The sequence below is a fragment of the Salmo salar genome, chromosome 04 (assembly GCF_965601325.2).
Source record: "Salmo salar chromosome 04, fSalSal1, whole genome shotgun sequence".
NCBI classification, from domain to species: domain Eukaryota; kingdom Metazoa; phylum Chordata; class Actinopteri; order Salmoniformes; family Salmonidae; genus Salmo; species Salmo salar.
The window spans coordinates 17045386-17117474 of record NC_138294.1 but is presented as its reverse complement, the minus strand read 5'-3'; the positions used below and the strand labels follow the sequence as shown (position 1 = coordinate 17117474).

The 72089-nt window shown below is 41.5% G+C and overlaps 2 protein-coding genes across 9 annotated transcripts in view; one reads left to right on the top strand and one right to left on the bottom strand.

The window, feature by feature from the left end:
• Positions 1 to 22182: 22182 nt before the first annotated feature.
• LOC106602285 (hydroperoxide isomerase ALOXE3) lies at positions 22183 to 46296 on the top strand. Its single transcript, XM_014194818.3, has 14 exons — positions 22183 to 22342; positions 27973 to 28183; positions 28410 to 28491; positions 30371 to 30493; positions 31225 to 31328; positions 31449 to 31618; positions 31804 to 31947; positions 32309 to 32512; positions 32771 to 32857; positions 34912 to 35081; positions 36445 to 36566; positions 43974 to 44074; positions 44173 to 44343; positions 44515 to 46296. The coding sequence occupies exons 1-14, from the start codon at positions 22226 to 22228 to the stop codon at positions 44692 to 44694; spliced, it is 1986 nt and encodes a 661-aa protein (XP_014050293.3). The 5' UTR covers positions 22183 to 22225; the 3' UTR covers positions 44695 to 46296.
• A 20773-nt stretch (positions 46297 to 67069) lies between these two features.
• LOC106602284 (nephronectin) overlaps positions 67070 to 72089 on the bottom strand; it is a 53354-nt gene continuing 48334 nt past the window's right edge. For all 8 annotated transcript variants that reach the window (XM_082974143.1, XM_082974149.1, XM_082974144.1 and 5 more), the window contains one exon: positions 67070 to 68681. In XM_082974143.1, coding sequence (XP_082830269.1) covers positions 68571 to 68681 — 111 coding nt within the window. In that variant the 3' untranslated portion in view covers positions 67070 to 68570. The remainder of the gene's footprint in view (positions 68682 to 72089) is intronic.

Genomic DNA, 72089 nt, shown 5'->3' with positions numbered 1-72089 from the left:
TAGAGTTTCTACTTGCTGTTTTGTTGCATATTTACAGTGCACTTTAACTCTCTCTGACAAGCGGGATAGAACATGCTTAGTGATTGTTTAACATTTTAAACTGTGAATGCGTGCAAAACACTGTTTTGAACACTGTTAATGTTGAACAAAAATAGGGTCCCAAGCTTTCTGTATTATCTTATGTGATATTAGTGCCCAAAACGATGTAGAGAAATTAATCACTATATTGAACAATTCTGGAACCCTATTTTGAATTGTAGGCCTACTGTCATGCATTTTGGGTTTGACAATCACTGGCTAAGGTTGCACATCAAAGTATCTTGAATTCTTTGAATTCATTCTTGCAAGGACGTGCTATTTACACATTTTTTCAATCATACCATTTTAGTAGTCAAGCAGCCAACACTTAGAATGAAGCACTTTGACTAGTTTAGATAAGATCATTAGATGACACATTTTTTCTGTTGCCCGACCCTGCAACAATATTGCCGTGACCAAATCATAGGCTTGTGCCACCAACTGAAAACGTTACAATGGAGCCCTGTGTGTGCTCTCACAAAGAATATAAAAACACGTGAATTGTAGGATCTATATGTTTTCACACTAGTCCCCAAATTGGAAATAATCATGTTACTAAATTAAATCATTAGTCTTCCTTATTCCACTGAACCAGGGAGGTATGTCAATGAAGTTGTTCACTTTTCATAGTAAGGAAAAGCCGCTGAACTATCCCGACAAGATGTTAAACCATATGAGTCATAAAGTAAATAAAACATTTTCCTTATTCCACTGAACCAGAGACGTATGTCAAGGAAGTTGTTCATATTTCATGGTAAGGGGAAACCCCTGAACTATCCCGACAAGAGTCATAAAGGAAATAAGACATTTCCTTAATCCATAAACCCTGAACTATCCCAACAAAGTACATTTTACACTGAGTTTACCAAACATTAAGGACACCTGCTCTCTCCATGACAGACTGACCAGGTGAAAGCTGTGCACAGACCTTTGATGGGGCAGGTGTTCAAAATTAAGAAACACCATAAAAAACGTAATTCCATTCATATTGTTCTACTGCAGCCCCCCAATTTAAAAAAATAAATAAAAATGTTTCTGCAAAAACACACTCACCCCATCACACACTGTAGGTTAAGCAAGCTTGAACCCCACACACACCTTGAGGGGTTGAAAGCCAGGGTCAGCTATGGCACAGTGCAGGGCTTTGCTAAACGGCACAATAGCAGGAGATCATATCCCGGTTTTGGGAAACCTGAATAAGATGCCTGGATACTGACAGGATACTGTAGCATGTAAACATCTTATCCCGTTTACTGTTGTTTTTCGTGGTCTGCGCAGGCTGTTTCACATAGTATCTCATTTGAAGTTCAGATGGGAACAGTAATAAAGTTGTAACTGAAGTCTGCACACTGACAGTAGCCTATTAGAATGTTAACTCCTGCAGAATGAACTGTTTCTCGCAGTAAAACTATAGACCAAATGTTACATTTTGTCTCATGAACAGGAGCGGAGAAATTATTTATTTAATTCATTGGTTTTCAAACTGGGATCTGCGGCCCACTACAGGTCCGGGGAGGTACTGCACGGTATCTGTGATTTAAAAAAAATTGGGGCGGGAAATCGTTCTTTGATTAATATCGCTAGCTGCAACATAATAACATTTTATCTACCATTTTTATGTTTCTGCGTCCAGTATGAAGGAAGTTAGAGGTAGTTTCACGAGTTAATGCTAACTAGCATTAGTGCAATGACTGGAAGTCTACAGAAACAGTTAGCATGCTAGCTGTTCCTGTTCATCCAACTATGAGGAAGTAGATACATTATTTCATTCCCAAAATCGTTTTCTTTAATATAGAGGAAATTGCAGATTTTTCTTCTGTATAGAAGATTGTTTTGCGGGCCGTCTATGTGGTCATGTACGGGATCGAAAAACTGCTTCAGTGTCAACTTAAACAACCAAAACCAGACAGAAAGCATGCAAAAGATATTGAACTGTATACAGTGCATTCGGAAAGTATTCAGACCCCTTGACTTTTTCCACATTTTGTAACGTTAAAGCCTTATTCTAAAATGGATTTTTGTTTAAATCTCCCCCTCATCAACCTATACACAATACCCATAATGACAAAGCAAAAACATTTTTTATTTTATTTTGCAAATTTCTTAAAAATATTTTTTATTACATTTACATAAGTATTCAGACCCTTTACTCAGTACTTTGTTGAAGCACCTTTGGCAGTGATTACAGCCTCGCGTCTTCTTGGGTTTAACGCTACACGCTTGGCACACCTGTATTTGGGGAGTTTCTCCCATTCTTCTCTGCAGATCCTCTCAAGCTCTGTCGGGTTGGATGGGGAGCGTAGCTGCACAGCTATTTTCAGGTCACTCCAGAGATGTTCGATCGGGTCCAAGTCCAGGCTCTGGCTGGGCCACTCAAGGCAATTCAGAGACTTGTCCCGAAGCCACTCGTGTGTTGTCCTGTTGGAAGGTGAACCTTCGCCCCAGTCTGAGGTCCTGAGCGCTCTGGAGCAGGTTTTCATCAAGGAGCTCTCTGTACTTTGCTCCATTCATCTTTCCCTCGATCCTGACTAGTCACCTTGTCCCTGCCGCTGAAAAACATCCCCACAGCATGATGCTGCCACCACCATGCTTCACCGTATGGATGGTGCCAGGTTACCTCCAGAAGTGACGTTTGACATTCAGGCCAAAGAGTTCAATCTTGGTTTCATCCAAATCTATTAATTTAAAAATATTGATTACTTCTACTTGCCATTATCATTCACCTGATAAGACAAGATGCTACTTTTTTTGTTAACATAGGATGGGGGTCCCTGAGTTTCCGGTTTGCCTAGGTGGGGTCCCTGGGCAAATTTGTTTTGAACCACTGAACAAGATTGTTGATGATGCAATGATAATTCTATTGATTTATGACATTCTGGTGAGCAAGGCTTTATTTAGTGTTCTAGATGAGCACCAGGTAATGACAGAAGAGATGCTGCATGTATCTAATCATAGACAAGTTTACTAACAGCCTACCTAATGTCAGAAATGTAAAAAAATCGGGAAAAAATATTTCTGCAGTCTCTGGGCAATTTAGGAATATTCTGTTATTCGTGCATACAGGGATACTTGTGAGTATCCAGGACCTCTATACCAGGTGGTGTCAGAGGAAGGCCCAAACAATTGTCAAAGACCCCAACCACCAAAGTCATAGTGTGCTCTCTGCAACTGAACGGCAAGTGGTACCGATGCACCAAGTCTGGAACCTACAGGACCCTGAACATCTTCTACCCCTAAGCCATAAGACTGCTAAATAGTTAGTCCAGATAGTTAAATAGTTAACCAAATAGCTATCTGCATTGACCCTTTTTGCACTAACTCTTGACTCATCACATACGCTGCTGCTACTGTTTATTATCTATTCTTATTTATCCCCAGGTATATGTACTGTACATATCTACTTCAATTACCTTGTACCCCTGCACAGTGAGTCGGTACTGGTACTCCGTGTATATAGCCAAGTTATCGTTACTCATTGTGTATTTATTCCTCATGTTATTATTTTTCTCTCTGCATTGTTGGGAAGGGCTGTAAGTAAGCATTTCACTGTTTCTCTACACCTGTTGTTTACAAAGCATGTGACAAATAAAATTTGATTTGATTTGAAAGGCCTTAAACGTCTTATCCTGATAAGACCTTAACCGGGATATGAGCCAACTTTGAATGTGTGTAAGCTGTAACGAAGCTGCTAAAAGACTAAACTATGACGAATCAGAAGTGAATGATTTTTGTTTCCTCATTTCTTCTCTGTTAATTCATGATTGAACAAACAAGACATATATAAACCATATAAAAGAGCCATGATGTCTGAGGTGCTGAGTACAGTGGAACTCTGATTTCTCACTGCTAATTTCCTGCATCATATCGGGGTAAGAAAGCTGAAATCTTATATGAGCTATATATTTATAAAGTTCTTTATTATTTGTCATGTACTAGATTGATCCCATGTTCCTTTCTCATTTGACTTTGCTGTTGAATGTTGAATATAACATGCAATAAGTGTTGACTAATTTTCATACTTGTAGTTACTATTTGTGGCTCTGAGTGTAATCCATGTAGCTTCATAAATATATATATTTTTTACTCTAAGGCTGCGTTTAGACAGGCAGCCCAATTCTGATATTTGTATCACTAAATGGTCTTTTGCTTAATCAGATCAGCTTTTTTGCTTATAATTGTTTGAACGATCAGAATTTGGCTGCCTGTGTAAATGCAGCCAATGACCCTCAAATTCAAATCTGGACCTCGAAGCCAGTTCCACTGCTTTTTATTTTTCATTGTTCCCCTCTAATCAGGAACTTATTTAGATGTAACAGAAAACCAGTAGCAGTCTGGCCCTTGTAGTGTAGGATATGAATAACCCTGCTGTAATTGTGGTCCTAGGCAGACGGGTTGCCTTCCACATTAACAATGTTCCAGTGCTGTTGTTGTAGGTAAGGTAACAATCCCTTCGGATCATCCTGTGGCCTCATTCTGACACAATAGCTAAACAAAAGGATTGGTCATCAGTATAAATTACATATTGAATGTATCATATATTTATCATATTTCTGTCTTCTGAACTTGCTTTGTAGAGACAACAGTCTTTTTTACAAAGCAGAGGTGTTCACTGGAGAAATGCTGTACGCCGGCACAATGAACAGTATCTATATACAACTCCGTGGCACAATGGATTCAAGCCATCGCATCTGCCTCCCAAAAAGTAGATTCATTGGGGGCCACCCCCGAGGGGCTGTGAGTAACCCATTGTTACAACTTTCCTTCCTTTGACCATCTGTCCATTTGGGTGACAAAATCTAAATCCATTCACATTATTTTCATTCTTATGACTAGCATACACTAAGCTAACATGTGGAATTGTTTAAGGACTCCTTAAGGTATCCCCAAAAATATTTGATGAAACATTGAGTTTGGCCTTACTGCTCTTAGCCCATAGAAAACATCATACATGGATGAACAGATTATCTAAAGAAAGTTTGTTCTGAAGTGTCTGTCCTATATCTGAGAGATATAAGAAAGATCAGGAAACTATTTATATATATGGTTTTTACATGTATTTAACCCCTTATTTTAGGTACTAAACTATCTTCATATATACTTACATTCATTTTTTGTAACTGGTTCCACACTACCTTTAAACTAGTCTTGTGACGCTTGCAGGCTTCCTAGAGAAAAACACATGTTTGTGATAGTCTCATCTTTCCATAGAGGGGTCATAATAGTTTGCAGGCCAAACCCTTCGGAAGCTACAGACGTTTTTGTGAGAAGACCGATTTTTGGGATGTCTCATGGTCTGACAAACACAGCTCTAGCTCTGCCATCTTTCACCCTAGATGCTGAAGGGTGACATCGGCGGATGTGATGAATTTAGACGCAGTCCATGTAAAAAATTCTCTCTAGCTTAAACTGATGGATTTTGATGGGGATTTTTGTTTATGCTAATTCGATTTCCGCAGGGGCGCAGACATAGACATGAGGAGGGTTTAAACTGGTTGGAACAAGGGGAGAGAGTACATCCCAAAAACTGTCAGCCAAGTTCTCCAAAAAGTTGTATTATGTGCAACCAGAGATTCTGGGTTCGAGCCCGCAGCCGGCCATGACCGGGAGGCTCATGGGGCAACGCACAATTGGCCCAGCTTTGTCAGGGTTAGGGAGGGTTTGGCCGGCAGGGATATCCTTGTCTCATCGCGCACTAGCGACTCCTGTGGTGGGCCGGGCGCAGTGCAGGCTGACTAGGTCGCTAGGTGTACGGTGTTTCCTCCGACACATTGGTGCGGCTGGCTTCCGGGTTGGATGTGCGCTGTGTCAAGAAGCAGTGCAGCTTGGTTGGGTTGTGTTTCGGAGGACACATGGCTCTCGACCTTCGCCTCTCCAGAGTCCGTACGGGAGTTGCAGCGATGAGACAAGACAGTAACTACTACCAATTGGATACCACGAAATTGGAGAGAAAAAGGGGTAAAAGAATAAAAAATAGTCATAAAAAAAATATGTTGTATTATACCCAGTGGCGATCCGTCATTCAGGGCATGTTATGAGCCCCACTGGGCATGTTTTGAGCCCCAATTAAATAAATTATTGCTTTTTTTGAAGGGGTTCCTGTTTCGCATGTTATTTTGGCATTAATACGTGTCACCTATTAGTTAGCAAAAACAATGCAAAATAAAATACACAATTATTGAGGTAATAAAGCCTCCATACAAAAATGTTCTATTTTTTTGCCTTCTTGAGTAAGGCAGCTCCAAAATGCAGGTGTTTCAGCCTAGCTCAGTGCTTTCTGTAGTGGTGGGGCAGCCAGCGGAAAATACAGAGCATAGGGGTTGTTAATATTCTCTAGTTGCGCCGTGAGTGGCTCAGTGTTCTGTCATTCATGGGGACACTACGCCACTGTCAAATCTAAGGGTAGAGCAAAAAAATTCAAGCCTATTGGGTGCTGCCATAGAGTTACATTAAAAGTGCCTATCCAAGAAGGCTCAAGGTCATTGGCCACAGATAAAATTACATCAAATCACGTTATCTACAATAGCTTTGATTGGACTGATCATGTCAACATCATACTTTCAAAATCTTAGCAAGCAGTTATGAATCAAGTTGACAATCTACTGGCAAATCCTTTTTAATCCTTGTCATATGAAGAGAAATAATGAAGAGAAATTGATGAAACGCATCGGTGCTCATCGGCCATTGGACATAAACATTACACATCAAGTTGGAAATCACAAATTCAACAATGTGTGGTTTGGAAGGAATCAGTGGCTAACTGCAAGCATTACAAAGCAGTTGCTAGCCTGCTATTCGGTGGAGTTGGTGTGTGGTCCCAAATCTCGGTTTTTGTTTTAGTTTTTCCAAGCTTAAAATGATAAACATTCAACATTGGCGATGCTGTCAATGCAGCATGATTTCTGCCGTGCTCAAAACAACTTTGAACTCCGAACTGGGAAATCTGACTTCATTGAGTTCAAAACAACTGGGAACTCAGGAAAAAACTAGCTCCGACTGGGAAAATACATTTTTGAATCGTCATCCAAGTCGGGAACTCGGGTCTCTTTCTAGAGCTACGACCTGAAGATCACTGAGGTCATCATGATTCAACCTTGTTTTTTTTTCCAGAGTTCCCAGTTGTCTTGAAAGCAAAACAGGTGCAAGGTTCACCTTACAGTAACTCATTGTCCTTTCTTTATTCAGATAACAGAGTTTCGATTCCTGCTTTCAATACACACAAGCACACAGACATAGATTTAGGGGTCAGTCACAATGGCAGGAGATTGCATACAGGATACTGATGACACTGATAAGTTCCACTGACCAGTAGTAAATTGTGTAACTGTAAATTGGAGCTGTTTTTTTTTTAGAAGTAGAGTATTTCTTTCTGCAACTTGATGATGATGATAATATACATTTGAACTAGAACTTGACGTGTATAAGATGTAATGAACATGATGAATATGATGACCACTCATTACAAATATACTGTTATGACAAATATACTGTTATGACTACCTGCTTTCCAGCAGTGCTGGGGACGCTACTCTGAAAATATAGTTTACCAAGGTACCAATTACTTGACACTGGAGTAAATCCTATGACAGTGCCATGTTGAAAGTCTCTGAGCTCTTCAGTAAGGTCATTCTACTGCCAATGTTTGTCTATGGAGATTGCATGGCTGTTTGCACGATTTTATACACCTGTCAGCAAAGGGTGTGACTGAAATAGCCGAATCCACTAATTTGAAGGGGTGTCAACATAGTGTTGTGTATATATAGTGTAGTTGGTTTAACTTGTTACTTTGAAAATGTAGTTCACTACATCAAAACTACCTGGTGATTAATAAGAGACCCTGTTATTTTTGAACATTCAAAAGAGACGCAGAACTTTAGTCTTTAGAGCTAAACATTTTATCTACCAGGCCAGGTGTATTAAACTATTTTCTATTCTTCCTGATAATTAATAGCACCCATCTTGTGTCCCAGGTCTAAACCAGTCCCCAATTTTAAATGGGAACAGTGAAAAAATGCAGTCGAAGTGTGTTTAACTGGCTTCGAGGTCCAGAATTGAGTTTGAATGTACTAGGCCAATAACTCCATGCTCTCATTTTCAAAGTGGTCCTGTCAACTTCATTGTCGGAACAGAATCTTTCATTCACATGACACATGAATTCCCTTTTATTTTCTTTGTTGAGAAAAATGTATTGAGTCGTTCCAGTAGTTGGCTACACATCTACATGGCAAAAAAGTAATTAACTACTGCAAACACTACAAAGATTTGAATTTAGTTAAACTAGGTATGTAATTTTGTTGAACAACAGGTATGTATGATGTAAACATACCTGTGTACAGGGTTGGGTAGTAACTGATTACATAATTGAATTATAAAAATGAAGTAACTAATCTGCCCGGATTACTTACAAAATGTAACCAGGATTAGTTACATTCTTAAAAACAGCTGATTACTTGATCTAATAACATTTTGGATTACCTGATCTAATATTAATAGGAACATTTGATAACACTTTCGCACACCCTCAAGACTTCTCACATGCTCTCGACTCAGAAAGATTCTATTGTCCTATTGATCGCTCATCAAGGGTGGATTGCTTCTTTAGTATTCCAATTGATTGAATGAATAGATAAGGCTGCCAAACCTTTTACACCTGGCCCGCTGGTTAATCAGACTGTCGTCTGGACTCCATAGAGTTTCTACTTGCTGTTTTGTTGCATATTTACAGTGCACTTTAACTCTCTCTGACAAGCGGGATAGAACATGCTTAGTGATTGTTTAACATTTTAAACTGTGAATGCGTGCAAAACACTGTTTTGAACACTGTTAATGTTGAACAAAAATAGGGTCCCAAGCTTTCTGTATTATCTTATGTGATATTAGTGCCCAAAACGATGTAGAGAAATTAATCACTATATTGAACAATTCTGGAACCCTATTTTGAATTGTAGGCCTACTGTCATGCATTTTGGGTTTGACAATCACTGGCTAAGGTTGCACATCAAAGTATCTTGAATCATGCATTCTTGCAAGGACGTGCTATTTACACATTTTTTCAATCATACCATTTTAGTAGTCAAGCAGCCAACACTTAGAATGAAGCACTTTGACTAGTTTAGATAAGATCATTAGATGACACATTCTTTCTGTTGCCCGACCCTGCAACAATATTGCCGTGACCAAATCATAGGCTTGTGCCACCAACTGAAAACGTTACAATGGAGCCCTGTGTGTGCTCTCACAAGGTATATAAAAACACGTGAATTGTAGGATCTATATGTTTTCACACTAGTCCCCAAATTGGAAATAATCATGTTACTAAATTAAATCATTAGTCTTCCTTATTCCACTGAACCAGGGAGGTATGTCAATGAAGTTGTTCACTTTTCATAGTAAGGAAAAGCCGCTGAACTATCCCGACAAGATGTTAAACCATATGAGTCATAAAGTAAATAAAACATTTTCCTTATTCCACTGAACCAGAGACGTATGTCAAGGAAGTTGTTCATATTTCATGGTAAGGGGAAACCCCTGAACTATCCCGACAAGAGTCATAAAGGAAATAAGACATTTCCTTAATCCATAAACCCTGAACTATCCCAACAAAGTACATTTTACACTGAGTTTACCAAACATTAAGGACACCTGCTCTCTCCATGACAGACTGACCAGGTGAAAGCTGTGCACAGACCTTTGATGGGGCAGGTGTTCAAAATTAAGAAACACCATAAAAAACGTAATTCCATTCATATTGTTCTACTGCAGCCCCCCAATTTAAAAAAATAAATAAAAATGTTTCTGCAAAAACACACTCACCCCATCACACACTGTAGGTTAAGCAAGCTTGAACCCCACACACACCTTGAGGGGTTGAAAGCCAGGGTCAGCTATGGCACAGTGCAGGGCTTTGCTAAACGGCACAATAGCAGGAGATCATATCCCGGTTTTGGGAAACCTGAATAAGATGCCTGGATACTGACAGGATACTGTAGCATGTAAACATCTTATCCCGTTTACTGTTGTTTTTCGTGGTCTGCGCAGGCTGTTTCACATAGTATCTCATTTGAAGTTCAGATGGGAACAGTAATAAAGTTGTAACTGAAGTCTGCACACTGACAGTAGCCTATTAGAATGTTAACTCCTGCAGAATGAACTGTTTCTCGCAGTAAAATTATAGACCAAATGTTACATTTTGTCTCATGAACAGGAGCGGAGAAATTATTTATTTAATTCATTGGTTTTCAAACTGGGATCTGCGGCCCACTACAGGTCCGGGGAGGTACTGCACGGTATCTGTGATTTAAAAAAAATTGGGGCGGGAAATCGTTCTTTGATTAATATCGCTAGCTGCAACATAATAACATTTTATCTACCATTTTTATGTTTCTGCGTCCAGTATGAAGGAAGTTAGAGGTAGTTTCACGAGTTAATGCTAACTAGCATTAGTGCAATGACTGGAAGTCTACAGAAACAGTTAGCATGCTAGCTGTTCCTGTTCATCCAACTATGAGGAAGTAGATAAATTATTTCATTCCCAAAATCGTTTTCTTTAATATAGAGGAAATTGCAGATTTTTCTTCTGTATAGAAGATTGTTTTGCGGGCCGTCTATGTGGTCATGTACGGGATCGAAAAACTGCTTCAGTGTCAACTTAAACAACCAAAACCAGACAGAAAGCATGCAAAAGATATTGAACTGTATACAGTGCATTCGGAAAGTATTCAGACCCCTTGACTTTTTCCACATTTTGTAACGTTAAAGCCTTATTCTAAAATGGATTTTTTTTAAATCTCCCCCTCATCAACCTATACACAATACCCATAATGACAAAGCAAAAACATTTGTTATTTTATTTTGCAAATTTCTTAAAAATATTTTTTATTACATTTACAGAAGTATTCAGACCCTTTACTCAGTACTTTGTTGAAGCACCTTTGGCAGTGATTACAGCCTCGCGTCTTCTTGGGTTTAATGCTACACGCTTGGCACACCTGTATTTGGGGAGTTTCTCCCATTCTTCTCTGCAGATCCTCTCAAGCTCTGTCGGGTTGGATGGGGAGCGTAGCTGCACAGCTATTTTCAGGTCACTCCAGAGATGTTCGATCGGGTCCAAGTCCGGGCTCTGGCTGGGCCACTCAAGGCAATTCAGAGACTTGTCCCGAAGCCACTCGTGTGTTGTCCTGTTGGAAGGTGAACCTTCGCCCCAGTCTGAGGTCCTGAGCGCTCTGGAGCAGGTTTTCATCAAGGAGCTCTCTGTACTTTGCTCCATTCATCTTTCCCTCGATCCTGACTAGTCACCTTGTCCCTGCCGCTGAAAAACATCCCCACAGCATGATGCTGCCACCACCATGCTTCACCGTATGGATGGTGCCAGGTTACCTCCAGAAGTGACGTTTGACATTCAGGCCAAAGAGTTCAATCTTGGTTTCATCCAAATCTATTAATTTAAAAATATTGATTACTTCTACTTGCCATTATCATTCACCTGATAAGACAAGATGCTACTTTTTTTGTTAACATAGGATGGGGGTCCCTGAGTTTCCGGTTTGCCTAGGTGGGGTCCCTGGGCAAATTTGTTTTGAACCACTGAACAAGATTGTTGATGATGCAATGATAATTCTATTGATTTATGACATTCTGGTGAGCAAGGCTTTATTTAGTGTTCTAGATGAGCACCAGGTAATGACAGAAGAGATGCTGCATGTATCTAATCATAGACAAGTTTACTAACAGCCTACCTAATGTCAGAAATGTAAAAAAATCGGGAAAAAATATTTCTGCAGTCTCTGGGCAATTTAGGAATATTCTGTTATTCGTGCATACAGGGATACTTGTGAGTATCCAGGACCTCTATACCAGGTGGTGTCAGAGGAAGGCCCAAACAATTGTCAAAGACCCCAACCACCAAAGTCATAGTGTGCTCTCTGCAACTGAACGGCAAGTGGTACCGATGCACCAAGTCTGGAACCTACAGGACCCTGAACATCTTCTACCCCTAAGCCATAAGACTGCTAAATAGTTAGTCCAGATAGTTAAATAGTTAACCAAATAGCTATCTGCATTGACCCTTTTTGCACTAACTCTTGACTCATCACATACGCTGCTGCTACTGTTTATTATCTATTCTTATTTATCCCCAGGTATATGTACTGTACATATCTACTTCAATTACCTTGTACCCCTGCACAGTGAGTCGGTACTGGTACTCCGTGTATATAGCCAAGTTATCGTTACTCATTGTGTATTTATTCCTCATGTTATTATTTTTCTCTCTGCATTGTTGGGAAGGGCTGTAAGTAAGCATTTCACTGTTTCTCTACACCTGTTGTTTACAAAGCATGTGACAAATAAAATTTGATTTGATTTGAAAGGCCTTAAACGTCTTATCCTGATAAGACCTTAACCGGGATATGAGCCAACTTTGAATGTGTGTAAGCTGTAACGAAGCTGCTAAAAGACTAAACTATGACGAATCAGAAGTGAATGATTTTTGTTTCCTCATTTCTTCTCTGTTAATTCATGATTGAACAAACAAGACATATATAAACCATATAAAAGAGCCATGACGTCTGAGGTGCTGAGTACAGTGGAACTCTGATTTCTCACTGCTAATTTCCTGCATCATATCGGGGTAAGAAAGCTGAAATCTTATATGAGCTATATATTTATAAAGTTCTTTATTATTTGTCATGTACTAGATTGATCCCATGTTCCTTTCTCATTTGACTTTGCTGTTGAATGTTGAATATAACATGCAATAAGTGTTGACTAATTTTCATACTTGTAGTTACTATTTGTGGCTCTGAGTGTAATCCATGTAGCTTCATAAATATATATATTTTTTACTCTAAGGCTGCGTTTAGACAGGCAGCCCAATTCTGATATTTGTATCACTAAATGGTCTTTTGCTTAATCAGATCAGCTTTTTTGCTTATAATTGTTTGAACGATCAGAATTTGGCTGCCTGTGTAAATGCAGCCAATGACCCTCAAATTCAAATCTGGACCTCGAAGCCAGTTCCACTGCTTTTTATTTTTCATTGTTCCCCTCTAATCAGGAACTTATTTAGATGTAACAGAAAACCAGTAGCAGTCTGGCCCTTGTAGTGTAGGATATGAATAACCCTGCTGTAATTGTGGTCCTAGGCAGACGGGTTGCCTTCCACATTAACAATGTTCCAGTGCTGTTGTTGTAGGTAAGGTAACAATCCCTTCGGATCATCCTGTGGCCTCATTCTGACACAATAGCTAAACAAAAGGATTGGTCATCAGTATAAATTACATATTGAATGTATCATATATTTATCATATTTCTGTCTTCTGAACTTGCTTTGTAGAGACAACAGTCTTTTTTACAAAGCAGAGGTGTTCACTGGAGAAATGCTGTACGCCGGCACAATGAACAGTATCTATATACAACTCCGTGGCACAATGGATTCAAGCCATCGCATCTGCCTCCCAAAAAGTAGATTCATTGGGGGCCACCCCCGAGGGGCTGTGAGTAACCCATTGCTACAACTTTCCTTCCTTTGACCATCTGTCCATTTGGGTGACAAAATCTAAATCCATTCACATTATTTTCATTCTTATGACTAGCATACACTAAGCTAACATGTGGAATTGTTTAAGGACTCCTTAAGGTATCCCCAAAAATATTTGATGAAACATTGAGTTTGGCCTTACTGCTCTTAGCCCATAGAAAACATCATACATGGATGAACAGATTATCTAAAGAAAGTTTGTTCTGAAGTGTCTGTCCTATATCTGAGAGATATAAGAAAGATCAGGAAACTATTTATATATATGGTTTTTACATGTATTTAACCCCTTATTTTAGGTACTAAACTATCTTCATATATACTTACATTCATTTTTTGTAACTGGTTCCACACTACCTTTAAACTAGTCTTGTGACGCTTGCAGGCTTCCTAGAGAAAAACACATGTTTGTGATAGTCTCATCTTTCCATAGAGGGGTCATAATAGTTTGCAGGCCAAACCCTTCGGAAGCTACAGACGTTTTTGTGAGAAGACCGATTTTTGGGATGTCTCATGGTCTGACAAACACAGCTCTAGCTCTGCCATCTTTCACCCTAGATGCTGAAGGGTGACATCGGCGGATGTGATGAATTTAGACGCAGTCCATGTAAAAAATTCTCTCTAGCTTAAACTGATGGATTTTGATGGGGATTTTTGTTTATGCTAATTCGATTTCCGCAGGGGCGCAGACATAGACATGAGGAGGGTTTAAACTGGTTGGAACAAGGGGAGAGAGTACATCCCAAAAACTGTCAGCCAAGTTCTCCAAAAAGTTGTATTATGTGCAACCAGAGATTCTGGGTTCGAGCCCGCAGCCGGCCATGACCGGGAGGCTCATGGGGCAACGCACAATTGGCCCAGCTTTGTCAGGGTTAGGGAGGGTTTGGCCGGCAGGGATATCCTTGTCTCATCGCGCACTAGCGACTCCTGTGGTGGGCCGGGCGCAGTGCAGGCTGACTAGGTCGCTAGGTGTACGGTGTTTCCTCCGACACATTGGTGCGGCTGGCTTCCGGGTTGGATGTGCGCTGTGTCAAGAAGCAGTGCAGCTTGGTTGGGTTGTGTTTCGGAGGACACATGGCTCTCGACCTTCGCCTCTCCAGAGTCCGTACGGGAGTTGCAGCGATGAGACAAGACAGTAACTACTACCAATTGGATACCACGAAATTGGAGAGAAAAAGGGGTAAAAGAATAAAAAATAGTCATAAAAAAAATATGTTGTATTATACCCAGTGGCGATCCGTCATTCAGGGCATGTTTTGAGCCCCACTGGGCATGTTTTGAGCCCCAATTAAATAAATTATTGCCTTTTTTGAAGGGGGGGGGTTCCTGTTTCGCATGTTATTTTGGCATTAATACGTGTCACCTATTAGTTAGCAAAAACAATGCAAAATAAAATACACAATTATTGAGGTAATAAAGCCTCCATACAAAAATGTTCTATTTTTTTGCCTTCTTGAGTAAGGCAGCTCCAAAATGCAGGTGTTTCAGCCTAGCTCAGTGCTTTCTGTAGTGGTGGGGCAGCCAGCGGAAAATACAGAGCATAGGGGTTGTTAATATTCTCTAGTTGCGCCGTGAGTGGCTCAGTGTTCTGTCATTCATGGGGACACTACGCCACTGTCAAATCTAAGGGTAGAGCAAAAAAATTCAAGCCTATTGGGTGCTGCCATAGAGTTACATTAAAAGTGCCTATCCAAGAAGGCTCAAGGTCATTGGCCACAGATAAAATTACATCAAATCACGTTATCTACAATAGCTTTGATTGGACTGATCATGTCAACATCATACTTTCAAAATCTTAGCAAGCAGTTATGAATCAAGTTGACAATCTACTGGCAAATCCTTTTTAATCCTTGTCATATGAAGAGAAATAATGAAGAGAAATTGATGAAACGCATCGGTGCTCATCGGCCATTGGACATAAACATTACACATCAAGTTGGAAATCACAAATTCAACAATGTGTGGTTTGGAAGGAATCAGTGGCTAACTGCAAGCATTACAAAGCAGTTGCTAGCCTGCTATTCGGTGGAGTTGGTGTGTGGTCCCAAATCTCGGTTTTTGTTTTAGTTTTTCCAAGCTTAAAATGATAAACATTCAACATTGGCGATGCTGTCAATGCAGCATGATTTCTGCCGTGCTCAAAACAACTTTGAACTCCGAACTGGGAAATCTGACTTCATTGAGTTCAAAACAACTGGGAACTCAGGAAAAAACTAGCTCCGACTGGGAAAATACATTTTTGAATCGTCATCCAAGTCGGGAACTCGGGTCTCTTTCTAGAGCTACGACCTGAAGATCACTGAGGTCATCATGATTCAACCTTGTTTTTTTTTCCAGAGTTCCCAGTTGTCTTGAAAGCAAAACAGGTGCAAGGTTCACCTTACAGTAACTCATTGTCCTTTCTTTATTCAGATAACAGAGTTTCGATTCCTGCTTTCAATACACACAAGCACACAGACATAGATTTAGGGGTCAGTCACAATGGCAGGAGATTGCATACAGGATACTGATGACACTGATAAGTTCCACTGACCAGTAGTAAATTGTGTAACTGTAAATTGGAGCTGTTTTTTTTTTAGAAGTAGAGTATTTCTTTCTGCAACTTGATGATGATGATAATATACATTTGAACTAGAACTTGACGTGTATAAGATGTAATGAACATGATGAATATGATGACCACTCATTACAAATATACTGTTATGACAAATATACTGTTATGACTACCTGCTTTCCAGCAGTGCTGGGGACGCTACTCTGAAAATATAGTTTACCAAGGTACCAATTACTTGACACTGGAGTAAATCCTATGACAGTGCCATGTTGAAAGTCTCTGAGCTCTTCAGTAAGGTCATTCTACTGCCAATGTTTGTCTATGGAGATTGCATGGCTGTTTGCACGATTTTATACACCTGTCAGCAAAGGGTGTGACTGAAATAGCCGAATCCACTAATTTGAAGGGGTGTCAACATAGTGTTGTGTATATATAGTGTAGTTGGTTTAACTTGTTACTTTGAAAATGTAGTTCACTACATCAAAACTACCTGGTGATTAATAAGAGACCCTGTTATTTTTGAACATTCAAAAGAGACGCAGAACTTTAGTCTTTAGAGCTAAACATTTTATCTACCAGGCCAGGTGTATTAAACTATTTTCTATTCTTCCTGATAATTAATAGCACCCATCTTGTGTCCCAGGTCTAAACCAGTCCCCAATTTTAAATGGGAACAGTGAAAAAATGCAGTCGAAGTGTGTTTAACTGGCTTCGAGGTCCAGAATTGAGTTTGAATGTACTAGGCCAATAACTCCATGCTCTCATTTTCAAAGTGGTCCTGTCAACTTCATTGTCGGAACAGAATCTTTCATTCACATGACACATGAATTCCCTTTTATTTTCTTTGTTGAGAAAAATGTATTGAGTCGTTCCAGTAGTTGGCTACACATCTACATGGCAAAAAAGTAATTAACTACTGCAAACACTACAAAGATTTGAATTTAGTTAAACTAGGTATGTAATTTTGTTGAACAACAGGTATGTATGATGTAAACATACCTGTGTACAGGGTTGGGTAGTAACTGATTACATAATTGAATTATAAAAATGAAGTAACTAATCTGCCCGGATTACTTACAAAATGTAACCAGGATTAGTTACATTCTTAAAAACAGCTGATTACTTGATCTAATAACATTTTGGATTACCTGATCTAATATTAATAGGAACATTTGATAACACTTTCGCACACCCTCAAGACTTCTCACATGCTCTCGACTCAGAAAGATTCTATTGTCCTATTGATCGCTCATCAAGGGTGGATTGCTTCTTTAGTATTCCAATTGATTGAATGAATAGATAAGGCTGCCAAACCTTTTACACCTGGCCCGCTGGTTAATCAGACTGTCGTCTGGACTCCATAGAGTTTCTACTTGCTGTTTTGTTGCATATTTACAGTGCACTTTAACTCTCTCTGACAAGCGGGATAGAACATGCTTAGTGATTGTTTAACATTTTAAACTGTGAATGCGTGCAAAACACTGTTTTGAACACTGTTAATGTTGAACAAAAATAGGGTCCCAAGCTTTCTGTATTATCTTATGTGATATTAGTGCCCAAAACGATGTAGAGAAATTAATCACTATATTGAACAATTCTGGAACCCTATTTTGAATTGTAGGCCTACTGTCATGCATTTTGGGTTTGACAATCACTGGCTAAGGTTGCACATCAAAGTATCTTGAATCATGCATTCTTGCAAGGACGTGCTATTTACACATTTTTTCAATCATACCATTTTAGTAGTCAAGCAGCCAACACTTAGAATGAAGCACTTTGACTAGTTTAGATAAGATCATTAGATGACACATTCTTTCTGTTGCCCGACCCTGCAACAATATTGCCGTGACCAAATCATAGGCTTGTGCCACCAACTGAAAACGTTACAATGGAGCCCTGTGTGTGCTCTCACAAGGTATATAAAAACACGTGAATTGTAGGATCTATATGTTTTCACACTAGTCCCCAAATTGGAAATAATCATGTTACTAAATTAAATCATTAGTCTTCCTTATTCCACTGAACCAGGGAGGTATGTCAATGAAGTTGTTCACTTTTCATAGTAAGGAAAAGCCGCTGAACTATCCCGACAAGATGTTAAACCATATGAGTCATAAAGTAAATAAAACATTTTCCTTATTCCACTGAACCAGAGACGTATGTCAAGGAAGTTGTTCATATTTCATGGTAAGGGGAAACCCCTGAACTATCCCGACAAGAGTCATAAAGGAAATAAGACATTTCCTTAATCCATAAACCCTGAACTATCCCAACAAAGTACATTTTACACTGAGTTTACCAAACATTAAGGACACCTGCTCTCTCCATGACAGACTGACCAGGTGAAAGCTGTGCACAGACCTTTGATGGGGCAGGTGTTCAAAATTAAGAAACACCATAAAAAACGTAATTCCATTCATATTGTTCTACTGCAGCCCCCCAATTTAAAAAAATAAATAAAAATGTTTCTGCAAAAACACACTCACCCCATCACACACTGTAGGTTAAGCAAGCTTGAACCCCACACACACCTTGAGGGGTTGAAAGCCAGGGTCAGCTATGGCACAGTGCAGGGCTTTGCTAAACGGCACAATAGCAGGAGATCATATCCCGGTTTTGGGAAACCTGAATAAGATGCCTGGATACTGACAGGATACTGTAGCATGTAAACATCTTATCCCGTTTACTGTTGTTTTTCGTGGTCTGCGCAGGCTGTTTCACATAGTATCTCATTTGAAGTTCAGATGGGAACAGTAATAAAGTTGTAACTGAAGTCTGCACACTGACAGTAGCCTATTAGAATGTTAACTCCTGCAGAATGAACTGTTTCTCGCAGTAAAATTATAGACCAAATGTTACATTTTGTCTCATGAACAGGAGCGGAGAAATTATTTATTTAATTCATTGGTTTTCAAACTGGGATCTGCGGCCCACTACAGGTCCGGGGAGGTACTGCACGGTATCTGTGATTTAAAAAAAATTGGGGCGGGAAATCGTTCTTTGATTAATATCGCTAGCTGCAACATAATAACATTTTATCTACCATTTTTATGTTTCTGCGTCCAGTATGAAGGAAGTTAGAGGTAGTTTCACGAGTTAATGCTAACTAGCATTAGTGCAATGACTGGAAGTCTACAGAAACAGTTAGCATGCTAGCTGTTCCTGTTCATCCAACTATGAGGAAGTAGATAAATTATTTCATTCCCAAAATCGTTTTCTTTAATATAGAGGAAATTGCAGATTTTTCTTCTGTATAGAAGATTGTTTTGCGGGCCGTCTATGTGGTCATGTACGGGATCGAAAAACTGCTTCAGTGTCAACTTAAACAACCAAAACCAGACAGAAAGCATGCAAAAGATATTGAACTGTATACAGTGCATTCGGAAAGTATTCAGACCCCTTGACTTTTTCCACATTTTGTAACGTTAAAGCCTTATTCTAAAATGGATTTTTTTTAAATCTCCCCCTCATCAACCTATACACAATACCCATAATGACAAAGCAAAAACATTTGTTATTTTATTTTGCAAATTTCTTAAAAATATTTTTTATTACATTTACAGAAGTATTCAGACCCTTTACTCAGTACTTTGTTGAAGCACCTTTGGCAGTGATTACAGCCTCGCGTCTTCTTGGGTTTAATGCTACACGCTTGGCACACCTGTATTTGGGGAGTTTCTCCCATTCTTCTCTGCAGATCCTCTCAAGCTCTGTCGGGTTGGATGGGGAGCGTAGCTGCACAGCTATTTTCAGGTCACTCCAGAGATGTTCGATCGGGTCCAAGTCCGGGCTCTGGCTGGGCCACTCAAGGCAATTCAGAGACTTGTCCCGAAGCCACTCGTGTGTTGTCCTGTTGGAAGGTGAACCTTCGCCCCAGTCTGAGGTCCTGAGCGCTCTGGAGCAGGTTTTCATCAAGGAGCTCTCTGTACTTTGCTCCATTCATCTTTCCCTCGATCCTGACTAGTCACCTTGTCCCTGCCGCTGAAAAACATCCCCACAGCATGATGCTGCCACCACCATGCTTCACCGTATGGATGGTGCCAGGTTACCTCCAGAAGTGACGTTTGACATTCAGGCCAAAGAGTTCAATCTTGGTTTCATCCAAATCTATTAATTTAAAAATATTGATTACTTCTACTTGCCATTATCATTCACCTGATAAGACAAGATGCTACTTTTTTTGTTAACATAGGATGGGGGTCCCTGAGTTTCCGGTTTGCCTAGGTGGGGTCCCTGGGCAAATTTGTTTTGAACCACTGAACAAGATTGTTGATGATGCAATGATAATTCTATTGATTTATGACATTCTGGTGAGCAAGGCTTTATTTAGTGTTCTAGATGAGCACCAGGTAATGACAGAAGAGATGCTGCATGTATCTAATCATAGACAAGTTTACTAACAGCCTACCTAATGTCAGAAATGTAAAAAAATCGGGAAAAAATATTTCTGCAGTCTCTGGGCAATTTAGGAATATTCTGTTATTCGTGCATACAGGGATACTTGTGAGTATCCAGGACCTCTATACCAGGTGGTGTCAGAGGAAGGCCCAAACAATTGTCAAAGACCCCAACCACCAAAGTCATAGTGTGCTCTCTGCAACTGAACGGCAAGTGGTACCGATGCACCAAGTCTGGAACCTACAGGACCCTGAACATCTTCTACCCCTAAGCCATAAGACTGCTAAATAGTTAGTCCAGATAGTTAAATAGTTAACCAAATAGCTATCTGCATTGACCCTTTTTGCACTAACTCTTGACTCATCACATACGCTGCTGCTACTGTTTATTATCTATTCTTATTTATCCCCAGGTATATGTACTGTACATATCTACTTCAATTACCTTGTACCCCTGCACAGTGAGTCGGTACTGGTACTCCGTGTATATAGCCAAGTTATCGTTACTCATTGTGTATTTATTCCTCATGTTATTATTTTTCTCTCTGCATTGTTGGGAAGGGCTGTAAGTAAGCATTTCACTGTTTCTCTACACCTGTTGTTTACAAAGCATGTGACAAATAAAATTTGATTTGATTTGAAAGGCCTTAAACGTCTTATCCTGATAAGACCTTAACCGGGATATGAGCCAACTTTGAATGTGTGTAAGCTGTAACGAACACAATGAGGGCGTCTGCTAAAAGACTAAACTATGACGAATCAGAAGTGAATGATTTTTGTTTCCTCATTTCTTCTCTGTTAATTCATGATTGAACAATCAAGACATATATAAACCATATAAAAGAGCCATGATGTCTGAGGTGCTGAGTACAGTGGAACTCTGATTTCTCACTGCTAATTTCCTGCATCATATCGGGGTAAGAAAGCTGAAATCTTATATGAGCTATATATTTATAAAGTTCTTTATTATTTGTCATGTACTAGATTGATCCCATGTTCCTTTCTCATTTGACTTTGCTGTTGAATGTTGAATATAACATGCAATAAGTGTTGACTAATTTTCATACTTGTAGTTACTATTTGTGGCTCTGAGTGTAATCCATGTAGCTTCATTAATATATATATTTTTTACTCTAAGGCTGCGTTTAGACAGGCAGCCCAATTCTGATATTTGTATCACTAAATGGTCTTTTGCTTAATCAGATCAGCTTTTTTGCTTATAATTGGTTGAACGATCAGAATTTGGCTGCCTGTGTAAATGCAGCCAATGACCCTCGAATTCAAATCTGGACCTCGAAGCCAGTTCCACTGCTTTTTATTTTTCATTGTTCCCCTCTAATCAGGAACTTATTTAGATGTAACAGAAAACCAGTAGCAGTCTGGCCCTTGTAGTGTAGGATTTGAATAACCCTGCTGTAATTGTGGTCCTAGGCAGACGGGTTGCCTTCCACATTAACAATGTTCCAGTGCTGTTGTTGTAGGTAAGGTAACAATCCCTTCGGATCATCCTGTGGCCTCATTCTGACACAATAGCTAAACAAAAGGATTGGTCATCAGTATAAATTACATATTGAATGTATCATATATTTATCATATTTCTGTCTTCTGAACTTGCTTTGTAGAGACGACAGTCTTATTTACAAAGCAGAGGTGTTCACTGGAGAAATGCTGTACGCCGGCACAATGAACAGTATCTATATACAACTCCGTGGCACAATGGATTCAAGCCATCGCATCTGCCTCCCAAAAAGTAGATTCATTGGGGGCCACCCCCGAGGGGCTGTGAGTAACCCATTGCTACAACTTTCCTTCCTTTGACCATCTGTCCATTTGGGTGACAAAATCTAAATCCATTCACATTATTTTCATTCTTATGACTAGCATACACTAAGCTAACATGTGGAATTGTTTAAGGACCCCTTAAGGTATCCCCAAAAATATTTGATGAAACATTGAGTTTGGCCTTACTGCTCTTAGCCCATAGAAAACATCATACATGGATGAACAGATTATCTAAAGAAAGTGTGTTCTGAAGTGTCTGTCCTATATCTGAGAGATATAAGAAAGATCAGGAAACTATTTATATATATGGTTTTTACATGTATTTATCCCCTTATTTTAGGTACTAAACTATCTTCATATATACTTACATTCATTTTTTGTAACTGGTTCCACACTACCTTTAAACTAGTCTTGTGACGCTTGCAGGCTTCCTAGAGCAAAACACATGTTTGTGATAGTCTCATCTTTCCATAGAGGGGTCATAATAGTTTGCAGGCCAAACCCTTCGGAAGCTACAGACGTTTTTGTGAGAAGACCGATTTTTGGGATGTCTCATGGTCTGACAAACACAGCTCTAGCTCTGCCATCTTTCACCCTAGATGCTGAAGGGTGACATCGGCGGATGTGATGAATTTAGACGCAGTCCATGTAAAAAATTCTCTCTAGCTTAAACTGATGGATTTTGATGGGGATTTTTGTTTATGCTAATTCGATTTCCGCAGGGGCGCAGACATAGACATGAGGAGGGTTTAAACTGGTTGGAACAAGGGGAGAGAGTACATCCCAAAAACTGTCAGCCAAGTTCTCCAAAAAGTTGTATTATGTGCAACCAGAGATTCTGGGTTCGAGCCCAGGCTTAGCCGCAGCCGGCCGTGACCGGGAGGCTCATGGGGCAACGCACAATTGGCCCAGCTTTGTCAGGGTTAGGGAGGGTTTGGCCGGCAGGGATATCCTTGTCTCATCGCGCACTAGCGACTCCTGTGGTGGGCCGGGCGCAGTGCAGGCTGACTAGGTCGCTAGGTGTACGGTGTTTCCTCCGACACATTGGTGCGGCTGGCTTCCGGGTTGGATGTGCGCTGTGTCAATAAGCAGTGCAGCTTGGTTGGGTTGTGTTTCGGAGGACACATGGCTCTCGACCTTCGCCTCTCCAGAGTCCGTACGGGAGTTGCAGCGATGAGACAAGACAGTAACTACTACCAATTGGATACCACGAAATTGGAGAGAAAAAGGGGTAAAAGAATAAAAAATAGTCATAAAAAAAATATGTTGTATTATACCCAGTGGCGATCCGTCATTCAGGGCATGTTTTGAGCCCCACTGGGCATGTTTTGAGCCCCAATTAAATAAATTATTGCTTTTTTTGAAGGGGGGGGGGGTGGGTTCCTGTTTCGCATGTTATTTTGGCATTAATACGTGTCACCTATTAGTTAGCAAAAACAATGCAAAATAAAACACACAATTATTGAGGTAATAAAGCCTCCATACAAAAATGTTCTATTTTTTGCCTTCTTGAGTAAGGCAGCTCCAAAATGCAGGTGTTTCAGCCTAGCTCAGTGCTTTCTGTAGTGGTGGGGCAGCCAGCGGAAAATACAGAGCATAGGGGTTGTTAATATTCTCTAGTTGCGCCGTGAGTGGCTCAGTGTTCTGTCATTCATGGGGTTACGTGGTTGACTGCACCTGCAGCTGCACCTGCAGTCAACCACGTACCTCCACCAAGAGCACCTGCTCTTCAGCGCCCTATGGACAACCTCGCCGCTACACCAAGAGCACTCGTTCTCCAGCTCATTTACCCGACCGTGGGACAGAAGATGTTTGCTCCCACACTCACAACTCTGGGCCTCCCATCCTATTCTAACCCTCTCTCGCTGGCTTTGTATTCATATTAGCTGATAAAATTGCTGTACAATATGATCTTGTTGACATCTGATGCACATTCAAATGTCATAAAAAAATCAACACTGAAAAGCTCTCCCTGACCTCTGCCATGCCCTGATTTTATTACTGCGGATGATATCTGGAAATGTGCATTACTGAGACATGGTTAAGAAAGACTGTTTTGAACACTGATAACCTTTCTGGATATAACCTTTTTCCGCAAGATAGATCTTCCAGTGGTGGTGGAGTGGCAATCTTTACCAAAGAACACCTTCAGTGCTTGGTTGTCTCATAATTGGTTTTGCTGGTTTTCAGCGTTAAGCTTTCAAATAGCTCTTTGTTGATTGTTGCTGGTTGTTATTGTCCACCATCAGCACCGGCCTGTAACCTACTTGCCCTTACAGTAAGTATGAATTTGTCCTCATAGGTGACCTAAACTGGGACATGATTAAACCACCGGACCAAGTCTTAAAACAATGGGACTCCCTAAATCTCTCTCGGATCATTACCAACCCCAAACACCCAGAAAAGGCTCCTCTCCTTGATGTTATCCTCACAAATAATCCTGATATGTATTGTAGTGGAAGTTCTACTCAGGGACACTCAAAGTCAATATTAAATGAATAATCCTTCATTACCAGCGCACTGGAGAGGTTCCAACCAACTCAATGCACCAAGTACAATGGACGATTAGGAGCTCTCTCTTCTGGGGCAGTCCTGTTATCCCTTATATTGTGGTTACAGACATGTTACATAGTTTATAGAGTTGGTTCCGGCATGTGTCTGGCACAGTCTCCTATCTTAACTGAAAGAACATATTCTGGGCGTTCTGCCAGATGGTCCTAAGGAGGGGGTCATGTCGCCCCCCCCACCCCCACCTCTTTACCAAGCACAGGCAGGAACCAAGGATTATTTATGACACTAAGACAAGATGAACATTTTCAAGGCTGTCTCTTCACATTATAAAAATGTTCCATCACAGTATCATACTGGTGTTTTCTGTAATAACCTTAGTGATCACTGTTTCACGGCTGCTCAGTTAAATGACTTGTCCGGATTTGTCATAGACGCTTGGAAGGCAGCCACAGTGCGTCCTTTATTTAAAGTGGGAGCTCATGCTGATCCTAACTGTTAGAAAAAGTTTTGGAAACACTTGTAGTATTCTCTCTGGTATGCAATCTGGTTTCCGCTCAGGTTATGGATATGTCACTGATTACCATCTCTGAGGGTTTAGAGCTTGAGATAGTCACCTCTTATAAGTACTTGGGAGTATGGTTAGACAGTACAATGTCCTTCTCTCAGCCGATATATCCAAGCTGCAGGCTAAGGTTAAATCTAGACTTGGTTTCCTCTATCGTAATCGCTTTTCACCCCAGCTGCCAAACTAACCCTGATTCAGATGACCATCCTACCCATGCTAGATTACGGAGACATCATTTATAGATTGGTAGGTAAGGGTGTTCTCAAGCCGCTAGATATTCTTTACCATTCGGCCATCAGATTTGCCACCAATGCACCTTATAGGACAAATCACTGCACTCTACACTCCTTTAAACTGGTCATCTCTGTATACCCGGCACAAGACACACTGGTTGATGGTTATTTATAAAAGCCTCTTAGGCCTCACTCCACTCTATCTGAGATACCCACTGCAACCCTCAACCTCCACATACAGCACCTGTTCTGCCAGTCACATTCTGTTAAAGGTCCCCAATGCACACACAGTACATCCCTGGGTCCCTCCTCTTCTCAGTTCGCTGCAGCTAGCAACTGGAACGAGCTGCAAAAAACACTCAAACTGAACAGTTTTATCTCCATCTCTACATTCAAAGACTCAATTATGGGCACTCTTACTGACACTTGTGGCTGCTTCGCGTGATGTATTGTTATCTCTACCTTTTTATCCTTCGTGCTGTTGTCTGTGCCAAACGATGTTTGTACCTTGTTTGTGCTGCTACCATGTTGTGCTGCTGCCATGTTGTGTTGCTACCATGTTGTGCTGATGTTGTGTTGCTATTGTACCATGTTGTGTTGTCATGTTGTGTTGTCTTTCTTTATGTAGTGTTGTGGTGTTTCTTTTGTCGTGATGGGTGTTGTTTTTTTAATCCCCTGTCCCCACAGGAGGCCTTTAGCCTCTTGGTAGGCAGTCATTTTAAATAAGAAGTTGTTCTTAATTCACTTTCCTAGTTAAATAAAGGTTAAAAATATATATCCTATAGACAACCGCGCACCTACACCAAGAGGACTCGCTCTCCACTGTCCTATGGTCAACCATGCCCCTCCTCAAGAACAACCGCTCTTCATTGTCCTACGAACAAGAACACCTCTACCTACCTCGAGCATCAAGCTCCCCCTTCACCTAGCTACATGAACTACCCATTCCCTTACAATACAATCTTTAAAACTATATTGAAGGTGTGGTCTGTACCTAGTGAACAAAGTATTAAACCCCCTGAACTGTTCCAAATGCCAAATTAAAGCTACATTATGGGATTTAACAAATCTCCAGACGAGCTTCAATGCCATACAACACTCCTTCCGTGGCCTCCCAACTGCTCTTACATGCTAGTAAAACGAAATGCATGCTCTTCAACCGATCGCTACCCGCACCCGCCTGCCCGACTAGCATCACTGCTCTGGACAGTTCTGACTTAGAATATGTGGACAACTACAAATACCTAGGTGTCTGGCTAGACTGTAAACTCTCCTTCCAGACTCATATTAAGCATCTCCAATCCAAAATTAAATCTAGAATCGGCTTCCTATTTCGCAACAAAGCCTCCTTCACTCATGCTGCCAAACATACCCTCGTAAAACTGACTATCCTACCGATCCTTGAGTTCGGCGACGTCATTTACAAAATAGCCTCCAACACTCTACTCAGCAAACTGGATGCAGTCTATCACAGTGCCATCCGTTTTTGTCACTAAAGCCCCATATACTACCCACCACTGCAACCTGTAAGCTCTCGTTGGCTGGCCCTCGCTTCACATTCGTCGCCAAACCAACTGGCTCCAGGTCATCTATAAGTCTTTTCTAGGTAAAGCTCCGCCTTATCTCAGCTCACTGGTCACCATAGCAACACCCACCCGTAGCACACGCTCCAGCAGGTATATTTCACTGGTCATCCCCAAAGCCAACACCCCATTTGGCCGCCTTTCCTTCCAGTTCTCTGCTGGAACGAATTGCAAAAATCACTGAAGTTGGAGACTTATATCTCCCTCACTAACTTTAAGCATCAGCTGTCAGAGCAGCTTACCGATCACTGCAGCTGTACACAGCGCATCTATAAATAGCCCATCCAACCAACTACCTACCTCATGTTTTTCTGCTCTTTTGCACACAAGCATTTCTACTTGCACATCCTCATCTGCACATCTATCACTCCAGTGTTAATTGCTAAATTGTAATTACTTCGCCACTATGGCCTATTTATTGCCTTACCTCCTTACTTCATTTGCACACAGTATATACAGATTTGTCTATTGTGTTATTGACTGTACGTTTGTTTATCCCATGTGTAACTCTGTGTTGTTTTTGTCGCACTGCTTTGCTTTATCTTGGCCATGTCGCAGTTGTAAATGAGAACTTGTTCTCAACTGGCCTACCTGGTTAAATAAAGGTGAAATAAAAAATAAATTTTAAAAATTTAAAGATTGAATAACAACAAAACAAACAGGCTCAACTTAGTCAACGTTGAGAGAAAGTTGTTTGTTTGCTGGGATCATTCTAACATGTCATCTATCTCTCTGTAGGTGATTGAGCTTGATGTGCCCTGTCCTTCCTCCCTGGGCCATCTGGAGTTTGTGGTGCTGGAATCAGAGCCATACCTCCCATTCTGCTTCCTCAACAATGACTGGTTCTGCTCTAAAGTTGTGGTGACCACACCAGAAGGAGACACGGCCAACTTCCCCTGTTACCACTGGATCTCAGGCCATGAGCGTCTGGTGTTCAGAGAGGCCACTGGTCAGTATGTTGGTATATAGATCATTGTCTAGGTTAAGTTCTGAGTATACCTGCTGTGCCTATTATATATCAGCTAGCTGAATGTAATTTGTAGTTTATTTTGAAATGTGTGTCAAAGGGGCCATTTTTATGGAATAATGGTGGATGTACTTTATATGGCTTAAGACGTTGATCAATCCCCCCAAAACATGAAAATAATCATACTTTATGGCATTTTGTTGATAAGGTAAACTGATATTCAATGAGACCTGGCCAGAGGCCATAGAAGAGAGAAAGAAGGAGCTACAGAGTCGGCGAAAGGTGTACAGGTGAGAGGCTGGTTCTGAGACCTTGAAACTGAATTCCTAAGATGCAGAAACAATTCAAAACAACATCAAAACGCTTTTGACTCAGCACTTTTAGAGCGCAATGAACTAAAGTGGTACAAACATGAAAGTAACAAAATGTGCACCTACTGTCTTTTAAAACACACTGTTGGGACCGAAGTTATTATAGTAAACTAAAACAAATATTATGAAAAAACTATTTCCTAAACTGAAATAAAATGATTAAGAAATCAGTTTGAAAAACTATACTGAAACTATTATCTTTGCCTCTAAAACATACTAAAACAAAAATCATCAAATTATGTTCAGCTGCAGTTTGTTTTTCTACTAAACTTTAGGCAAAAATCTAAATGGGTTTTAAAAGTTCTGAATTGGATGGGTAAATGCTGCCAGGAAAATGGCGACGTTTCAAATAGGCCTAACTAGATCACCACTATTACTAGGTATTAGTAGATAACACATGTGCAATGACTTCATTTGATGTTTTTTTCCCTCTTTCTGTCAGGTAAAGGTACTTTATTCTTCTTACAGTAGTCAATTTAATAATGTTGACATACTGCTTTACTCATCTCATGTATATGCAGTATTCTCTTCTACTGTATTTTAGTCAATGCAACTCCGACATTGCTCGTCCTAACATTTATATATTTCTTAATTCCATTATTTTACTTTTAGATGTGTGTATTGTTGTGAGTTGTTAGATACTACTGTACTGTTGGAGATAGGAGCACAAGCATTTCGCTACACCCGCGATAACATCTGCTAAATATGTGGATGTGACCAATACAATTTGATTTGACTACTAAGGTTAAAAAAAAGCATTGGGTTGCTGTTAACATGGGAAAGTCACATTGAGATTGACTTTATAATTTAAATCTAACCTAGACTATGACCTGACCCATCACCTTATTTAAAACTGCCCCCCAGTGGCAAGAAGTGAAATCCCCCAAAAACACTCAAACTATAGTCCAACACATAAATGTCTTCTAGCCTCCCACGCATAGGCTACTTTCTGTCCCTTACACAAACACTAAAACCAAAATAGTATAAAAATGAAATAGAAACGTTTTTATCAAATGAAAAATGAATCTAAACTAGAAAATCAAGTCTGAAAATGATTTGAAACTAAACAGGTTATTATTATTTCTTTGTTTAAATATCCAAAATAAAAACAAAGAACTATAATAGCCTTGTTTGGGACTGAACCCTATGTACGTACAGTTTTATCCAAGCAATATCGAAGCTCTCTTGCAACTCTTTTATGTGGAGTGACCCCTCTCGCTATTGAGACTGGTCGATACACAAACACTCCCTTAAACATCTATGTACTTTTTTTTTTTTACAGTGGTTCCATTGAAACAGATGCTCATGTCTTGCTTCACTGTGGGTTATACAACAACATTAGACAGGATGTGTTTCTTCAGCTGTCCAGTCAAAATTATTATTTTAACAGTCTAGATGAAAATAATAAATTACATCTTCAAGTAACAATTATGTAAATGCGACTTATCCTCCAATGGAGACTTCTTTATAAGTGCCTAATTTTTGTTTATGCATACATGTGTACAGATGTAATGTATTATAGATCACGCCTCTACTGTACCATGTTTGACTATGATTGTTTTTAGTGTCTCAACTCAATTTGAGTGGTCCACAATGTATAAAAAAACGGTAGTGTATAGTTGTAGCATTTGTGGAATAACATAATTTTTTCGAAACAATAAACTCTAAACTCCAAAGAAACAAATAACTCTTAAACACAGATACATTTATGTGAAGTCACCTAAGCTACCATTTTGTATGTAATGGTGAACGACAGGCTGTGTATCCCGTCTTGATTTATCATGTCTATTCCCTTCAGTTGGAGTATATATGCCGAGGGTCTACCTGAAATAATGAAAGTTGACAGCGCTTCTGATCTCCCTGCTGAGGTCCGCTTCTCTTTCACCAAGGACTTTGAGTTCATCTTCACAGCAGTCGAAGCGTAAGTTGGAGCACTGGTTTTCAAAATAGTTTTGATTACTGTAAAACAGTCACATTTTGCTCTTCCCAGAGTACCCCTGAAGTATACCCCCTCGTGTGCATTTTACCTGTAGGCCTATGCTCTTGTGAGTCTTCGCAAGTACCACCTGAGTATAGGACAAGTATCCCCAGGGGAACATGGAACCCAGGTTGAGAACCATAAGATGCAGCACCAGGAAATGAATTAGATATTTAATCATCTCTATTGGCATATCCCCAACACACCTTTAAAAATACTTCCTTTACAGTGAGATGAGATTGTCCTACACCAGTTCAGGTAATTGTGAAATTATGAGATGTTGGGAATGTGGCCATCAGGGTTGTGGTGGAATGTAGATTATAGGAATGATGCCAGTAATAACACCCTCAGGCAAGGTTTTCCTAAATTAATTTGTTTTTTTGCCACTCAAATCATGCCTGAAATCGTATCAAATAACAAGCCAATTAACCATTTAGCAGACATTATGACCAAATAGCTGAACTTTTCACCAAATCAAATGCCGATTGACACATAATATTAAGGATATGTGGCCTGTGAATTAATCGATCACCCTAGGGGGAGGATGTAGATGATGAAGAGTAGTGGACCTAGCACAGAGCCCTGGGGGACATCCTGGCATTGTTAGCACCATTCTCTAATCAACTGCACCATCTTTCTCATGTTGAAGTAAAGTTCCTCCTCTATCCTGGCAGATTGGTGTCACTAAAACTAGAAACCCATTCCACCAACAAGAAACAATGGAAGAGCCTAGATGAACTCAGTCACGTTTTCAATGGACACAAGACTGACGTCTATGGTAAGTTGGTCTCAGTCTTAAAAAAGGCAGCATTCAAATAGCTCACTGGAATCATTAGCATCTCATTATTATTTTGCACAAAGTTTCATTTTACACATGATCATTTTGTTTTTTTTCTAGAATATGTCGAAAAGAACTGGAAGGAGGACACGTTTTTTGGGTACCAGCTTCTGAATGGCCTCAACCCCATGATGATCCATCGCTGCTCCAAGCTTCCAGAGAACTTCCCCGTCACAGAAGACATGGTGAAGGCTTCCCTTTTCGGAAAAAACCTTGAAGCAGAAATTCAGGTTTGTAAAAATGGAGTAATACATGTCATTCATCATTCTGTTGTTGCTCTAGTGGTTTCTTCCTCAGGAAATTGTGTGTAGTACAGTACAATATGTTGTACATTGTGTCAGTACACTTCCTTTGGCATGGTGGTGTTGTTGGCAACATCTGCCTCCCTAACTCATTAATGTCCTAACCTAAACAGAAAGGCAACATCTTCCTGGTTGACTACAAGCGTCTACATGGAGTGACAGCAAACGTGATCCACGGGAAACAGCACTTCTTGGCTGCCCCACTCTGCTTGCTCTATGTGACCCCAGAAGAGAAGCTCATTCCCATCGCAATCCAGGTACATCTCACATAAGAATGAGATCTTTACTTCCGAAACCCAAATTAAATCATCTTAACAGAATGTTTGCCACTGGGAGTTCTCTTGAACCAAAAGGAGTCCCATAAATGGACATAAATATGCCCAGAAAATAACTAATTGACCAGAAAGCAAAAAGCATGAGGAAAACATATACTGTTAGCCTAAAACTAAGGATTTGGGGGTTTCGTGATTGATATTATATCCAATGTCTGCATGAACCATACAGGCAACACTCGTTTTAAGCAAACAACTATTAAACTTCCGTATGTCTTTAAATTGTAACAATATACACATTCTCAATTAATGAAGCAAGCCATGATTGTTCTGCTTCCTTTCACAGCTGAAGCAGGATCCTGGAGAAGACAACCCCATCTTCCTTCCTACTGACTCTGAGTATGACTGGCTCCTGGCCAAGATCTTTGTGAGGAACTCCGACTTCGCCGAACACGAGCTGAACTTTCACCTGCTGAGGACTCACCTGCTGGCTGAGGTATTTGCCCTGTCGACACTGCGCAACCTACCAATGGTGCATCCCATCTACAAGGTACATACCTGCTGCTGTGCATGCAGACACTGAGTTTGTTTTCAACTTTTATAACAATACAGTTGTGTGAGTTCTCATTTTCCTATTAACTCAATACTTTTAACATGATTAAGAGAACCTGAAGTATTTGGAAATAAATGTATTCATTGTATGTATTTTTTGTAATTGAAAGAAGCAGTAGGTTGTTTGTAGTACAGTACAATACATAGCATTTTTAGGTGTGAATTTCATGTACGATCGTTCCATCTTTCTCCATAGCTCCTGATCTCTCACTTCCGCTACACTCTGCAGATCAACACTCTGGCTAGACAGGCCCTCATATCAGAGAAGGGTTTGATCACAGAGGTACTGCCTATTCCATTCTTATAGTGTTCTATAATACGTTAATACTTGTGGAATGTCACAGTGCTAGTGGAAACTGATTCAAAAGCATAAGAGAGCTCTGTGTTAAAAAAAGAAGCACCATGCTTTCCGCATGCTTATGAATGCACCGCTGATACAATCCATTTCCACTAGCATTGTTACATTCTCCAAAAATGATTATTCTGGACGTTCTTAAATTACCAGCTAACTTATTTAAAAACTGTTCGGATTAAACAACATGCAGTACATCTAAAATAAGGCCTTCTAAACACTATACGATTATACAATTGTAACTTTTGTTACGTTCCCCAGCAAAAATGTCACTGAAACAGAAGGGTGAACGAACAGAGTCACTGACCAACAACCACAACAAAACAGGTGGGGTTTTAGGAGGGGTTCTGAAAGACACTATGGGGGTGACCACTGGGAGTTGACTAGTAACAACAACTGGAACCTAAAAGACACCCACCATGAGCTCCGACAAAGTTTGCCCAAGAAGAGGGAAACAAAAGAAAAACCCACATCAAACTTACAGACAGGAAGCAAACCAAAAAGGTGGAGCAAAACGAAATCAGACAAAGGAATGTTTTTCTAGAACTCAAATAGGGAGCACCACACCTAAAGGTGTTGACCCTCCACATATCTCAAGACATCTGGAGCACTGGGCCACCCACTCTTAAATAGCACCTGGGCCAGCACCGGTGAAACACCATCCCACTAACAAGATGGCAACCAGCATAGGTGTAGCACATACTGTCTAATGAGGTGACACTAATCAGTGCGCCCTACATGCTAACGAGCTATACTGTATGTGCTAAAGTCCAACCTCAAAACATAAATGGAAAAATCAAAGCCTGTAACACATTTGACACTGAGCTGGTTATCGTTTTGAGATGTACACCTAGTGACACATACCCGGTAGAGTAAATTGATCATCAGGCTGAACTGTCAGGCGTTGCCTAGTGACACATACCGCGGTAGAGTAAATTGATCATCAGGCTGAACTGTCAGGCGTTGCCTAGTGACACATACCGCGGTAGAGTAAATTGATCATCAGGCTGAACTGTCAGGCGTTGCCTAGTGACACATACCGTGGTAGAGTAAATTGATCATCAGGCTGAACTGTCAGGCGTTGCCTAGTGACACATACCCGGTAGAGTAAATTGATCATCAGGCTGAACTGTCAGGCATTGTTGTGATACATCTCTGCGAACCTCTCAACCGTAAAACTTGAATTAATAAACGGGAGGATTGTTTAGCAACAAAACCGATGCATGCGCAATTTGAGGGCAAAACAATTGTCAACGCCAAAGGATTATTGACAACTTTAACTATATTTTGTCTCCAAACGTTTATTGAAAACATAAATACATTTGCACAATAAGCACTTGTCTCTCAAATATATCGTTACAGTTGTTGGTTAGCTAGTTAGAGAATTGTAGCCATATTAGCATAGCCATATTAGTATAGATGTGATAAGTTAAAACACCTCAAAACAAGACATGCTATCAAGGACAAAATAAAACTAGCTGAAACAAGCCACCTGCGATTCCCCACATGGTAGCTTCTTGTCATTGTTGCTAGCTATCTGACCGTTCAGACTCATACCACACAGCCATCTGCCCCATCGATGCGTGTGCATAATTTTTGTGATATCAGGCAACCTGTCTTTGTCGCTTAAACCACAGAGCTGCCCTGGCGTCTGTCATTAACAAGTTCTGTCTCCGATAACCCTATTTGATATTTAAAACACTGATCGCCATTAGAACCCAACTGCATGTCCTATTATATGACACAAGGGGAGAAGTGCTAGGTTTTTCTCACTGGTTACATAAACCATGTTTCCATCCAACCATTTTATGTGGCTGAATTACCCAACAGGCTTGATGGAAACAGCACATTTTAGTAAAAATAATAATAAATACTGTCAAATAAAACAAAATACAATTAGACAAGGGTGGATATTTTTTTTCTCTGTGAAATAGATTATGCCATGATTAAAAAAAGGTGAACTCTCCCTTTAACCCATCTTGAAGAATGCCAGTGTAGGAGGTCCAGGGATGATGGAGTTCCTGAAGAAAGCGGTGGCCTCATTGACCTACAGCTCCCTCTGTATGCCGGAGGACATCATTGCACGTGGTCTGGAGTCAATCCCCAACTTCTTCTACAGGGAAGATGGACTCAAGCTGTGGGCCATCGTTCACAGGTAGTTTGTGTACAGGTCTCTTGAGTTTTGTGGTGAAAAAAATCCAAGATCTGTCAATTTGACAGCACAATTAGATTTGTGCATTATAAGGAGGCTAGTTCATGCAGCTACATTTTTGCTCAGTTTACTAAACTCTAGTTAACTCTGGTCTACTCCTTCCTCCAAAGTAAATCATGCTGCCAGATTATAATGAGGTTTACGGTCTTTTTTGCAAAGATTTGTGCTCTTTTGCACGATGACAATGTAGCCCATAATATCAGTGCTGGGTCATTCCATGAAATGAGTGCCTTTTGTGTACCTTTGATATTTTTAAAGCCTGTTATATTAAAGCTATATTAAATAGACCTCATGGAAAAAATTATATTTTTTATATGAATAAAGTGTTGCTAAAGTGAAAAAATTCTGCATTTTAACATGTCCCTCTGTGCATCCTCTGTGACTTCTAGGAAGATATTTTACCCACTTAACCTCAACATTTCTACAACTTTTCACCATCATTTTAAAGTTTTAGTTATTTTATTGCTTTGACAAAGTAATATCTGAAGATTATTATATATTTCACATGATTAGTGATCAATTAAGTAAAAAAAAAACGGTTCCTAATTTTAAGGTCAATCCTGTTAAGTGAACTGAACTCTTTTTAAAATGGTGAAACAATTTTTTGTTAACTATTTTTTTCGTAAAGAAACATTGAACATCTAGTCAAATCATAACCATTTGACTAGATGTCAAAAGCATAACACTTCAACCCAGTTACCCATAGACAGACAGGCTAGAAATGTTTTCACAATTATTATTATTTTTAAATGAAGCTTACATTCCTGGGTCGCTCGTCTTTTCAGTTCGCTGCAGCTAGCGACTGCAACGAGCTGCAACAAACACTCAAACAGGACAGTTTTAGCTCCATCTCATCATTCAAAGTCTCAATCATGGACACTTACTGACAGTTGTGGCTGCTTTGCGTGATGTATCGTTGTCTCTACCTTCTTGCCCTTTGTGCTGTCGTCTGTGCCTAGTTAAATAAAAATGCAATTGCCCCTCCCTGTTGCACAGAACAAGCTTCCATTCCCTGTCACCGTGAGATTTATAGCTGATTTAAGAGAAAATCGTCAAAACACTTACGGTTAACCCTGTTACTTTGTTCGACACTTCATAGGCATTTACTATAATATTTTTACTTTTATTAAACCTCTGATATATTTTTTTTATTAAGTTTAACATGTGCTCTTTATGACAATGTTAAAATTAGGTGAAATTAAAATCACCAAGTTACACTACTCATAAGCACCTAACTGGTGGAACAGCCCTGTGTTTTGTCATAGTGTTTTGCTAATACCGGATGTTGTCATGTGGTTTTGTATAGGTTTGTTCAGAAAGTGATTAGTCACTACTACACCTGTGACTCAGACGTCCAGAAGGACTGTGAACTGCAGAACTGGATCAAGGATATCTTCTTCCATGGGTTCCTGGCAGAAACCAGCACAGGTTACACTTTTCTCATTTAAAAGACACACTAGCTCTTTCTCAACTCTTAATCATAAGTCTACATCAGTGCAATACAAATGTACAGATCTGATTTGTTGATGAATGTTTCTGATAATATGTAATATCCAGAAACGTAATATCCAGAAAATTCCAAGTGATTCCATACAGTATCTACTGTAGGTTTGAAACCAATTGGCATCAGATTTTCATGTGAATATTCTAAAATCTTTTTTCAAATTTTCCCACCAGTGGTGTTTCCACCAAATGGACTTGTTGCAGATAAAAATCAGTGCATGATGACAAAATGTACTTTTTCACAAGTTTTAAAAAAAATCTCAAGTTCAATGTGTTTCCATCACATTTTTATCTCTATCGATAGTTTTGTCACAAACTGTTGCGTTATATAGCAAATGTGCCTACTCTGGTCTTGCCACGTGCGCTCTAGCCAACAGCTGGCAGATACAGTGAGGATGGGGGTAGTCTACATTATGAGATTATTATGGATTTTTATTTGTCAAACGGCAGTCAAGCATCTATCATCATGTCACCAGAATAAACCCCTTGATAATAAGTAGCATCAAGCTCATCACCGTGCACTTTCACCACCCTGGGAAGTTCATCATAACTTATTTCATCTGTAGCATGTTGCTGAAATGTGTATGCTAAAAATGAGTGGCTGTGTCAGTTCCTGGAACCATAACCACGGAAAGCGAGGTCCGGCCCGTTGCAGCTCTATAAACTTCCCACAGTAACCAAGTCGTAGTGGACCGAACACCATATCATTGCGTGACTCCAAGTTTTCTTGGATATGATGGTTATTATATCAATATTTGCACAAAAGATATTTACACTGCCATTTCTTGCATAATTAATTTGACCGACACACAAATATCCCACAATGTCGAACGAACAAATGATCTGTCGTCATTTATTGTAATTGTACCGAAACTTCCTGTTTCCATCACAGCTGTCATTACTTTTTTTATACAGTATGACTTACATAAAAGCTGTGGATGGAAACATAGTTACAGAAACTAATGTCATTTCATGGTTGTTTTAATGGTGGATGGATGACTCTGTGGATACAAACTGGATGGAGACTGATTACTCTTTGTTTTTTTATCTTTAACTGAACACTGTTACAAGCATTCATGAACTGCCATTCTTCCTGTTCTCTTCCGACAATTAACAAACATCTGACCAATCAGAATAACGCAAAGTAGTTGCAAGGTAGATAATCAATTACCATTCCAATTCACCACACTGTAGAACTAACAACAGTGGCTTAGAAAATAACTCTCATACAATAATCTTACATTTCTTCCCCCCTCCCCCTAGAAAAACGTCCCCGTTTCTACATTCGATAAGAAAAAAATAATACTGCTGGAGGTCCAAAGATCTGTAGACTTCTCACTTCAGTACATAGACTCCCCTGTCACTTAAGAGACTAACTCGGCGGCAACCTGGGTGCTCAGATGAACTTTGCTCCAGTACTGCTGGTTGGGGTGTAGACATCTGGTCTACTGAGGGGTCAGGTGGGTCAATGTCTGATGGGCTGGGCAAGAAGGGTCCTGACAAGGGGCCTGGTGAGGCACAGGGGGATCCAAGGACATCTCAGGTAATTAATTAGTGTTCCCATGTCTCACAAGGCCTTGAGGATCTGAAGGGTAAGGCACCTGACAAGGCTGTCAGGGTCAGTGGTCGAGGAGGTGCAAGAAAGTGTTCCACAGGCTCATTCGTTCCAGGTCGGGGTACAGGTGAGGTGTACGGTCTTAAACGATTTTAGTGGATCACTTGGGTCTTGGTAGATTGGTCCAGCAGGTACCTGATCCTGTAGATTACACCAGGGTCCTCTTCTGTAGATCCAAGGCACTCCTCAAAGGGACCTTTCCAGTTATGTGAAAGCTTCTGACGTGCTATTGTAGGGTCTTTAAGTCACACAAGGTCTCCTGGGTTGTAGAGGTATGTGTATGACATTTGTCGTAGTTGCATTTTGGTTGAAAGTGAGCATGTTCTCTGTTCTGTGTGGGAGATCCAAAGGGCAGACTGGACCATGTCGGTGAGTTGAGCTGTATAATCTGCTGGCAATCCCGGTGTAGAGATGGACCGCTGCAGTCCAGAGGGGAACAGTAGCTTGGCTGACATCATCGCTTCTCAACCATGTGTCAGATCTGTTGTAGAGGGAGTGCTGGTGTTGTAGGCCAGGGCAAGTTGGTTGAGGCCCTCGTCACCAGGCTGTTGGGGCAGTGTCTTGGTCAGGAGATCGATGAGTGTCCGATTTTAAATTGTTCCACCATCCCATCACATTGTGGATGATATGGGCTGGTTCTGGTCTTCTTAACTCCCAGCAACTGACAAAGTTCTCGGACGATGTCTGCCTCAAACGGATGTTCTTGGTCAGTGTTCAAGGTCTCTGGTACGCCATGTTCGCTGACAAAGTTCTTGAAAAGACAGTGCTGGTCTTTCATGGCACAGAGGTTGACATACTTTGAAAAGTAATCCTGCACCACAAACACAAAGTGTGAAAAAAAATGTACTTTTTTTGGAAAATGTATTTATAATGAAATGCAGAAATATCTACTTTACATACGTATTCACACCCCTGAGTCAATACATGTTAGAATAACCTTTGGCAACAATTACAGATGTGAGTCTTTCTGGGTAAGTCTGTAAGGGCTTTGCACACCTGGATTGTACAATATTTGCCCATTATTCTTTTCCAAATTCTTCAAGCTCGTCGGGTGGCAGGTAGTCTAGTGGTTAGAGCATTGGTCCAGTAACCGAAAGGTTGCAGATCGAATCTCTGAGCTGACGGGGTAAAAATCTGTCGTTCTGCCCCTCAACAAGACAGTTACTCCACTGTTCCTAGGCCATCATTGTAAATAATAATTTGTTCTTAACTGACTTGCCTAGTTAAATAAAAGCTCCGATTGTTTGTTGTTCATTGCTAGACAACCATTTTCAGGTCTTGCCATAGCAAATTAAAACACTCGGCCACTTAGGAACATTCACAGTCTTCTTGGTAAGCAACTTCAGTGTAGATTTGGCCTTGTGTTTTAGGATATTGTCCTGCTGAAAGGTAAATTAATCTCCCAGTGTCTGGCGGAAAGCAGACTGAACCAGGTTTTCTTCTAGGATGTTGCATGTGCTTATGTCCATTCTGTAAAAATGTTATCCTGAAAAACTCCCACTTCCTTAACAATTACAAGCATACCCATCATGATGTAGCCACCACTATGCTTGAAAATATGAAGAGTGGTACTCAGTTTGTGTTGTATTGGATTTGCCCTAAACATAATGCATCTTGGCATGCCTAAGTCCACTAGAATGGAACATTTTCAGTCAGCATATTTAGCAGTACAGCATGGTGTGCAAAGCTTATGCTGAAGATCCACTGTTGAAAACCAGTTGGAGCCAGACAGCCCATCCAAGGCATCGTTGACTCGCGGCAGTGGGTGAGAATCTTTTGATGGTCACAATATTTAGCTTTCTGTAATTCAAACAGAAAGGCCAGGATCGGTCCTTGTTGGGGACAGAACTACTGGCACAGCCCAAAGAATGTAGCTTCCTCCGATTACAACAGTCTTCAAGACTTTATCCACTTGGTTCTATATTTCCTGCCTTTGGTCTGGTGTCACACAGTAGGCCCGCTGTTTGACAGGCATTGCATTGCCTGTGCGGACACAACGTTTTATTAGGCCTGTTCGACCTTGGTCTTCTGAACTCTTGCTGAAGACGTCTGTGTACTTCTTGAGAAGCGATTTTAGTGACTGAACTTGAGCGGACGAAAAGTTAGTCTCAATCAATCAAATGTATTTATAAAGCCCTTTTTAAATCAGCACGTCACTATACAGAAACTCAGCCTAAAACCCCAAACAATGCAGATGTAGAGGCATGGTGGCTAGGAAAAACTCCCTAGAAATGCAGTAACCTAGGAAGAAACCAAGAGAGGAACCAGGCTCTGATGGGTGGCCAGTCATCTTCTGGCTGTGTGTGTGTGTGTGTGTGTGTGTGTGTGTGTGTGTGTGTGTGTGTGTGTGTGTGTGTGTGTGTGTGTGTGTGTGGAGAGAGAGAGAGTGAGGGAAACACACACACATCAGGTCCGGTGAACAGGTCAGGGTTCCATAGCCGCAGGCAGAACAGTTTTCAACCAGCAATTGAGTTGCGAGACTCTGCTGTAGAGCTCATCACTGCCCCTAACTGGGAGGGTGCCAGAGACAATTACTCGATGCCGACACATCTTTCTAGCGAATTTACACGCTGAAGCTATGATTGTTTCATCCTAACATTGTTGGTACCAATGTGGATAACAATATCCCCATACTCTCTATGCTCACCAGTTTTAGACTTAGCCAGCACCCTCTTCAGGTTAGCCTTTACGTCTGTAGCCCTGCTCCCTGTTAAACAGTGTATGATCGCTGGATGATCATTTTTAAGTCTAATATTGCGGTTAATGGCATCGCAAATGACTAGGGTTTTCAATTTGTCAGAGCTAATGTTTGGAGTCTTCCGCAGCTCAGAACCCTTAACGGGTGGAGGGGAGACTTGAGAAGGCTCGGCCTCTGACTCATTGCTTAATGGGGAGAACCGGTTTAAAGTTTCTGGCGGCTGAATGAGCGACACCGGTTGAGCATGCCGACAGCATTTCTTTCCAGGAGCCTTGAGAAAATTGTCCGGCTGTGGAGACTGTGCAGAGGGATTTATACTATTATCTGTACTTACTGGTGGCACAGGTGCCCTTGCCTAACAATTGCATCTGAAGCTGGGCTTGCAACACGGCTATCCTCACCATAAGGAGATAGTTCTCCTGTATATTATGAGTACAGCCACTGCAGTTAGATGTTACTACTTAGCTTTTTCGGCTGGTGGAGGTCCTGTAGAACCATGTCCAGATAAAGCATCCAGGGTGAAAATGCTGAATGAAGTAGAGCGAAGAAAAAACAAATAAGTTGTTAAATGTGTTAAATTCAGATTTTGATGAAGCTGTTATTAAAAGTAAAACTGAAAAGATTGGCAAGTAGCAACAAACAGCACAGCGGCATGGAGACAAGTCATCTATCTTCATAGAGGGTGCAGCAACATCCAGGGAAGGTGATGTGGTACAGCATGTCTTCCACAACTGATATCCAGTAGGGCATGTTGCTGTTGCAGGAAACCAAGCCTAGTATCACTGAATGGTGGGCCCCTCTGACAACTTGAAACTCATGCTTGAGATGTTCTTTCCCTAGGGGAAATGCATACCGACAAAGTCCAGGGAATGTCCATACATTGTCCATTGACAGAGTGAGCAAATGCAAAGGATGTCTTCATGGGGCGCTTTTCAGAGCTGGATGTGAAGTTCTGAAATCCTCACTTATGATGAAATGGTTGATCCTGTGTCAAGAAGAGCAGACACTTCAATTCCCTCAAAGATGGCAAGTACGTTAGCTGAAACACCCTCTGTGGAAGCCATCTTGTCACTTTCAATTTTGAATCATGGGGTGTCAACAGGGAGCTCTGACTGGCTGAAGTTTGCTCCTTAACAAACAACTAGTGATCGTTTCCCTGCTGTGTGGAACCAGACACGTTAGACTGCCTAATGTCTGTCAGGGGACTGGAAGTGTACACTGCGCCTGTAATGAGGGCTCACCTATCCCTCTATCCTTGGATATGGACTCGGGCTGTTGTGTCATCTGTCCCTTGCATCAGACTGGTGCCTGTAGTCTGGGTAGTGAAATCTTGGTGGGTAGTCTAGAGAGTAGTAGCGACAGCTTCCACCATCAGAGCTCCAATCACGTTGGCCTTGGCAGTACTCTGGAGAGGCAATAAATTACAGACGGTGACACTCTGGGCCACGGCATTCAGGTGAGTAGTAGGCTCATGATGGATGATGAGTTTGATGGTGTGGTGAGAAGCCGAGTGCTCTTCTGGCAGCATCATTGGATGGGGTGGATGTCCTGTCGGCCCAGAAGCCAAAACACTGTGTGAGGTTCTGGTTTTCCACCTGTAGCTGGCGTATTTCACTCTTCAGGCTATTCACAGTGAGAGTCAGCTATTTCAGAGCATGAAGGAGCTTCTCATCCGTGTCATTAGAACGAACCATAGCAACCTAGTCTGGGGTCTGTGCCACTGGCGGGTATGCAGCATGTAGTTGGAGAGCTGCACGTGTTCTTTCAAAGCAACTTGTGACGAGCAGGGCATCACCGATGTCCTCCGCTCCATTTTCATGAATCTTTGCCTGCAAGGCTGGGTCCAATCCGGCCGCAAAGTGGCGAAACTTCTCCCCTTCCTGTGCCTTGAGGTCATAGTCTGGGAAGGCCTCCAGAACCAACGAGTGATGTCAGCAATGTACACATCCAAGCTCTCACCAGGCTTCCTAGGGCGAGCAATCACATGTGTCAGAAAGAATGGAAGAGAGTGCTTGGGGCCAAGGGCTTCCTTGAGTTTGGTCTTGATAACAGAGTAGGTCTTCTGAACCATTAGCGAAAGGCTGTCCCAGTAGAGGAATGCTGAATCAGCTAGGTGTGTAGGCAATACTGAGGCTAGCACAGGTCCAACTCCATATCTGGCAGATTGTACATTGCCTGCACAGCCACTTCAAAGCGACAAGACCAGCAAGCAAACAACCTAGGTTCCATCTCCCTGAAAAGCTGGTGGTAGGTACATTTTCAGGCGCCGTGAGAAGTGATGGGGGGCTACAAAGTCAATAGCATTGTCCAAAGGTCCAGCTTGATTAGTATTGTCTAATGGTCCAGCTAGTTTAGCATTAGCCAGAGGTTCAGGGCTATTGTTGTTCAGAGATTCTGTTTCAGGCACGTTCCAAGAAATCAGCAAAAAGTTGGCAAATAAGCTTACAATTTTTTGCAAAAGTGACAAAAACTGCAGTAATCCTCTAAATCTCTCAGAAAAAGATAGTAGCTAGCTCTTACCAGCTGTCCAGATGAGTCCTTCATCCTTGTGCTATCTGGTGAAAGTATCTACAATGTCCATGGAAAAATACTTCCTGTTAGCTTACAACAATTAACAAACATCTGACCAATCAGAAGAGAGCAAAGTAGTTGCTAGGTAGATAACAATTACCATTCCACAAAAACATTGCTTATTCGGCTGTACGTTTCAATAAAACAAAGCATTTGTACACAATTAATATATTTCTGATTGACTCATTCCCTGACAACGAAGCAAAGCGAGCAGTGTACAATGATACATAATGTATCATGTGACTAGTTTTTGCAGCTGTCTGCGTTGGAGAGGGAGAGAGGGCAAACTCCACCAAATTAATTTCAATGTATGGAATCACTTGGGAATTTCAGGATTTTAGGTCAACTTCCCTTTCATGGTTAACATTCCAAAACTATATCCCGGATAATTAGCAAAATGTCAATACAGTGTCTGAATGAAGTGATTTACTGTACCTTCTCCATGCAGGAATCCCTCAGTCTTTCAGTTCAGTGACAGAACTGGTCAAGTTTCTCACCATGGTGATCTTCACAGTGTCTATCCAACATGCTGCAGTCAACAATGGACAGGTAATGAAACCTATTGTGTGATTTTAGTTTGCCGTGTTTCTGATGTATTATATTGGAAAAGCAAAGTAGTTTGATCAATTTTGCCATTGTCATTCCAGTTTGATTTTGGCGGCTGGATGCCCAACTTCCCCATCTCCCTGCAACAGCCTCCTCCCACCACTAAGGGGCAGTGTACTGAGAGCACAATGCTGAAGACCTTCCCTGACATCAATACCACCGTCAATGGCATGGCAGTTGTGTACCTTCTGAGCATGCAGTCCACTGACTATGTGAGTATATGAGAGAAACTGTATTAAAGTATATTCTATGACTTTAAAACATTTCATGACAATCCCAATCAAATCGTTTCCTTAGTAGTCATAATTAAAATATCCTCAGTGGTTCATGAAACAACAGTGTCCATGTTATTTCAAATTTCATCAACTCTCTTGCCTCCTTAGGTTGCTCTTGGAAATGGCTATCAGGATCACTTCAGCGAGAAGACCCCTCTGGAACTGATTCACGAAACTCGAGATGTGCTGAAGAAATTCAACTTTGAAATCCAAGGCAGGGATGTCTCTTTGCCCTTGCCATACACCTACCTGAATCCCAACAATGTGGAGAACAGTGTGGCCCTGTAAAATGAGTCAGTGGTCATATTTATTAGGCACCAAATGGAAGAAACACACAGATACAGGGAGAGACTACCTGGACTTGTCCAATAAGAACCACTTGTTTTCATTTTCCGTTGAAGCATGTTTTACAACCTTTTTCTACGGTGTGCCCTAATAAATGCAACCTACGTAATTGACTTTGGTTCAATTGTTAGATACATGTTGCACTTGAACTAGAACTTGAACTGAAACAAAAATATTATAAATCATATTTTACTTAACCCTTCTATTATGTTAGAAAAGACTATACACGATTGATGTTCTGGGCCAATTTGGTCCAGTATACAGTAAACAGAAATTACAGTAAGTACAGTTTCCCTTATCAAAATGGCTGAGGATCTGACTTTTCCCAGACCTTTTCTTAAAAAAAAATGTAGATCTCCTTCCCTTCACATTTCTCACTGTCAATCAAGAAGGATAATTCTTCAAGTTTTACCGGTGAAACATCCATGCAGTATCTGCATACCAACCATTTAATCTCAATCAGTTTGATCTTCTTGAGTTATACAGTGTTTCAAACTATCCTACAGTGTTGTTTTGAATGATGTACATTGTGTGAATTGTGGAGCAGATAGTGTTAATTGTAGCATAACCTACCTGTGTATTTTGCCTAGTGGACCTATTAAGTTTTGGCCACATGAGAGAAAAATGTCTTACAGTAATGTAATACTATGATATTATAGTCGGTTCATTATGTGATCTTGCAGACATTGATTCAGCTTTGATCCATCTTTATTAAACAGCACCATTCGCCAGAGTAGCCTGTTCTCTAAGAGCAGAGCAAGGACTGTGGTAAAGTAGAGAATTAACACACGCACAGAATGTGATGAGCAGAAGCTTCAGGATCTTTAGTCCGGAGAATAAAAGTTCAGGGAAAAGTCAGATCGTCAGCAACTCCGTTTTATTTAACCTTTACTCCACTTCCAATAAATGTTGCTCTGTGCAGGAAGCAGCTTGTTTCTAGGACACACCATTCAAGAGTTATAAAGGTCAAAGTGCGGGTCAAATTTACCCAGAACATTGTAGATGTCTCGTTTTTTGTTGTTGTACTGGGTTGTATTTTTACAAGTTCATTACTCCTACCTAGACAAGTAGATGAAGGGTCAAAAAATATTTTTGTGATTTCAATCAAAATATTCAGGCCAGCTTAAGGTTAAACGTTTGATTTTTGGGGTGGCAGGTAGCCTAGTGGTTAGACAGTTGGGCCAGTAACCAAAAGGTTGCTGGATTGAATCCCTGAGCTGACAAGGTAAAAATAAAAATGTGTTCTTAACTTACTTACGTAGTTAAATAAACATGAAAAAAATGACTTCTGTATCATCATCACACACTTTGGTCTAGTGTGGCACAATCAGTAGAGTGAACCTTAAAATAGCCATCAACTCCAATCCCCTAGGGTCATGGCTATCCAATTAGGATCAGAGACGGAAGTGGGAGCGAGAGACACCACTCGCTGTTTTTTTCTGGATCAATGAAAGTCAATGAACTATGTAGACCAGACTCAGCTGTTATTGCATTGGTGTCCAAATTAAGTAGACAGGAACTGACAAAAATAAATAAAGGAAACGACCTAAGTGAACTGTCTTCATTTACAGTGCATTCGAAAGGTATTTTGTTACGTTACAGCCTTATTCTTAAATGATGTAATAATTTTTTCCCTCATGTTAGGGCTAGGGGGCAGCATTGACACGGCTGGATAAAAAACATACCCGATTTAATCTGGTTACCACTCCTACTCAGTAACTAGAATATGCATATACTTATTACATATGGATAGAAAACACCCTAAATTTTCTAAAACTGTTTGAATGGTGTCTGTGAGTATAACAGAACTCAAATGGCAGGTCAAAACCTGAGAGATTCCTTTACAGGAAGTGGCCTGTCTGACCATTTCTGGAACTTCTTTGCCATCTCTATCATTTACTAAGGATCTCTGCTCTAACGTGACACTTCCCACGTCGTCCATAGGCTCTCAGAGCCCGGGAAAAAAGAGAATGTCGTCATTCCAGCCCCAGGCTGAAACACATTATCGCCTTTCTCAAGTGGCCCATCAAGAGACACTAGCTTATGCGCGTGACCCCGACCGCCCCCGCCTTTGGGATTTTTTCCTCTGTTTGCCGAAAAGGAGATTCCCTGTCGGAATATTATCGCTTTTCTACGAGAAAAATGACGTAAAAATTGATTTTAAACAGCGGTTGACATGCTTCGACGTACGGCAATGGAATACTTTGAATTTTATTGTCAGGAATTGCGCCAAGCGCGCGACACTTCTTTACTATTTCGGATAGTGTCTGGAACGCACGAACAAAACGCCGCTATTCGGATATAACGATGGATTATTTTGGACCAAACCAACATTTGTTATTGAAGTAGACGTCCTGGGTGTGCATTCTGACGAAGACAACAAAAGGTAATGACATTTTTATAATAGTAAATATGATTATGGTGAGTGCTAAACTTGCCGGGTGTCTAAATAGCGAGCCCGTGATGCCTGGGCTATGTACTTAGAATATTGCAAAATGTGCTTTCACCAAAAAGCTATTTTAAAATCGGACATATCGAGTGCATAGAGGAGGTCTGTATCTATAATTCTTAAAATAATTGTTATGCTTTTTGTGAACGTTTATCGTGAGTAATTTAGTAAAATGTTAGCGAATTCCCCGTAAGTTTGCGGGGGGTATGCTAGTTCTGAACGTCACATGCTAATGTAAAAAGCTGGTTTTTGATATAAATATGAACTTGATTGAACAAAACATGCATGTATTGTATAACATAATGTCCTAGGGTTGTCATCTGATGAAGATCATCAAAGGTGAGTGCTGCATTTAGCTGTCTTCTGGGTTTTGGTGACATTATATGCTGGCTTGAAAAATGGGTGTCTGATTATTTCTGGCTTGGTACTCTGCTGACATAATCTAATGTTTTGCTTTCGTTGTAAAGCCTTTTTGAAATCGGACAGTGTGGTTAGATTAACGAGAGTCTTATCTTTAAATGGCTGTAAAATAGTCATATGTTTGAGAAATTGAAGTAATAGGATTTTGAAGATTTTGAAAATCGCGCCACAGGCTGGCAGTGGCTGTTACGTAGGTGGGACGAATTCGTCCCGCCGGTCCCATAGAGGTTAATCTACATACCCCATAATGACAAAGTAAAAACTGTTTTTTTTTACATTTTTGCAAATGTATAAAACAATACAACTGAAATATCACATTTACATAAGTATTCAGACCCTTTACTCTGTACTTTGTTGAAGCACCTTTGGCAGCGATTCCAGCTTTGAGTCATCTAAGGTATGATGCTACAAGCTTGGCACACCTGTATTTGGGGAGTTTCTCCCATTTTTCTCTGCAGATCCTTTCAAGCTCTCACAGGGTGGATGGGAAGCGTCACTGCACAGCTATTTTGTCTTGGCTGTGTGCTTAGGGTCGTTGTCCTGTTGGAAGGTTAACCTTCGCCCCAGTCTGAGGTCCTGAGCGCTCTGAAGCAGGTTTTCATCAAAGATCTCTCTCTTTACTTTGGTCCATTCATCTTTCCCTCGATCCTGACTAGTCTCCCAATCCCTGCCGCTGAAAAACTTCCCCACAGCATGATGCTGCCACCACCATGCTTCACCATGCGCCATGCTGATTGATGGAGTGCTGCAGAAATGGTTGTCCTTCTGGAAGGTCCTCCCATCTCCACAAAGAAACTCTGGAGCTCTGTCAGAGTGACCATCGGGTTCTTGGTCACCTCCCTGACCAAGGCTCTTCTCCCCCGATTGCTCAGTTTGGCCGGGTGGCCAGCTCTAGGAAGAGTCTTGGTGGTTCCAAACTTCTTCCATTTAAGAAAGATAGAGGCCACTGTGTTCTTGGGAACCTTCAATGCTGTGGATTCTTTTTGCTACCCTTCCCCAGATCTGTGCCTCGACACAATCTTGTCTCAGAGCGCTACGGACAATTCCTTTGACCTCATTGCTTGGGTTTTGCTCTGACATGCACTGTCAACTGTGGGACCTTATATAGACAGGTGTGTGCCTTTCCAAAACACGTCCAATCAATTGAATTTACCACAGGTGGACACCAATCAAGTTGTAGAAACATTTCAAGGATGATCAATAGATACAGGATGCATCTGAGCTAAATCTCAAAGCATGTTGTCTGGTATTTCTGTTATTAAAAAAAATACATTTGCTAAACTTTCTAAAAACCTGTTTTCGCTTTGTCATTATGGGGTATTGTATGTAGATTGATGAAAGAAAAAAAGATTTACTCAATTTTTGAGTAAAGCTATGTCATGACATTGGCCTGTGGGTAAGGTTTATGACCCCCCATAAATACCTTTCTCCCTTCCCTCTCTCTCTGACTCTACTGAAGGACTCTTGAATAGCCTTTGTTAAACATAGAGAGTCTGGGTACATCAAACAAGTGGGGGGAAAGGAAACATATTTCGGTAATAGAACCAGTTGAAAATATGCGTTGGTACTTAATGAATATGATGTCAGTTCGGTTGTCATCTGAGACATTATGACTGATGACAGGATGACATAAACGGTATCTTGGAAAGTCTACACAGCAGATTCACATGGAATTGTTGTTCAATTTAAATGCAGTTAAATTAAACTATTTGTGAAAAGATGAAATGTAATTTTAGCTTCCAAATGAGAGAATTGGGTTTTCATAAGGTTGGAGCCCTGCTCAATCAGTGGCCCACCCCTGTGAAGAGACATGGGTTATAAACTATGAAACATACCCTTCTCTCCCTCCACTATATAAGCCCTTGACGAAAATGCAACCTGTTCCGAGGACGATAGGACGACGGTCCATATGTTAAAAAGGACTAACATGTCAACTACAGAACTAAGCCAACCTCAGCGTGAGCTTTGGTTGTGAATGGTATGAACTTTGAACTCTTATTCACTACAGTGAGACATCCTAGCCGTTGAGTTAGCAACAGCAGCTGTAAACGTGGGCTAGGAAAGGACGGACGACGTATCCAGTCTAACACACAACGAAGATACTACAACGTATCCAATTTCCCACCAGAGACATTCTTCCGAGGACAGGAAGATCTCTGTTGGCCAACACGGCCAGCATCTACGACGAACCTACCGAAGCGCAGCTCAGGGTAAATATTTATAGCATTTTCCTTTTCCAAATGGACGGTAATTTAGAATGCATAAGATACTGTATTTACAATAGCACAGCTTCTCCCTTTGTTCCTCAGTCTTCCCGCTCTTTCATTCAAGCCCAACCCCCTCTCTTTGTGTAACAAGCCATCATACAGGTTCCGTCCACCAGGGACGTTTTCTGTATGACATAATTTACATTCCATGTATATGTAATTTACATTTTAGTCATTTAGCAGATGCTCTTATCCAGAGCGAGTGTGAATGCATACATAGTGAATGCACAGTAGTGAATGCATACATTTTTTTTCTCCGTACTGGTCCCCCGTGGGAAACGAACCCACAACCCTGGCGTTGCAAACACCATGCTCTACCAACTGAGCCACACTGGATTAGTTAGGTATTTAGTAAATAAATCTAGTAAATAAATAATTAAACCCATTTTTGTATTGCTGATTCAACTTGTTAGCCAGGGTTTGTGAAGATAACCAAGAATTTACAACTTTCAGATGAGACTGAAATAAGGTGACGATTAATATTGACTGCTATTGATGTAAAATATTACTAGGTCTTTCAGAGTTTATTCGGAAGATAACAGCTCTATAAACACTCTTTCGTGGTGCCCCGACTTTCTAGTTTATTACATTTACATGATTAGCTCAATCAGGTAATATTAATTACAGAGAAAGGATTTTATAGAATAGCATGTCATATCACTTAATCCGGCATAGCCAAAGACACGACAGCTATAACGTAACGAAATGTGGAATAAGTCAAGGGGTTTGAATACTTTCCGAATGCACTGTATCCACCATCTTTGTTAGGATTTAGGAAGTCTCAATACAGGTGTCTGAGAGGCATATTACCAGAGCTGGCCAAGATCGAGAAGTTCACTTTTTTAAAGGCACAACCTAGATTTGAACCAATGTCTTATGTAGTTGAACTTGTTATTACTCCAACCTTGTGAGTGACAAACTGACACGTTTTTAACAACTTTTTATCGAATGATCGACTTTGATTTGACACCCTGCACATGCACAGTTCAGCACGAGACGACCATTAGACCCAACGTCACCATGACATCCCCTCAAAGTGTGATCAGGGATTTCTATTGGAGAAGCAGTTTTAGCCTATCTTCATACTGAACTGTCTTTGACCTAACCTTGCATACAAAGTAGTATGTGGCCTTTCATTTTCCAGCTAGACCAGGAGATCCAGTGTACTTCCCCTGTGGACAGGTAGCCTTGGAAGGGTAACATCTTTCATCTGCAGCTCCCTTCCTCTAAAAGGGCAGTGTGGGGAGTAAACTTCAAAATGGCCGCTACCTACATCCCATAGTGCCTTGCTGCTGAGAGCAAGTGATGTTCTTGATTTATTAGCAGTGTAGCTCTCAATTGAACCCACTCAATAAAAGTATGGGGAGCCAGAAGGAAACTACTGTCCATGCAGCCAAGATAGAGATAGTAGCTGTACCTCTGCTTTGTGTGTTTGCCTTATGTAAGAAATTATTTTATATGTTGGCTGATCAAGAGCTTTTCGATTTCATTAAATAAAGTATTCGTTTTTATCTTCATCCTTGTCCCTATGTTCATGGTCCATGCAGCCCAAACCTGTGCTTTATTTTGCACACTAACTTCAAAAGATATTCATTTAGGAGCAACCTTTGTTTTGGGAATAAATTGGAATAATAATGGTGTTTAGATGAAAGTAAGATTTGCTACAGCAATTTGTAAGCTCTTTGTGATAGCTGTAATTGTTATTATTGCTACCAAATCAATAACATCTGAAGTCAAAACACGAAATGTTGTGCAACTTTCATACTGTAGCAGGATATTACATGTAGATTGCATTTGCAAGTTTACATAGAATGGCTGTATGTTGAACTATACTGAACAAAAATATAAACGCAACGTGCAACAATTTCAACGATTTTACTGCGTTAGTTCATAAGGACATTAGTAAATATAAATAAATTCATTAGGCCCTAATCTATGGGCATGGGCGCAGCCATGAGTGGGCCTCGGAGGGCATAGGCCCACCCACTTGGGAGCCAGGTCCAGCCAATCAGAATGCATATGAGATGCTCTGATTAGCACTGACTCTAGGCACCTCATCCTCCTTCACCCTCGTCGTGCACTCCAAAGACGTCGCCTCATGGTTCCCACCACAATTGCAACACTTCACATTCTCCTCACTTCTACAACACATTAGATGGTCTCCTCCACAACATGTAAATCTTGGCTTTTCCATTCTGCAGACCCTTTCCACATGCACAAAAGCTTGACAGTGATCACACTGCATCCCTCTTGGGACAAACACTCTTACATGATAATTCATATATCCCAACATCATCTGGGTAGGGAGGGACGCTTAAAAAAATGAAATAACAGATACTCTTCACTTTTCATCGATTTACCACTCAATTCATACGACATGCATCAACCACTCCAGAGATATACTTCATTTCTTTAACATCAACTTCCCGAAATTACCCGCTTGACCCCCTTGACGGGTGCCCTGATCCAAAGAGCTACCCACGACATGGCATGCTTCTCAAAACACACACTCTTTCTGCTCTGCAGAAGTAGAACAAATCAAAACTAGCCCACTACTCGCTCAAACTTTACCGAATACTTTTTCCACAGTTTAGGTATCTCAAACGGGTTCAAGTTTGGTATTTGGGTCATCTGCTTTTCTTCTACAAACCATATTCCTAACATGTAAGAAGGTAGATTATCAGAACTCAACATTTTGTTTTCTAAAATAACCTTGCTCCTTTTTGCAATCCTTTGGACAATAGTCCAGTCCACTATTCCACCGTCATCAGATTCAAGATCCACGTCTGCACCTGCTCCCGCCATTCCTCTCACCATAATATGGACGATCCATCGTTCTTTCTGACCTGTGCGCCAAAGCCCCTGGTGCAGCCCAGGTGCTGTTAATTTAAACTATACTGCTCAAAAAAATAAAGGGAACACTTAAACAACACATCCTAGATCTAAATGAAAGAAATAATCTTATTAAATACTTTTTTCTTTACATAGTTGAATGTGCTGACAACAAAATCACACAAAAATAATCAATGGAAATCCAATTTATCAACCCATGGTGGTCTGGATTTGGAGTCACACTCAAAATTAAAGTGGAAAACCACACTACTATGTCCTTAAAACAAGTCAAAATGAGGCTCAGTAGTGTGTGTGGCCTCCATGTGCCTGTATGACCTCCCTACAATGCCTGGGCATGCTCCTGATGAGGTGGCGGATGGTCTCCTGAGGGATCTCCTCCCAGACCTGGACTAAAGCATCCGCCAACTCCTGGACAGTCTGTGGTGCAACGTGGCGTTGGTGGATGGAGCGAGACATGATGTCCCAGATGTGCTCAATTGGATTCAGGTCTGGGGAACGGGCGGGCCAGTCCATAGCATCAATGCCTTCCTCTTGCAGGAACTGCTGACACACTCCAGCCACATGAGGTCTAGCATTGTCTTGCATTAGGAGGAACCCAGGGCCAACCGCACCAGCATATGGTCTCACAAGGGGTCTGAGGATCTCATCTCGGTACCTAATGGCAGTCAGGCTACCTCTGGCGAGCACATGGGGGGCTGTGCGACCCCCCCCCCAAAGAAATGCCACCCCACACCATGACTGACCCACCGCCAAACCGGTCATGCTGGAGGATGTTGCAGGCAGCAGAACGTTCTCCACGGCGTCTCCAGACTCTGTCACATCTGTCACGTGCTCAGTGTGAACCTGCTTTCATCTGTGAAGAGCATAGGGCGCCAGTGGCGAATTTGCCAATCTTGGTGTTCTCTGGCAAATGCCAAACGTCCTGCACGGTGTTGGGCTGTAAGCACAACCCCCACCTGTGGACGTTGGGCCCTCATACCACCCTCATGGAGTCTATTTCTGCCCGTTTGAGCAGACACATGCACATTTGTGGCCTGCTGGAGGTCATTTTGCAGGGCTCTGGCAGTGCTTCTCCTGCTCCTCCTTGCACAAAGGCGGAGGTAGCGGTCCTGCTGCTGGGTTGTTGCCCTCCTACGGCCTCCTCCACGTCTCCTGATGTACTGGCCTGTCTCCTGGTAGCGCCTCCATGCTCTGGACACTACGCTGACAGACACAGTAAACCTTCTTGCCACAGCTCGCATTGATGTGCCATCCTGGATGAGCTGCACTACCTGAGCCACTTGTGTGGGTTGTAGACTCCGTCTCATGCTACCACTAGAGTGAAAGCACCGCCAGCATTCAAAAGTGACCAAAACATCAGCCAGGAAGCATAGGAACTGAGAAGTGGTCTGTGGTCCCCACCTGCAGAACCACTCCTTTATTGGCGGTGTCTTGCTAATTGCCTATAATTTCCACCTGTTGTCTATTCCATTTGCACAACAGCATGTGAATTTTATTGTCAATCAGTGTTGCTTCCTAAGTGGACAGTTTGATTTCACAGAAGTGTGATTGACTTGTTGTTACATTGTGTTGTTTAAGTGTTCCCTTTATTTTTTTGAGCAGTGTATAATGAGGCAATTCAGGCCAGGTGACCTGTAGAGCAGGGTGTAGTTTCCTATATGATGGTCATCTTAGGTCAGACACCTCCGGTGACACAATACAAAACAAGTTTCGGAATGCTCAGGTTGTTACAAGTGTAGTGATATAAGTGTGATACACGTGCACACTACTGTCCGTGCAGCCAAGATAGAAATAGTAACTTTGTATCTCTGCTTTGTGTGTTTACCTTATAGTTATTATTTTAGTTGCTGGATGTTTAAGAGCCTTTTTATTGAATATATTAGTTTTGATCTCCATCCTTGTCCCTGAATGTCCATGGAAAGGACCAAGCCTGCTTTTTAACACACTAGTTTTAAAGATATACAGCACGAGTGAAAAGTTTGGACACACCTACTCATTCCAGGGTTTTTCTAGATTTTTACTATTTTCTACATTGTAGAATAATAGTGAAGACATCAACACTATGAAATAACACCTATAGAATCATGTAGTAACCAAAAAAGTGATAAACAAATCCAAATATATTTTACATTTTAGATTCTTCAAAGTAGCCACCCTTTTCCTTGATGACAACTTTGCACACTATTGTTATTCTCTCAACCAGCTTCACCTGGAATGCTTTTCCAACAGTCTTAAAGGAGTTTGCACATATGCTGGGCACATGTTGACTGCTTTTCCTTCACTCTGCGGTCTAACTCATCCCAAACCATCTCAATTGGCGGGCCTCATTAGAGCCTGTTTCATCATAGCACTTGATGGTTTTTGTGACTGTACTTGAAGAAACTTTTAAAGCTGTTGAAATTTTCCAGATTGACTGACCTTCATGTCTTAAAGTAATGATGGACTGTCATTTCTCTTTGCTTATTTGAGCTGTTCTTGCCATAATATGGACTTGATCTTTTACCAAATAGGGCTCTTCTGTATACCACCCCTACCTTGTCACAACACAATTGATTGGCTCAATTAAGAAGGAAAGCAATTACACAAATGAACTTTTAACAAGGCACACCTGTTAATTTAAATGCATTACAGGCAGTGGCAATTTTAGTAAGTAAATCTTGATAGGGCAAGAAAATAAAAAAGCGGTATGCATGCCAGCAAACCCATTTCACATAAAAACATAGCTGATTTGGCTGACTTGCTTAAACAAATGTGGTTTCTACTGACAATTGAGATGTATAAACTATGGCATAAGAGGACAACAAGCGGATAAGAGGCAATCCGTAATTTCGATGAAGACATTAATGAACAAGCGACGACAGACGTAATCAATATAACTATTTGTTCAGCACTTTTGAACTCTACAGCGACAGAATTCAGAAAATGGGCCGTTCTTACAGTGTACTCCCTGTACACGTCAGAACCGTAGGATAAATAAATGGGGCATATAAACAGACAATGAAAGCTCTTACAATATTCGATCATTACATTTCTCTAAAACAGGTTATAGGCTATTTGTGCACCACCAAGTTAGAACAGTAGGCGAAATTAAGAGGTGAAAATAGACCAAATTATTAGTGTGAGGCACATTGAACACCATTTGGGTCTTTGCGTGTCAAAAAAGATACGTCATATAACACTATTTGACTGGTTAAATAAGCTTTTAATTTGACACGTCAAATAACACAACTATATTATAGAATGTTGTGTGTGCTGAATTTGCACCTTCAAGTCAAGCACCACAACCACTATCAGTAGCACTGTCAAAGCTGTACAAAATAAAGTAGCCAAACAAGCACACACCAGGCCACGAACGATGTGTTTACAATACCGCGTTGGTGAAAATAGACCAAATTATTAGGGTGAGGCACATGGGCTACTAACAGATTACTACACAACATACACTTAGTATTACTTTCTTAGTTACAGTATACATTTCTCCCTTGCATTTTACATCATTTATGCAGCATACAAGACATTTTTGGACTCACCTTGTGAAGGTGGCGCAGCAGTCCTTTGTTGGCAAATTTTGTCATCAAACTTTGTCATCAAAGTCTGGCATTCTCTAGATTTATGGTGGGAACTCAGAGAAAAAAACACAGCCACTCCATTGAATAGCTGGCTAACGTTAGTGGTTTCTTTGCAACACTTGCAGTTAGCCACTGATTCCTTCCAAACGACTCATTGTTCAATTTGTGATTTCCAATTTGTTGTGTAATCTTTATGTACAATGGCCGATCCACACCAATACGTTTTATCTATAATTTCTCTTCATTATTTCTCTTCATGTGACAAGGATTAAAAATGGTCAACTTGATGACAACTGACAATGACTGCTAGCTAAGACTTTGAAAGTATGATGTCCAATCAGTCCAATCAAAGCTACTGTAGATATAATGTGACTTGATGTCATTCTTTCTGTGGCAAGTGACCTTGAGCCTTCTTGGATGGCACTTCTAATACAACTCTATGGCAGAACCCAAGGGGCTAAAATCTTCGAGCTCTAACCTTAGAATTGGGGATGACGTACTGTCCCATGAGTGACAGAAAACTGAGCCAATCAGGCACAATGCTCTGTTTTTATTTATTCATTTCACCTTTATTTAACCTCTATGGGCTAGGTGGGATGCTTGCGTCCCACCTACTCAACAGCCAGTGTAATCCCGTGGCGCGATATTCAAATACCTCAAAAATGCAAAAACTTCATCAAAGCAAAACATTAGATTATGTCAGCAGAGTACCCAGCCAGAAATAATCAGACACCCATTTTTCAAGCTAGCATATAATGTCACATAAACCCAAACCACAGCTAAATGCAGCACTAACCTTTGATGATCTTCATCAGATGACAACCCTAGGACATTATGTTATACAATACATGCATGTTTTGTTCAATCAAGTTCATATTTATATAAAAAACCAGCTTTTTACATTAGCATGTGACTAGCATTCCGACCGAACACTGCCGGTGAATTTACTAAATTACTCACGAAAACGTTCACAAAAAACATAACAATTATTTTAAGAATTATAGATACAGAACTCCTCTATGCACTCGATATGTCCGATTTTAAAATAGCTTTTCGGTGAAAGCACATTTTGCAATATTCTAAGTAGATAGCCCGGCATCACAGGGCTAGCTATTTAGACACCCAGCAAGTTTAGCACTCACCAAAGTCAGATTTACTCTAAGAAAAATGTTATTACCTTTGCTGTTCTTCGTCAGAATGCACTCCCAGGACTTCTACTTCAATAACAAATGTTGGTTTGGTCCCAAATAATCCATTGTTATATCCAAATAGCGGCGTTTTGTTCGTGCGTTCAAGACACTATCCGAAAGGGTAAATAAGGGTGACGAGCATGGCGCATTTCATGACAAAAAAAATCAAAATATTCCATTACCGTACTTCGAAGCATGTCAACCGCTGTTTAAAATCAATTTTTATGCAATTTTTCTCGTAAAAAAGCGATAATATTCTGACCGGGAAATCGTTTTTTAATACAAAGAGAGTGAAAGTAAAAGCATGCTATCCCCTCATGCACGAGCCTCAGTCTGATGGCCCTCTGATAGAGCACTTGCCAAACGCGCTAATGTGTTTCAGCCTGGGGATGGAATTACATCGTTCAGCTTTTCCCGCCTTCTGAGAGCCCATGGGAGCCGTAGGAAGTGTCACGTCATGCCAGAGATCCCTTGTTTTGGATAGAGATAATCAAGAAGGGCAAAAAATGGTCAGACAGGCCACTTCCTGTTCAGAATCTTCTCAGGTTTTTGCCTGCCATATGAGTTCTGTTATACTCACAGACACCATTCAAACAGTTTTAGAAACTTTAGGGTGTTTTCTATCCAAAGCCAATAATTATATGCATATTCTAGTTACTGGGCAGGAGTAGTAACCAGATTAAATCGGGTACGTTTTTTATCCGGCCGTGTCAATACTGCCCCCTAACCCTAACAGGTTAACCAGGTAGGCTAGTTGAGAACAAGTTCTCATTTACAACTGCGACCTGGCCAAGATAAAGCAAAGCAGTGTGACACAGACAACAACACAGAGTTACACATGGAATAAACAATAAACAAGCCAATAACACAATAACACAATAAACAAATCAATGACACAGTAGAAAAAAAAGAATGTCTATATACAGTGTGTGCAAAAGGTATGAGGAGGTAGGCAATAAATAGGCCATAGTAGCGAAGAATTACAATTTAGCAGATTAACACTGGAGTGATAAATGAGCAGATGGTGATGTGCAAGTATAAATACTGGTGTGCAAAAGAGCAGAAAAGTAAATAAAAACACTATGGGGATGAGGTAGGTAGATTGGGTGGGCTATTTACAGATGGACAATGTACAGCTGCAGCGATTGGTTAGCTGCTCAGATAGCTGATGCTTAAAGTTGGTGAGGGAAATATAAGTCTCCAGCTTCAGCGATTTTTGCAATTCGCTCCAGTCACTGGCAGCAGAGAACTGGAAGGAAAGGAGGAAATGAGGTGTTGGCTTTGGGGATGATTAGTGAAATATACCTGCTGGAACTTGTGCTATGGGTGGGTGTTGTTATCATAACCAGTGAACTGAGATAAGGCGGAGCTTTACCTAGCATAGACTTATAGATGACCTGGAGCCAGTGGGTTTGGCGACGAATATGTAGCGAGGGCCAGCCGACTAGAGCATACAGGTCACAGTGATGGGTGGTATAAGGTGATTTGGTAACAAAACGGATGGCACTGTGATAGACTGCATCCAGTTTGCTGAGTAGAGTATTGGAAGCTATTTTGTAGATGACATCACCGAAGTTGAGGATCGGCAGGATAGTCAGTTTTACTAGGGTAAGTTTGGCGGCGTGAGTGAAGAAGGCTTTGTTGCGAAATAGAAAGCCGATTCTAGATTTGATTTTGGATTGGAGATGTTTAATATGAGTCTGGAAGGAGAGTTTACAGTCTAGCCAGACACCTATGTATTTATAGTTGTCCACATATTCTAAGTCAGAACTGTCTAGGGTGGTGATGCTAGTCAGGCGGGCGGGTACGGGCAGCGAACGGTTGAAAAGCATGCATTTGGTTTTACTAGCGCTTAAGAGCAGTTGGAGGCCGCGGAAGGAGTGTTGTATAACATTGAAGCTCGTTTGTAGGTTGTCCAAGGAAGGGCCAGAAGTATGCAGAATGGTGTCGTCTGCGTAGAGGTGGATCAGGGAATCGCGATATCATTGATATATTCAGAGAAAAGAGTCGGGCCGAGAATTGAACCCTGTGGTACCCCCACAGAGACTGCCAGAGATCCGGACAACATGCCCTCCGATTTGACACACTGAACTCTGTCTGCAAAGTAGTTGGCAAGGCAGTCATTAAAGAAACCAAGGCTATTGAGTCTGCCGATAAGAATACGGGGATTGACAGAGTCGAAAGCCTTGGCCAGGTCGATGAAGACGGCTGCACAGTACTGTCTTTTAACGATGGCGGTTATGATATCGTTTAGGACCTTGAGCGTAGCTGAGGTGCACCCGTGACCGGCTCGGAAACCGGATTGCACAGGGGAGAAGGTACGGTGGGATTCGAAATGGTCAGTGATCTGTTTATTAACTTGGCTTTCGAAGACTTTAGAGAGGCAGGGCAGGATAGATATAGGTCTATAGCAGTTTGGGTCTAGAGTGTCACCCCCTTTGAAGAGGGGGATGACCGCAGCAGCTTTCCAATCCTTAGGGATCTCGGATGATATGAAAGAGAGGTTGAACATGCTGGTAATAGGGGTTGCAACAATGGCGGCAGATAGTTTTAGAAAGAGAGGGTCCAGATTGTCTAGCCCAGCTGATTTCTACGGGTCCAGGTTTTGCAGTTCTTTCAGAACATCTGCTATCTGGATTTGGGTGAAGGAGAAGCTGGGGAGGCTCGGGCGAGGGGGGGGGGGGGGCGGAGCTGTTGGCCGGGGTTGGAGTAGCCAGGAGGAAGGCATGGCCAGCCGTAGAGAATTGCTTATTGAAATGATCAATTATCATGGATTTATCGGTGGTGACCGTGTTACCTAGCCTCAGTGCAGTGGGCAGCTGGGAGGAGGTGCTCTTGTTCTCCATGGACTTTACAGTGTCCCAAAACTTTTTGGAGTTAGGGCTACAGGATGCAAATTTCTGCTTGAAAAAGCTAGCCTTTGCTTTCCTGACTGACTGCGTGTATTGGTTCCTGACTTCCCTGAACAGTTGCATATCGCGGGGACTATTCGATGCTATTGCAGTCCGCCACAGGATGTTTTTGTGCTGGTCAAGGGCAGTCAGGTCTGGAGTGAACCAAGGGCTATATCTGTTCTTAGTTCTGCATTTTTTGAAAGGGGCATGCTTATCTAAGATGGTGAGGAAATTACTTTTAAAGAACAACCAGGCATCCTCGACTGACGGGATGAGGTCAATATATTTCCAGGATACCCGGGCCAGGTCGATTAGAAAGGCCTGCTCGCAGAAGTGTTTTAGGGAGCATTTGACAGTGACGCGGGGTGGTCGTTTGACCGCGGACCCATAGCGGACACAGGCAATGAGATCCTGATTGAAAACAGCAGAGGTGTATTTGGAGGGCAAGTTGGTCAGGATAATGTCTATGAGGGTGCCCATGTTTACGGATTTAGGGTTGTACCTGGTGGGTTCCAGAGCAATGCTCTGTATTTTCTGCTGGCTAGCCCCACCACCACAGAAAGCACTGAGCTAGGCTGAAACACCTGCATTTTGGAGCTGCCTTACTCAATAAAGCAAAAAGGAGACCATGTTTGTATGTGGCTTTATTAACTCAACTATTATTATTTTTACATTGTTTGCAAACTGATAATATCACGTATTAATACTAAAATAACAAGCAAAACAGGCAAGCCCCCCCCCCAAAAAATGTATTATATATATATATATATATGTATTCTTTTACCTAATAGTGTGGTGCTCAAAACAGGTGGGGCTCTGAGTTATTTCATAGTTTTATGAAATAACCCTGGAATGAGTAGGTGTGTCCAAACTTTTGACTGGTACTGTATATACAGTATATATATATATATATATATATATATATATATATATATATATAATATATATATATATATATATATACATTGAGTTGCGCCCGCTTTTGCCCTCAGAATAGCCTCAATTTGTTAGGGAATGGACTCCACAAGGTGTCGAAAGCATTCCACAGGGATGCCTGCCCATGCTGACTTCAATGCTTTCCAGCGTTGTTTCAAGTTGGCTGGATGTCCTTTGGGTGGTGGACCATTCTTGATACACACGGGAAACGGTTGAGTGTGAAAAACCAAGCAGATATGCAGTTCTTGACACAAACCGGTGGGCCTGGCACCTACTGTACTACCATACCCCATTCAAAGGCACTCAAATGCTTTGTCTTTCCCATGTGATGGAACATTTTATGTTGGTGCTTTTCTATTTCTACATTTCTGTGTTCTATGTTTGTGCTTTTCTAATAACAGTTTTCTGTGTTAATGCAAGTGACTAGTTGAACGAATCCTCACTATTAGTAGCTTCAATTTTGGAGTACTCCCAGACTTTTGTTTTGAGGATGAAATATCTCTCAGTTTCAAGGTCTCAGCTTAGAGAGAATAAGCCTCGTGATGTATTAGTCTGTCACATGCATGACCCAGTATTGGTCGGTCACATGAATGAAGCAAACATTAATGATGAACGAATTAGCTAAATCATGCAAATATAACTTGTCTGTATATAAGAGATCTAACGGGACTGCCTCGGTAAAGCTCCTGATCGACAAAATTATGACAAAAGGTTTTCCTACTAATTATTTGCCTCCTTTTGAATGTCATTGTATTTCCAAGCCACTGTAATGCACTTTGGAGGAAATCTTCATCAGCGCTCATTGACGATGCATTGAGTAGAATGCTCAGTCGGGCATCAACCCAAAATGAGAGTTCAAAACAATATTGTGACAAACATGCAACCCATGAATAGACCTCTATATATGAGTGACTGTGTCCAACACACCACCACTTATGTTGGGAACCTACTGACCCCAAAAAATATTTTGGTAGTCGTGCTGCACTTCGCTCCGCAGGTAATATTACATTACAACGGTTTGATTTGATGATCTGAGCATTTTTTTTTGCTAGCTACATAGCCGTCTTTGTATCAAAGATAATTGTGTAGTTTAGAGTAATTATCGAGGTTAGCTAGCCAGCTATTTTCGTCCTCCGCGACGCGTTCTCCAAACTCAGTCAACACTGCTAGCTAGCCAACTTCTACCGACTAGCAGCACTGTAGAAACTAATACATTACAACGGAACGATTTGATTAGTGTAGTGTTAGCTAGCTACATAGTTGTCTTTGCTGGCTGTATCTAAGATAATTGTGTAGTTTAGAGTAATTATCGAGGTTAGCTAGCCAGCTATTTTCGTCCGCTGCGACGCGACGCCGTTCTCCAGACTCCAGACTTAGTCAACACACCTAGTCATCATCAAACCCACTGCTAGCTAGCCAACCTTTACCGACTAGCAGCACTGTAGAAACTAATACATTACAACGGAACGATTTGACTATTGTAGTGTTAGCTAGCTACATAGTTGTCTTTGTCATAGTTTGATAATTGTGTAGTTTAGAGTAATTATCGAGGTTAGCTAGCCAGCTATTTTCGTCCCCCGCGACGCCATCTTCCAAACCTAGCCAACGATTACCGACGAGCAGCATTGTAGAAACTAAATACATTACAAAGGAACGTCTTTGATTAGTTTTATGTTAGCTAGCTACATAGTTGCCTTTGTATCATGATAGTGGTGTAGTACTGAAACTATCGAGGTTACCTAGCCAGCTACACTTTCAAACAAAGTCAACAACGCAGCCACTGCTAGCTAGCCTACTTCACCAGCCAGCAGTACTGTATAATTTTAGTATTTTTAGTCAATAAGATTTTTGCAACGTAAGCTTAACTTTCTGAACATTCGAGACGTGTAGTCCACTTGTCATTCCAATCTCCTTTGCATTAGCGTAGCCTCTTCTGTAGCTTGTCAACTATGTGTCTGTCTATCCCTGTTCTCTCCCCTCTGCACAGGCCATACAAACGCTTCACACCGCGTGGCCACTGCCACTCTAACCTGGTGGTCCCAGCGCGCACGACCCACGTGGAGTTCCAGGTCTCCGGCAGCCTCTGGAACTGCCGGTCTGCGGCCAACAAGGCAGAGTTCATCTCAGTCTATGCTACCCTCCAGTCCCTCGACTTCTTGGCGCTGACGGAAACATGGATTACCACAGATAACACTGCTACTCCTACTGCTCTCTCCTCGTCTGCCCACGTGTTCTCGCATACCCCGAGAGCATCTGGCCAGCGGGGTGGTGGCACTGGAATCCTCATCTCTCCCAAGTGGACATTCTCTCTTTCTCCCCTGACCCATCTGTCTATCGCCTCCTTTGAATTCCATGCTGTCACAGTTACCAGCCCTTTCAAGCTTAACATCCTTATCATTTATCGCCCTCCAGGTTCCCTTGGAGAGTTCATCAATGAGCTTGACGCCTTGATAAGTTCCTTTCCTGAGGATGGCTCACCTCTCACAGTTCTGGGTGACTTTAACCTCCCCACGTCTCCCTTTGACTCATTCCTCTCTGCCTCCTTCTTTCCACTCCTCTCCTCTTTTGACCTCACCCTCTCACCTTCCCCCCCTACTCACAAGGCAGGCAATACGCTTGACCTCATCTTTACTAGATGCTGTTCTTCCACTAATCTCATTGCAACTCCCCTCCAAGTCTCCGACCACTACCTTGTATCCTTTTCCCTCTCGCTCTCCTCCAACACTTCTCACTCTGCCCCTACTCGGATGGTATTGCGCCGTCGCAACCTTCGCTCTCTCTCTCCCGCTACTCTCTCCTCTTCCATCCTATTATCTCTTCCCTCTGCTCAAACCTTCTCCAACCTATCTCCTGATTCTGCCTCCTCAACCCTCCTCTCCTCCCTTTCTGCATCCTTTGACTCTCTATGTCCCCTATCCTCCAGGCCGGCTCGGTCCTCCCCTCCTGCTCCGTGGCTCGACGACTCATTTCGAGCTCACAGAACAGGGCTCCGGGAAGCCGAGCGGAAATGGAGGAAAACTCGCCTCCCTGCGGACCTGGCATCCTTTCACTCCCTCCTCTCTACATTTTCCACTTCTGTTTCTGCTGCTAAAGCCACTTTCTACCACTCTAAATTCCAAGCATCTGCGTCTAACCCTAGGAAGCTCTTTGCCACCTTCTCCTCCCTCCTGAATCCTCCTCCCCCTCCCCCCCCCCCTCCTCCCTCTCTGCGGATGACTTCGTCAACCATTTTGAAAAGAAGGTCGACGACATCCGATCCACGTTTGTTAAGTCAAACGACACCACTGGTCTTGCTCACACTGCCCTACCCTGTGCTTTGACCTCTTTCTCCCCCCTCTCTCCAGATGAAATCTCGCGTCTTGTGACGGCCGGCCGCCCAACAACCTGCCTGCTTGACCCTATCCCCTCCTCTCTTCTCCAGACCATTTCCGGAGACCTTCTCCCTTACCTCACCTCGCTCATCAACTCATCCTTGACCGCTGGCTACGTCCCTTCCGTCTTCAAGAGAGCGAGAGTTGCACCCCTTCTGAAAAAACCTACACTCGATCCCTCCGATGTCAACAACTACAGACCAGTATCCCTTCTTTCTTTTCTCTCCAAAACTTTTGAACGTGCCATCCTTGGCCAGCTCTCTTGCTATCTCTCTCAGAATGACCTTCTTGATCCAAATCAGTCAGGTTTCAAGACTGGTCATTCAACTGAGACTGCTCTTCTCTGTGTCACGGAGGCTCTCCGCACTGCTAAAGCTAATTCTCTCTCCTCTGCTCTCATCCTTTTAGACCTATCTGCTGCCTTTGATACTGTGAACCACCAGATCCTCCTCTCCACCCTCTCCGAGTTGGGCATCTCCGGCGCGGCCCAAGCATGGATTGCGTCCTACCTGACAGGTCGCTCCTACCAGGTGGCGTGGCGAGAATCTGTCTCCGCACCACGTGCTCTCACCACTGGTGTCCCCCAGGGCTCTGTTCTAGGCCCTCTCCTATTCTCGCTATACACCAAGTCACTTGGCTCTGTCATATCCTCACATGGTCTCTCCTATCATTGCTATGCAGACGACACTCAATGAATCTTCTCCTTTCCCCCTTCTGATAACCAGGTGGCGAATCGCATCTCTGCATGTCTGACAGACATATCAGTGTGGATGACGGATCACCACCTCAAGCTGAACCTCGGCAAGACGGAGCTGCTTTTCCTCTCGGGGAAGGACTGCCCGTTCCAAGATCTCGCCATCACGGTTGACAACTCCATTGTGTCCTCTTCCCAGAGTGCTAAGAACCTTGGCGTGACCCTGGACAACACCCTGTCGTTCTCCACTAACATCAAGGCGGTGACCCGATCCTGTAGGTTCATGCTCTACAACATTCGCAGAGTACGACCCTGCCTCACAGAGGAAGCGGCGCAGGTCCTAATCCAGGCACTTGTCATCTCCCGTCTGGATTACTGCAACTCGCTGTTGGCTGGGCTCCCTGCCTGTGCCATTAAACCCCTACAACTCATCCAGAACGCCGCAGCCCGTCTGGTGTTCAACCTTCCCAAGTTCTCTCACGTCACCCCGCTCCTCCGCTCTCTCCACTGGCTTCCAGTTGAAGCTTGCATCCGCTACAAGACCATGGTGCTTGCCTACGGAGCCGTGAGGGGAACGGCACCTCCGTACCTTCAGGCTCTGATCAGTCCCTACACCCAAACGAGGGCACTGCACTCATCCACCTCTGGCCTGCTGCCCCCCCTACCTCTGAGGAAGCACAGTTCCCGCTCAGCCCAGTCAAAACTGTTCGCTGCTCTGGCACCCCTATGGTGGAACAAGCTCCCTCACGACGCCAGGACAGCGGAGTCAATCACCACCTTCCGGAGACACCTGAAACCCCACCTCTTTAAGGAATACCTGGGATAGGATAAAGTAATCCTTCTAACCCCCCCCCCTAAAATATTTAGATGCACTATTGTAAAGTGGTTGTTCCACTGGATATCATAAGGTGAATGCACCAATTTGTAAGTCGCTCTGGATAAGAGCGTCTGCTAAATAACTTAAATGTAAATGTAAAATGTATTGCTAAAATAATGGTTTATGGAAATACAGGCAGGCACCACATTACTACAAGACAAAACAGCTTGCTCAATCAAGCATGATGGTATTGTAAGTATAAAAGCAAAGCTTCCTTTCATGTAATTAAAAAAAGCTTGAAAAGGTAGTGGAATGGGATTAGTGTGGTGTGTGAAGAATCCAATACTTGAACTTGTATGTGGTACAAATTACATTATTGTTGGCACACCTCCTCAAATAGTATAAATGAGGCTCTTTGAGAAGGTTTGAATCCTAAGCAACCTGCATACACATTGTTTGAAGTACAATAAACCAACATAGCACAAGAGGCTGCTGAGGGGAGGACAGCTCATAATAATGGCCGGAACGGAGGGAATGGAATGGAATCCATGTGTTTGATGTATTTGATATCAGTCCACTAATTCTGCTCCAGCCATTACCACAAGCCCGTCCTCCACAATTAAGGTGCCACCAACCTCCTTTGCGACATAGCTACTGTAGTAGGTCAAAGCTATGTGGCGGAAAACCTTAGTGGAACATGGGTGGAGGGGTCATTGTGGTGCTCATGTGAATTTTTGGCTTCAGACAAATGCCTACTTCTCACTTAAAGCGTTGCTTTTTTGTTTTAGATTTTATGTGAAAGTGCGTCACACAGAAAAGACAAAGACAACATGACAATGACACGCTTAGTCAAACATGTATCAGTCAATGTCCTTTTATTTACATAATTGGCTGAGTATATGAGAATTTGGTGAACTGATCCATGCATATAGTACAGTTTGAATTTCCAACAGATCAGAACCTTCATTATGGCAGATGACACAATAATGCAACTGTGTACTGCGAAACGTTAAAAAACTACTGAGGAAGCCATCTAGTAATTCAACATAAAACATGAACAGATATGGTAATTTATGTACTGTAAACAGCCTTGTATTCCCACAAGGTTCAAATGTTTATCCATATATTGATCTTGAATTATAGAAACAAACGAAAACCATACATTTTTCAACTCCAATTAATACTTAAGTCTGAATTTACATAAACGTATAAACCACACAGCTTAATATGAGCATGAAAGTGTTCTAGAATATGTACACACGACTACATTTACAATAATACACTGGGTGAGAGCCAGAAATCGTTGATACTGTCATCGCCAGTACAACCAACTTGCACTTAATAGAACAAAGCACATAGAGAGAAATCACGGTCAATTTTAAAATTCAGAATTCATACGCCACTTCTCCAAGACCCATTTCAGAAAGTCTTGGAAATAATCCATTAAAATAAAACAAATCTTGCAGTGGGAGAATTTGTTTTTATCATAATGGCTTATCATGTGAACTTGCGTACGGTTGTAGCAATAGTAACATACGAGTGCCTCAGCACTAGTTTTACAGAATTTGATTTGTCTAAATAAACTGAGCAGGGTTTGGATTTTTCATTCTCCCCATTATCATTACAGGTTGGTGTCTTCTCTTGTTGTCCCTGGGTCGCGTTCATTAGGGCACAGAACAGGAAATGTTTTAAAATGCTCTGCAATGGAAAATGTAAATAATTGTTTCTTATTGGACAAGCCCTCGTAGTCCCTCCCTGTTTCAGTCAGTTTTTCCCTGTTTGGTACCTAACGAACACGACGCAGGTTAAAACAGTCAGACAATCTAAATGATGAATAGCAAACAATCAGATATGGCTTCTGACTAAAATATGAAAGCAAGATGATGAAACATCGATGAAGGCCTTTGGGCGGTGTGGTTGGCTGGGTGGCAGTGCTCACAGGGACGTTTCCAGGGTTACCAGGGGCATGCACAGGTTAATAGTGAGGGACCGGGTGATGGAGAGTTGGAGAGAGTGGGTAGGGGTGGTGGGGGATCACACGGCGGACCCTCTTTCTCCCCTGTGGTTTGGGGCAGTCTTCTTATTGGTGGACAGGTTTGGTGCAGTCTTGTTATTGGTGGACAGGTTTGGTGCAGTCTAGTTATTGGTGGACAGGTTTGGTGCAGTCCTCTTGTTGGTGGACAAGTTTGGTGCGGTCTTCTTATTGGTGGACAGGCAGAGAGAAATGCCCCTTCTCCCCAGAGGTGCTCTTGGACCCTCTATGGGGGTCCAATCAGAGTCTGCTCCACCCTGGGCTCTATCTTCTCTCCACTTCTCTCGTTCTTTCTCTCTCCATCTCTGTCTCTCTCTGCTGTGTGTATTAATGTCTTCTCAGATTGTGCTCCTCAGTGCAGGAACCTTTTCTCAAGGTGATGTCATCCACGGCCATCTCTCCGCTCCGGCCGCGCCCGCGCTCGCCCTTCAGGATCACCTGGGAACAACAACACAGCACAATAAATAAGTTATTTAGCTTATATAGCACTTTCGATTACAAAATCTTATCTCAAAGCACTTGAGAAGCCAAAACAAAAAAACAGTTACAACTAATTATCAAAATGGAATGTGAATGGTGTCTGGTCAGCTTCAGACAGAGGTGGCATGGAAAGGCAGTCTGCTATGGCTTGAGAGGAGAGGGGCATCAATGATTAGCCAGGGAGAATGGCAGTCTCTGGTATGGCTTGAGAGGAGGGGGGCATCGATCGTTAGCCAGGGAGAAAGGCAGTCTCTGGTATGGCTTGAGAGGAGGGGGGCATCGATGGTTAGCCAGGGAGAAAGGCAGTCTCTGATATGGCTTGAGAGGAGGGGGGCATCGATGGTTAGACATGGAGAAAGGCAGTCTCTGGTATGGCTATATAGTAGAACATCAATTGAGGACAACCATGATTCAAACACACACTCCAATAATCAATGTATCAGTCATTGCTAAAGGTCAGTCACAGATGGCAATGTCAAGTGTGGTGTCTTACATACGACTGTATACTGCTTTATACTTTAGGAACAGCTGCTCTTTCTATGGCATAGACTGACCATGTGAAAGCTATGATCTCTTATTGGTGTTACTTGTTAAATCCATTTCAATCATCAGTGTAGATGAAGGGGAGGAAGGATTTTCAAGCCTTGAGACAATTGAGACATGGATTGTGTATGTGTGCCATTCAGAGGGTGAATGGGCAAGACAAAATATTTGAGTGCCTTTGTACGGGGTATGGTACTAGGTGCCAGGCGCACCGGTTTGAGTGTGTCAAGAACTGCAATGCTGCTGGGTTTTTTAATCTCAACAGTTTACCGTGTGCATTAAGAATGGTCCACCACCTAAAGGACATTCAGACAACTTGACACAACTGTGGGAAGCATTGGAGTCAACATGTGTCAGCATCCCTGTGGAACACTTTCGGCACCTTGTAGAGTCCAAGAATTCAGGCTGAAAAAGGGGGTGCAACTTAATATTAGGAAGGTGTTCTGTATATATACTACTGTATACTGCTTTACACTCTCTATATACACTACTGTGTACTGCTTTACACTCTATATACTACTGTATATTTCTTTACACTCTCTATGTACTACTGTATACTGCTTTACACTCTCTATATACTACTGTATACTGTTTTACACTCTTTATATACTACTGTATACTGCTTTACACTCTCTATATACTACTGTATACTGTTTTACACTCTTTATATACTACTGTATACTGCTTTACACTCTCTATGTACTACTGTATACTGCTTTACACTCTCTATGTACTACTGTATACTGCTTTATACTCTCTATATACTGCTGTATGCTGCTTTACTCTTTATATACTACTGTATACTGCTTTACACTCTCTATATACTACTGTCACCTGTTTAACTCTCTATATACTACTGTATACTTCTTTACATTCTCTATATACTTCTGTATACTGCTTTACACTCTATATATTACTGTATACTGCTTAATACGCTCTATATGCTACTGTATACAGCTTTACACTCTAATATTATTTTTTTTAATTACTTTACCCCCTTTTTCTACACAATTTTGTGATATCCAATTGGTAGTTACAATGTTGTCTCAGGAGAGAAGGTCGAGAGCCATGCGTCCTCTGAAACATGACCCTGCCAAGCTGCACTGCTTCTTGACACACTACTCGCTACTACTCGCACCAATGTGTCAGAGGAAACACAGTCCAACTGATGACCGAAGGCAGCTTGCAGGCGCCCGCCCCACCATGAGGAGTCGTTAGAGCACGATGAGACAAGGAAATGCCAGCTGGCCAAACTCTCCCCTAACCCAGACAACCAAGAGAATGCCAAGAGTGCGCAAAGCTGTCATCAAGGCAAAGGGAGGCTACTTTGAAGAATCTCAAATATAAAATATAACACTTTTTTGGTTAATACATGATTCCATATGTGTAATTTCATAGTTTTGATGTCTTCACTATTATTCTACAACGTAGAATACAGTAAAAATAAAGAAAAACCCTGGAATGAGTAGGGGTGTCCAAACTTTTGACTGGTACTGTATATATACACTACCATTCAAAAGTTTGGGGTCACTTAGAAATGTCCTTGTTTTTTAAATAAAAGCTCATTTTTGTCCATTAAAATAACATCAAATTGATCAGAAATACAGTGTAGACATTGTTAATGTTGTAAATGACTATTGTAGCTGGAAACGGCTGATTCTTTTATGGAATATCTACATAGGTGTACAGAGGCCCATTATCAGCAACTGTCACTCCTGTGTTCCAATGGCACGTTGTGTTAGCTAATCTAAGTTTATCATTTTAAAAGGCTAATTGAACATTAGAGAATACTTTATCAATTATGTTAGCACAGCTGAAAACTGTTGTTCTGATTAAAGAAGCAATAAAACTGGCCTTCTTTGGACTAGTTGAGTATCTGGAGCATCAGCATTTGTGGGTTCAATTACAGGCTCAAAATGGCCAGAAACAAAGACCTTTCTTCTGAAACTCGTTAGTCTATTCTTGTTCTGGCTGAGAAATTAAGGCTATTCCATGCGAGAAATTGCCAAGTAACTGAAGATCTGGTACAATGCTGTGCACTACTCCCTTCACAAAACAGCGCAAACTGGCTCTAACCAGAATAGAAAGAGAAGTTGGAGGCCCCGGTGCACAACTGAGCAAGAGGACAAGTACATTAGAGTGTCTAGTTTGAGAAACAGATGCCTCACAAGTCCTCAACTGGCAGCTTCATTAAATAGTACTCGTAAAACACCAGTCTCAATGTCAACAGTGAAGAGGCGACTCCGTGATGCTGACCTTCTAGGCAGAGTTGCAAAGAAAAAGACATATCTCAGACTGGCCAATAAAAATAAAAGATTAAGATGGGCAAAAGAACACAGACACTGGACAGAGGAAGATTGGAAAAAAGTGTTATGGACAGATGAATCTAAGTTTGAGGTGTTCGGATCACAAAGAAGAACATTCGTGAGACGCAGAAAAAATGAAAAGATATTGGAGGAGTGCGTGACGCCATCTGTCAAGCATGTGGCAATGTGATGGTCTGGGGGTGCTTTGGTGGTGGTAAAGTGGGAGATTTATACAGGGTAAATGGGATGTTGCAGAAGGTAGGCTATCACTCCATTTTGCAACGCCATGCCATACCCTGTGGACGGCGCTTAACAACTACAATGCCAAAGGTCTGCAAGGCTGTAATTGCTGCAAATGGAGGATTCTTTGATGAAAGCAAAGTTTGAAGGACACAAATATTATTTCAATTAAAAATCATTATTTATAACCTTGTCAATGTCTTAAATATATTTACTATTCATTTTGAACTCATTTCATGTATGTTTTCATGGAAAACAAGGACATTTCTAAGTGACC

Bases quoted from the DNA above. Each gene is read 5' to 3' on its own strand.
- LOC106602285 (XM_014194818.3), top strand. From the start codon at position 22,226: ATGCTGTACGCCGGCACAATGAACAGTATCTATATACAACTCCGTGGC. The intron at 35,082-36,444 runs GTAGTTTGTGTA...GGTTTTGTATAG, and splicing joins CTGTGGGCCATCGTTCACAG to GTTTGTTCAGAAAGTGATTA. The intron at 36,567-43,973 runs GTTACACTTTTC...TTCTCCATGCAG, and splicing joins CCTGGCAGAAACCAGCACAG to GAATCCCTCAGTCTTTCAGT.